Source organism: Vigna angularis, chromosome 7 (genome assembly GCF_016808095.1).
Source record: "Vigna angularis cultivar LongXiaoDou No.4 chromosome 7, ASM1680809v1, whole genome shotgun sequence".
In the NCBI taxonomy this organism is placed as follows: Eukaryota; Viridiplantae; Streptophyta; class Magnoliopsida; order Fabales; family Fabaceae; genus Vigna; species Vigna angularis.
The window spans coordinates 26620756-26692844 of record NC_068976.1 but is presented as its reverse complement, the minus strand read 5'-3'; the positions used below and the strand labels follow the sequence as shown (position 1 = coordinate 26692844).

Below are 72089 nucleotides of genomic sequence, written 5' to 3'. Positions count from 1 at the left end.
AGACTGCGGCACGGCGGATTACGGGGATATGTTCTTGGGGAAGTGTTATGCGCGATACTCCACCGGCGGGGCCCACGGTGAGTCCAAGGCCCACGGTAAGGCCCATCATCATGATCGCATGCTTGTTCTTCTCTTACTACCTCTCGTGGGTTTCAAGTTCTGAACTCTCATGAGAGAAGTTTTATTATGTGTGTTCACCATTTCGATCGGATGTAAAAAATTGTAATTTTCTTTCACAAATTGTAAGAATCAAAGTTTTAAGAAGTGTTTAATTACTCATTTCTTTATTTACACAACTTTAATATTTTTTTTTTCTATATCTACACCTTTTATTGATGTTAGTTTTAACTATTTTAGAGATCAAGACCAAGACAGCTTCAAACAACGTGTAAAGATTGAAGTGAATTCTAGGTATAGAAACTAAAAGGTAAAAATTATATAAATATGCAACCAACCAAGTAATTGAAGAGACATTACGTATGTTTTATTTCACTTTTTAATTACATTAATATTAATTGAATTGTTTTTAATTTGTTTTTTTGTTTTCAAATATTTGTACAGAAGATATAGAATTTTGTTAACAGTATTTCCTTTCAAGTATTTAAACACTATATTAGAGATATAATAAAAAAACAATGGAATAGAACCCGAGTAATCATCAATAATTTTTTTTTCTCCAATAAAACATTTTAAGAAAGTTTCTTATTTTGTTGAAGTAAATTGAGAATAGTTTTTGTTAGGAAAGAAGAAGAGAAAATAAGATGTTTGGTGTAATGCAGGCGAATCGAGTCATGGAGGTGTAAAGACATTTGCTATTATTATTGGATCATTAGCAGGATTGGCTATACTTATCATCTTCCTTGCTTTCATGACCAAAATATGTGGAAAACAGGGTAAGTAAGTAATATTATATTATCATCTGTCATATTGAAAAGAGAATATAGGATGGATTCAACAATATATACTAACATGATTCCTTCTTTCTCATGCAGGTAAATAAATTTAAATCCAGTTTGGAACTCAAATTGGATTTTGAACCTATCATTACTCTTATGTATTGGTTTACTTTTGCTTTCTTCTTTTCTTTTTCTTTAGTTATTTTTACTTACTTTTAAATTTAAAACTGACTTCTAAAGAGAAGTTTGAACCTTGAGGAGGATACCATTTGGAAAGAAGAATGTAGTATTTGGAATTTTGAATACAAGAGGAAAGAAGGTGAGTGAGCTACTTTCTTCTCCACTTCACAAAGTTGTGTTGTCAATTGTTCCATGCTTGTAAAGAAAAAAAAAATTAAATATATTATTCTTTTGTTTCTCTAAAGTGCTGTATGCATCATTCAAACTAAGTTCTCTGGCAAAAGAATATCCAAAAAGGATAACATATAAAGTTAATCTAACAAAATCCATTTTAATATCATATATAATGCATCAAAAGGATCCATCTCTTAGAGATTAAGGAAACACAACCATGTCCGTCTACGTCTATACATCATACAATAAAGTATCATAAGCTTAAAAGATTGTTTACTTTGAACCCCAGTAATCAGTTCCAAATTAAGATAACCTCCAAATAATTAAACGCAATGATATTCTAAAAATATACAAGTTTAAAATAAAAAATGTGTTCAGATAATTCTTTTAATCATGAAAACAAAATTTATATATGAGTTTTCATTACTGTTAACCATAAAAGAAAAAAAAAACTCATACATGTTTTAATATAAGTAAAAGTAGCTATTGTGTCATATTTGAATAAACTTATGGTATGCTAGATATCTGTGTAAAATTGATGTCAATAACTTTACGATCTTATTAAGCGCATATTATATAATTATGTTTATTTATTCTTAATCCTCATTATCAGAAAAAAATTAATTGTTATAACGTAGAAATTACTTTATTATTTAAAATAAATAATACATGTCATTGGAATTATATCATAACTATATATGTATTTAAAATTCGGAGGAGCGAATTTACTTCTTTAGTTAGATTACGAGCCCAGTAACGTGTCCCATTTTCAACGCCGAACTCCAACCCCAGCCCAGTTAATTAGACTAAACAGAAACTGAAAAGGGTGTTTCACCCTACACTTCCAAGCTCTTCATCTATACCTCCAATTTCTTAAAATACCTCTAATTAACGAGGTAATTATTTGTTAACTTTATGTTTGTTCAAAAAATTATATATTAAATATTGATTACACCTCCATTTCATCCTATCATGTGGAGAGAGATTGTTGGTTGAAGTATTGTTACTTGATTATATTGCTGGTTGGGATGCGTATCAACAATTCATAGAATAGAAAAAAACTATACATGTCCATATTTGAATTTGAATGTTATATAAAAGTTTAATTATATCAGTTATTTAATTATTTTATTTATTTATAATAATGTTTAAATTTATATATTAATTTGTATGAATTTATAATTTAATTAAAAAATATTTAGTTACTAAAAAATAATATTTATAAATTTATTAGATTTAATAAAAATATTTTTAAGAAATAAAATTCAAAATACGTGTTTTTGTTGTACCTTATCCGAATGAGAGGTCATCAGATGTTGATATCCAATAAAATAGCAATCCATATGTAGATCTAATTTTTGTTTTTTTAAAGTTTAATTCTGTATACTTATTTAATTATTTTACTAATTTATAATTATATTTAAATTTATGTATCAACTTTTATGAATTTACAATTTAATTAAATTATTTTTAATGGTTAAAAAGTAATTTTTATAATTTTTTTAAATTTAATATAAATATTTATCGGATATGAATATCCGAGAAAGTACTCATCGATCTTCAATATCCAATAAATGAAGTATCGGATATGCAGATCCTATTTGTATATATTTGTTATTTTCTTTACATTTTTTCTACTTGTTTTCTGTTTGCTGCATGCTGTATTAAGCTTTTTTTTTCTTTTACATGTTTTTTCCTTACTGCATGCTTTATTAATATTATGCGTTATTAAGTCTTTTTACATTGCTTTATGTTTGTTGCATGCTTCTTTATTAATATTATTTAAGAATAGAATTCTTTTATAAAAAATATAAATAAAACCAGTTAACTTAATTTTTATAATTATTAAATTTTGTTAATATAAACAATGTATTTTAAATGTTTAATTTTTATAATGTAAAAAATCAAATTTATAATTATTTAAATTATTTATAAGTTGATTATATTATTTATAAATGTATAATTTATAGTATTAGTTTATGATTTTATAATTTAGTTATAAATGTTAATCTATTGTATTAGTTTTTTTTTTTGTTAAATTTTTGTATAAAATAAATTATTAATTTTTATTTTGTTTTTTAAAAAAATTGGTATTTAAAATTGATATGAAAATTTTTAATAATAAGATGACTTTTTTGACCATTTTATTTTTTGTTTTTTTAAATATTAAAAATTTCTTAATTATAGGGTAATTTGGGCATTTTATAAAATTTTAATTTTGGAGGTGTAGGGTGAAACACCCCACTGAAAAACCTGCTAGCCCATTTAAATGGGCTCCATATGGAAAACCCAGTTGCAGTGAATCACTTTGCACTTCGCTATTGGGGAAGAACCCAGAACAGTAGATAATTTGATTGGAGACGACACAAGATCAAAGAACATTCTGGAGTGTCCGCGACAACTCCTATCATAAACACATAAAATATATAATAATTTCATTGTTCATCACAAAAATTGCGAGAACCATATCATTCATCGGTCTTTTTTATTTTTTTCCTTTTTCTGCTACATTTCTCTTTACACTGGTGTAATCAACAATGGCTGACACTATCTTTGGGTACCCTCTCAGACGCTTATTCTGGAGTCGTCCTCCAATTCTCACTGAATGGTCTGGCTCCACGGCCCTCTTGGATTGGCTCGAATCACCTAATGCCCACATCTTAAAAATTAACGTTCCAGGTACCATGTTCGGATTGGTATGAAAGTAATGTTCGATATAAAACTATTCAAGTGTTTTTAGTGTTACTTTTCAATTTTAATTTGATCATACAATGTTTAGTTTAAATTTTTGTTATGTGTATCATAGAATTGAAACTCTAGTTCCAATTAGAATAATAGTGAATATATATGGAGAATTGCATCTAATTTTTTGCAATCTTTCACTCCTTCTTCACATTCAATGGCCCATTAGAATCGTGAGTGGAGATGCTGTCTGTAGTGGTAAAAATGGAATCTTTTTTAGGGTTTGACTTGAGTGGTAGTGATATTTGAGTTTTGGATGATGGGTATGTGTGTGGATAGGATTCAGCAAGGATGACATAAAGGTGCAGATTGAGGATGGAAATGTTCTACACATCAAAGGGGAAGGTGGGAGAGAGGAGCCTCAAGCAAAGGAGAAAGATACTGTTTGTCATGTTGCTGAGAGAGGCACCGGGAATGGGGCTTTCTCAAGGGAAATTGAATTGCCAGAAAATGTCAAGGTGGATCAGATCAAAGCACAGGTGGAAAATGGTGTCCTCACTATACTTTTGCCTAAACACACAACTACCAAATCGCCTAAAGTGAGAAACATTAACATCACTAGCAGGCTTTAAGCTTTTCAGATCTAGAATATGTTTATATGAATAAGAATCCAGGGATAAAAATATCTTCATGATGTAAACAATACAAGACCATATAAGTTCTTTTGTGTGTGTGTGTGTGTGGCTTGATATGTAGTTATGAACTTGTGTAACTTTCTGAATAGCTAATTTAGTATGAAAAAGAGCATAGTTTGTTCCAAAGTTCAACAAGCCAAATCAGAGTCACCAAACAACATAACTTGATTACTTCTGCAACTGTAACAACATTCATGTTCTCACTTAGCATCGGTACGGAATTAGCTATCAATAATGTATACTTATATAGGAGTTGCCATTGCCAACTAGATTTAAGAGGAACACGAGGTTGTGGAGAATGGTAGATGGATTAGACTAAAGTGGAGAAAAGGTAGTCTAAAGAGATTTGATTGTCAGTTGAACTGATACTGTGAGTTTATTGCTTAAGGCCTTCAAAAGATTTCATATCAACATCAGATAGTTCATAAGAGTTGCTATATCGTTGCCAAGTGCATGATAGAAAAGAAAATAACCCTTTAAAAATTAAATTTTATATTCATCGATCCTTTTCTCTGATAAAACTTACCAACACTTGCTGTCAGTGATTGTGTTCCTGTAAGAGTGACTTTAAAGGCAATTACTTAAACTATTTTCACTGTAGAACAAACTACACCTTAACAAATTACATCATAAAAGATTATTTATTAAGAAAATTCAGACACCAGCAACCAAATCCAGCCACATTGTATAAGGCTGAACAAAAACTACTGGTTTTTGTAGTGGGAAATGCGAACCAGAGAAAGGTATTGTGAAGCATGTTAAGAGTACTAAGTGAAGAATTAAAAAGAAAAAGTATTAAAACTCGTGCATAAACGAATTAGAAAATTGTAAGAAAACTGAAGTCTACACAATTATTTATTAACAAATGAAGGTTGTATTTCAAATAAGTGATTTTAGCATTTAATTCGACATGGCTTGTTGTGACCACCACCTTCCAATCAGTGTTGTTCACATCCTCCAATCATTGCATGTCACTGTTTCCACTAACATGCTGTCATATATTCTTTTTATCCACGGAAAATGTCATACTTTTTTAAACATGAGTATCTGTTAATATTTTAAAAAAATTATTTAAAAACAAAAAAAAAATGTGACTTTGATTAATAACTTTTGCTTTGTATTTTTTGTGATTTAGTACATTTGAGCTGATAATAAAGTTTTAAAATATGTTACAAACTGTATTGTTAATTTACTTCTTTATATAATACTTTTCTATAGAACTATGTTTTATTTCTTTTTCATAATTTATATTTATCTATTTTCTGTCCTTGTCTCTGGCATGATTGAATAGCTTTCTGGTATACGAATTATTTTGAAAGTTATAAAATTACAATTTAATGGTATTTGTTACTTATTAAAGGAGTAGAATATGATAGAAAAGAAGTTGAAAAATACAAAAAGTCACGTTTTAGGTTCAAGAAAGGGTATATATATTAAAAATGATATATTAAGTGACTCGTGTTGCTAAAACGAGGGGAAGGTGGAACCACACAACACGCTAGCTATCTAACTTTTGTCATTTGACTTAACCAAAATAATAAAAATAGTAAGAAATTATTCGTACGACTTTTTCTACAAGTATTTTAAGAAATAAATAAAATTAACTTATTAATAAATTAAAAATATTGGAAATAAGAAATCTTACTCTAAATAACATAAGTAATATAAATTTTATTTTACAAACCGTTTTTTATAATTAAATTAAATTTAAAGTTTACTTCTTACAAAACTTTATTATTAGTTAAATTAAATATACTATTGGTTAATGGAATATGATCAAACAACTATTATTGTATAATTTTACTTTTGAAATGTTAATGTTTTAGAATGAGATATGTACGTTGAAAATCTGATTGAATTGTAGAAAAATAAATTTGTAATATATAAATAAGAATAAATATTATTTTATAATTTAGTTTTACAAAATTAAATTTATATTAAAATTCACTACTTAAAATTATGTATAAAGTGATTTTAAATTTTAAATTTATTTTCTGACATCTGAACTAATTTTAGTTAAAAGAAAAAAAAACTATGATATTTTTTGTTCTAAAAATCATTGTAAAAAGAATTTCATTAAAAGTTATGCACTCAACTGAAGACATATCATCTCATTATGGAAATTCACCGTCAAATCGAGAACACACATTATCTTATCACCTAATGCATTGGTGGCACCGAAAAAGTAGAAACTCGTATTATTATATTCATATTATAGAGTACTTACCTGAGTCAATTCACTTGCGTACTCATAATCATAATGATTAGTAATCTCACTTCCATACATAATCTAATTACACAAAATATGGATAAAAAACACATTCTTTAATATGTTTTATTTTTTAATGTTTTCCTTGTTTGTTAAAGTTAATGAAAACTACTAAAAGTACTATAGGAATGTCTATTTATTTAATGAACTTGCAATAAAGATTCTGTTTTTTTTCTTTTGTAATAAAAAAATACATATGAGTGTATTAAAAAAAACAGTTTTAACCATCCTTATAGATTTATAATTTCTTGTATTATCTTAGGGTATTGGTCTTGGTTTTTATTTCATTATTTTCAATAAATTTTATCCATTTAAACATCACATAAAACTTTTTGGTGAAATTAATTACTTTACTTATGAACAACTGTTCTGTATGTTTTTAGATTGAATGACCATTAGTTCAGACTTTTTAAGAAAGTTTATTGATTTAGTTTAGTTAATAGCACTAAATTTTTAATTGTGCTGGTATTTTTCTAAAATTACGCTTAGATAATCAATGTTCTGAGAGAATAAGAGTAGTACATTTTTTAATTTATATTTTTTTAGAAAAAGTACATATATTATAAATTTATAAGATTATGAATAGTAAACTAGCCACTTATAATGTAAGCTGGAATAGCTCAGTTGGTTAGAGCGTGTGGCTGTTAACCACAAGGTCGGAGGTTCAACCCCTCCTTCTAGCGTTTGAAATAACCTTTTATTCAAATATATTTTATTAAACATAGATTTCTGCCAGAAATTAAAATTGTAATTTATAATGAAAATTTCAATTTGAAGTTCAATTTAAGGAAAAGTTCATAAATTTTAAATCCGATAAACTTAGCTCAACCTGATTATATAATAAATATTATTTATATAATTTTTTTGTAAGAGTATTACTTATGTATATATTATAAGTATCATTTTATAATTTATAAGAAATATTAAAAATATTTACTTTGAGATATTTTTTCTAATAAATATTATTTTTAATTACTCAACTTGACAAAATTAGTTTTTAAAGCAAGGATTTTCACTAATTATTTACTATATTTAGTTTATACCTTTAGTATATGAATACGAGAGTGAAAGACTTTCCAAAATAATTCTAAAAAAAGTTCTTACACCATATTAAAAAGTAATTCACGTATAATTCAATTTTATCTAGACAAAAAAATTAAGCTTAATTAAATTTTAAAACACTAACTGATGAAAATTGTCATTACTTTTGTGTCTTTAATCAATTAGTTTCTCATCTCTTTATTATTGAGTTTGATATATATGAATAATACCATAAAAAAAACTTTTTCAAAATACTTAAAAGTTGAACTCTTATATTATCTTGCAATTATTACTTTTTACATTACTTTTGATTTTGATTTACTAAATAATAATAACATGGGTAAGAATTTATTAAAAGTATTAAAGTTGATAGGTGTTTTAAAATAATGAGACGTATATTTTAATGTTAAAATAATTCAATAATATAAATAGAATTTTATAGACACGTCTCATTATCTAAAATACTCAACATCTCTCTAAAACTCATTTTCTGAGTTCTTTCTCCTTTCTCTCTAAGATTTCTAACTCTTGAGTCATCTCTTTGACAATCAAGAAGCACCTAAGTGATCACGATAGTGAGTTCTTCCTTTTCATCCGATCAGATTTCTATATAGAGTAAGTCAATTTCTATCCTTTTTTTAGTTTTCAGGTTAAGACAAATGCAAATAGAATTGCACGCATGTGTCATTCAACCTTTCTTGCTAGTTCTCTATCCATCAATGGTCTTACGAACCTACTTTAATCAAAATTTTATGTTTTGTAGATACAAATAGAGTCATCTGAGCTGAAGTAGAGGTAATTGTTCTTTTTAGAGTTATCTAAGCTTTCCCGTCAGGTAAGGGAAGCTAATTAATACTTTAGATGTTGTAAATAATATAATTAATGTATGTGTGTTTGAAATGGGCTGAATATTGAAGTTGACATGATGAATTAAGTCTCTTTGGGTAGTGATATGTTGTCAAAATGCTTGTTTATTGAAATCTAATGCATATTGTGTTTATGCTTGTGATGTGGAATTAGTTGAAGTTTTTGAAAGGGTTATTCTAGAGTACGATTAGATAGAAAACTATTGTGGCATTGAGAAATGAAAACTAAGCTTAATTGTAGGTTGGTCTTAGTAAAAAAGATGGTTTTGACAGGTAAAAAGTTGAGAAAATGGTATATTGGCAGAAACTGAGGTTTTTGGTCAATTGTGACTTGTTTAGCTCTTAGTTTGCAAAGTTTTTGTGTTAAAAAGTGTGAAATTGAGTTTAGGTACTTTTGAATTGTTGAGTTGGTTTAATGCACCCAATTTATGATCTAATGAGCAAAGTGGTACTTAACTTTAACCATAAACATATTTTAGCCTCAATTATAGTGTTTAAGAAACTTATTTGGTTTGTTGGATAGATCACAGGTGCACCCAAACCAGAAAAATAAGTTGTTGTCATCTGGTATGGCGTTGAGCGGCCCTGTGTGATGCTCAACGTTGTCGAACCGAGAGCTCGTGGGCTCTAGGATGCTGAGCGCCACAAAGTCAATGAACTCTCTGACTTTAGGGCGTTGGGTAGTGAGTTTGGGCTTTGAGCATAACAAAGTCAGTGAGCTCTCTGACTTCGAGGTAGTGAGTGGTGTGTTTAGGTGTTGAGCACCCCTCTTCCAATGGCGTTAGTGCTGAGCGTTGGGTTTCTGGCGTTAGGCGCTCCGTTACTTGTTTTCTTTGTGCATTTTTTTTTTGCATGTTGATCTTAAATTGTTTTTAGTACTTTATTGGATGTGAAGTAATATTTATGGAATTAGTTTAATGTCTTTTTAGGTCCCTATTTTCGTCCAGAATCTCAAATAGGTCTCATTCTTTTTTGGCGTCTCAATTGGGTCCTTATTTTTGTAAAATTGAATCAAATAGGGGGTTTCCGTCAAATTGAGAAGACGCCGTTAAGGAGGATGTTACGTGGCATGCTGACAGTGTCTTTTTAAATGATGTGGCATTAAAAACGTGTGTGAAGTGTATTTTTTTATTTTTGAATTAAAAAATGAAGTGCAAAGAGGGAAAATAAAATTTAAGTAAGGGCAAAGTGGTAATCTCATTTCATAGAACACATGGAAATGTCCAAAAACACTGTCAACACCAAACATTGCTCCTGGAATGCCCTCTTTCATACTGCAAATTGCAGGAATCCAATTGCGAGTTTGCCCAACATTTTCATCATTGCGAGACAAAATCAGAACTTGCTAAAATCCCCAAATCAGAAATCAGAAAAACTCCTAATCACGAAAACCCTAACTCCCACAGATGAAAAAGGGGGCGAATGAATGAACGAGAGCGTTGGGAATATTGGAATCTTAGTTCGTTTTTTATTTTAATTTTTAGCGGTGGAAATTCTTCGTGAATTGCATCTTATTCCATAAATAGGAATAACATATGGGTAAAGAGCAATCGTTTCGGAGCAAAGCAGCTTACTTTGTTTCTTATTTAGCCACTGTTCTTCTCAGCAAGCTTACAAAATGAGTGGATTTCGCAGCAGGGATAGTAAATACACGGACAAAGGGCGCCGCAGCGTTGAGATGAAGCGCATTGTGAAGGAGCCTGTGGCTGTGGCTGATCACCATCCGCCTGCAATTTCTGAGCCTTCAATGCTCGCCTTCACTTCCGACGATTCTTCATAGCCGGAAATGGCTGCTACTGTACATGTATGTATGTATAAGGATGAATGTGAAGGCATTTGGAACTTTTCTTGTTGATTGTGTTGTTCTGAGGATAAGTTTGAAACTCTTCTTGTTGATTAATGTTTGTGCAGCACTTCGAAGCATGGTATATCACTTTCAACTCTATCGGAGAAGCATGCTTAGGCCTGGAGTGAGTTTACTGGTAAAGTTTTAAGAGAACACTTTGTTCTTTATCTGAATGGAAAAATGGGAGGAGAGGGAGAAGTCTCTAGTGGAACTTTAGGGAAGAAGCCTAACTTGTGAAAAAAGATCTGTGGTGGGTGGCGATCGTGAGGCTCTTAATTTTTTAATTTTAAAATAATCCAAATCCACATCATTCAGCCACGTCAAATAAAAATATAATTCACCGTGTCACGTCAAATATACATTAACGTCGTTAGATCCAATTTAACGGTAAGGGCCTATTTGATTCAAGTTTACAAAAATAAGGACCCAATTGAGACGCCAAAAAAGAAGGGGACCTATTTGAGATTCTGGACGAAAATATGGACCTAAAGAGACATTAAACCTTATGGAATTATATGATGGGTTTTACATGAGGTTATATATGTGTGGATAAATGTGTTTGGAAAGGAATTCCAAGGAGGAAGTTCTTAATGGTGGTTTCAAGTAATGTATGTATTATTGTAGGAACATAGTTTTAGGGTTCCCCTGACACTATAATGGCCATTCATTCTCAAGTAGAGAGGTTTGGGTCATGTGGTAAGAGTAATAGGGGTTCTAGTATGGGAGCCTTTACCATTGGCAAATGACATTTTAGCGGTTATTGGATACATCACAAGTGTAGCCAAACTAGAAAAACAAGTTGTTGTCATCTGGTATGGCGTTGAGCGGCCCTATGTGACGCTCAACGTTGTCCAACCGAGAGCCCGTGAGCTCCAGGATGCTGGGCGCCACAAAGTCAATGAACTCTCTGACTTTTGGGCGTTGGGTATTGAGTTTAGATGTTGAGCACAACAAATTTAGTGAGCTCTCTGACTTCGAGACATTGAGTGGTGTGTTTTGGTGTTGAGCACCCCTCTTCCAATGGCGTTAGTGTTGTGCGTTGGGTTTCTAGCGTTAGGCGCTCTGTTACTTATTTTCTTTGTGCATTTTGTTTTTTTGCACGTTGATCTTAAATTGTTTTTAGTACTTTATTGGATGTGGAGTAATATTTATGGAATTATATGATGGGTTTTACATGAGGTTATATATGTGTGGATAAATGTGTTTGGAAAGGAATTCCAAGGAGGAAGTTCTTAATGGTGGTTTAAAGTAATGTATGTATTATTGTAGGAACATAGTTTTAGGGTTATCCTGACACTATAATTGTCATCCATTCTCAAGTATAGAGGTTTGAGTCATGTGGTGAGAGTAGTAAGGGTTCTAGTATGGGAGCCTTTACCATTGACAAATGACATTTTAGCGGACTAATCTTGTGTGATAACTTGGGGTGGAGCAGCTGTTTCACCAAACTTGTCATAGCTCGACAATAACATGTATTGGATTTTGAGTCTAAATGTCTTACATGTGTAGGTGTGATTCTTATTTTTGTAATAATCACTTAATTGATGTGAAGAGAGGAAAATGACCTTTCACTATAGTAGGCTTTAGGAGGAAATGACACAAACATGTAGTTATGATTAGAATAATTAGTTTATTTATTTATGTTTTGAAAAGATTATATAAATAGTTCTTTTATTTTTAGTTGTGTTGTGTGTAAAGTTAAACTTATTTTAGATTATTGTATAAATATTTTATATACTCTATTTTATTGTATTAATTTTGTGATGATTCTTTAACAGTGTTTTATACTATTTGAAATAGATGTAACAAGAGGAAATTCAAGAATTTTATTTCAAAACATATTAGATTCAAATCGATAAATATGGATTTTAATTATACTATAATTTTGAAAATATATTTTAAAATGTTGATATTATATATATGCCGATGCCGTCTATGAAAAGCGTTCCACTAATTAGGAGGTGAGAATAAAGATTACGTGAAAAGTGAACATATTATAGAAAATGATATCTTACTTAACTAAAACACACTTTCAATGTGATAAGTCACTGCACATGTTTTCAATGTCATAATTAACATTTGAAATTTCAATTTCAGTTGTAAATCTTAATTTGATATTATTTTTACACAAAACTAGAGCTGTCAAAACGGGTAACCCGGCCCGACCCGACTCGACCCACCACGGGTTGGTCACTTAGTGAGCCAACCCAACCCGGCTCATTTATTAGTGAGCTGAAAAAATTTGAACCCGACCCGACCCATCACGGGTTGGTGGGTTAAACGGGTTGGCTCATTGGCTCACTTAATTAACTTTTTTTCACCCTTTTCTTCTCAGATTCTTATAACATATTACTTTGATCGATCAAATTGAAACAATAATAATTTGACCAATTGATATAAAAGAAAATGAAACAAAAGAAATATATTGTTATATATATTCTAAGCTATCAAGCATAAAATTTTGTCAATTTAGCTTAATGAGACATACATAATCATTTGACCAAGAAATTACATATAGTTGTTAACAAACATATATAACACAAGATAAAACTGTCAGGCTTGTAGATAGGTCTAAAAACAAGATAAAACAAATGATATATTCTTGAATTATCCAATCTATAATATTATTCATTTATTAAATTGGAATCCTGAATGGATAAATTCACAGTATTATGCTCTCTTGAAGTATTTTCTTCTTTATCTCCATCTATAATATTATTCCATCTATAATCTTAGGGTTTTATTTGTAGAGGGAAACTTTTGGAGAGACAACAACGGAAAAGACTATTGCTAAGTAAAGGTTGTACATTTTGAATAAATTTGATTTCAATAAAAAAATAGGATTTGAATAATTAATTTAATTTAATTAAAAAAAATTGGTGGGTTGGTGAGCCAACCCGACCCACCACGGATTCAATCCGTGTGAGCCGGGTCAAAATTGGCTCGCATAAAAATTTTTACATTTTTTTCCAACCCAACCCAACCCGGCTCAAACCATGGTGAGTCGGGTTGGCTTACGGGTTTCAACCCATTTTCACCGCACTACACAAAACAAATATATTTTAAAATAAAGCTGTAGTAACATTTTCTAAGTGCCATGATTAACATTTCGACTTTCGATTCTAATTCTAAATCTCAATAATTTATATTGGGCAGAGAAATGCAATAAGAAAATATTTTTGCGCTCTAATAATTTTTAAGAATCTAGAAGAAAAAAAAGAATAGGTGAAGGGAGGCTATGATTGGAGTTACGGAAAAGACAAAATGATGAGATAAAAGGATAGCTATTATTAGGTCTTTCGTAATGCAATAAAGAATACTTTCAACTCCTACGACATGCCTCAACTACTACCCTTACTTCACCTTTAAAGTGAACCCTCATTTTTCAATCAATTATTTTTCTTCCTATTATATATATATATATATATATATATATATATATATATATATATATATTAGTCAAATTATACTTTTAAAGAATTTCATAAAATATAAATTTAATTTATTTAATCTTTGAATTAAATGTTTTGGCTCTAATAATAACTAGCATTAACTTTAAATATAATTTTCAAAAAAATTAAGTAGAATTAATAATGGTGATAACTAACCAGCTGGGAATCCATAACTTGATCATTAATTATTTAAATAAAAATTAAATTCTATATAGATTTTTTTATTCAGAGTGAACATTTTGTTTTTTAATTTTATCCTTTAAATAAAAATATATAAATTAAAATTATTTATTTTATTGTTTAAGTTACCGTTTCTTTAATTTTCAATTATTTTTTTCAATTAAAAAAACAAATACCATAATTTAGTTTTATTTTTTGATTTAAAGCTATTGTAAAACCCTTGTGACTTCAAGTGAGAAAAAAAGTTTAAAAATGCATATAGATAGAATAAATTAACTAAAAAAATAGATTGTATTTGACCAATGCCACAAAAACGTACAAACATCTCAATTTTCAAAAGTTCTCAACAAATTCTAATAACAATTAAGTTATGCAAAACAATGAACATGCTACATTTCATTGAACAAAATAATATATTAGATTATATCGACTATTAGATTATTCAATTAAAACAATAATATAAAAATAATTAGCTTCCTTTAATAAAATGGAGCTTCTTACTCAATTTTGCTCTAAAAGTTGTAACTCTAACATGATATTCTATTTGATATTCTATTTATTAAAACTCAAATAAATTATCTAGAATTAGAGATGATAATACGCATTGGAGAGGGGATGTGGGGTTAGACAGACCGACAGACTCGTAGTGAAAAGCGCAAGGGACTAAGATTTTGAGTATACTAACCTACATAACCCATAACTCGCATGAGCTTAGGACGGGTCATGGCGGGCTGGGTCGCAGACATTTTATTCTTTTAGATGCAAATGTAATCCCTAAACCCCAAATCTCTCACGTGATATGCTTTTTGCTTGATTTGGAGAATGTTTTCTTCTTCCCCTTCATTGTAGACGAAGAATTGCCACATCGTGCAAGAGAACCTCAGTGACTTTCCATGCTTTCACTTTGACGCTTTTTAATCCATGATGTTTTTCTAAGTTTTGCTTCCCTCTTACGAATTAGGATAATTATCATGTACTCATGTTTCTTGCATATGTTGTAGTTTGATTAATCTTATAACTTTCTTATTTGATTCTATTTTTGTGTACATACTAACCATGTGATTGTCTCCCATTTCCCTTTCCTTTTTCCTATTTTGATATTACTCACGAATCTGAATATGAACTTGAAAATTTATTTATGAATTTAAACATTTGGAATAAACTATTATTAATTTACTATATACTTATCACACAAGTTGATATCAACATATACCTTAAATCACAATCTAATACATTTTATAGTGCAAGAAGGTATGCAATGTTTAGTCACTGATCTCCTAAAAAATAAACAAATAAATTATAAAAGGTATAGAGACAAAATAGATTATGGTTTCTCTACTTATAGTCTATTTTTTTATAATAAAATAATCAAATTAGCTAAATCTAACTTTAATGAATTCATTGTCATTGATAAACCCACAGTACACACGTAACATCTTTTAAAGATTATTTTATGCAAGTTTTAAGAATAAAATTACCTTACCTCGTTTTTTAGTAGAGATATTTTAAAGGTGAAAAATATCTTCATTTTCATTTAACATAAATTATTAACAACTTTTTATGCATATTCATAAAATTGTGTTTTTTATAATTAGGTTATAAAAATATTTTCTCACGATTTTTAATATTTTAACGTTGTAACATGACAAACTATCAATTGTTATCAGTTTTAACATTTTAACGTTATAACATGATTACTTTTATGATTATGATTAGCGTTAGAACATTTTAATATATTTTTAACATTCTAATTTTTATTTCATAAACTTAGTCATCGATAAATAATAATAATAATGGATTTTTTTAGCATCAATTGTGTGATACTTAAATATGTAATTGTTATTAATTTACACCAAAAAAAATTAAATCAATTTTAATGTAGTATCAGAAAAATATTAAATTTGATTTGAAATAGTAAATGAATATATACACTATAATAATATAAAAAAATTGCAAGATAGATCGTTGTAGTGTACTTATTACTGTTAATAATAACGTTGCCTGTTTTTAATTGGCATAAAATGAAAAGAAACAGCAACATACAATTTTATATATAAATAATACTTTCTAAAGATAAATATAAAACCTACTATTTAAGGTATGAGATATAAATTTTGAATAAGATATAAAATTTGGTTGATATTTTGAATATCTTATTTTAAGAATTTGTACATCAATAATTTAAAAAACGCTTTTTAAGAATTTTGACCGGCAGCGAAAACGCCTCTACCCTTTCCAATGAAACAAAAGGCAAAAAGAAAACAAGAAAATTATTTCCGTCGTCGTAGAAATCTGTAATTAAAAAAAAAAGGCATTATTTCAATCGGTAAAATATATTTATAAAAAATTACTGCAAAGGAAACTGGTCCATCCCAAGAAGCCAAAGGAAAGGTTAGTAAATGGGATTGTCCCTTAAACGTTGCGTTTGGGACCACCATTCTAAATTTAAAGAAATGCAAAAAATATAATAACAATTTAATTGTTCTAATTAATATTTCTTAACTGTTTTTGTTTAGCGAGAATTATTTATTTTTATTATATTCAAACAAATCATATTTCGATCTGTAATATTTAAAGAAAAACAAACTACATTAAACTACACGAACAGCTAGTCAAACAGCAAAAAATAAAAAACGATATTTTGAAATACAAGACCGAAATTAAAAAAAAAAAGGAAAAAGAAAAAGAACATAAAATAAGGAAAAGAGAATCCAGCTAGGAGGGCAGCTACAAATGAGAGTGATTAGAAGTTATAACTGGACCACCACTCTAACAAGTGGGCCCACTGGGAACCTTCCCTCATTTCTTAAAACAAACACCGGTCACCCGCGCGACACACCGGTCGTTCGTTGCACGTGAACGTACTCTAACCCTTCTCTCGTCCCTCTCGAAAACATCTCTCTTCCTTCTCTCGCAAACGCAACACCCTTTGCTATAATACGTGACACCCACCACCTTCTCTCGCACCACTCACGCTTCTCACGACACTGTTTTTTTTGCTTTTTCTTTTTTCTGAAAAACATTCTGAGCACAACAGAACGGAACAGAGCAGAACCACACTCGCATCCATCGAGGTTCCCATGGCGCCAATTCCTTAGATAACTAACTCCTTTCCTCGAACAACTCGAACTACCAAAATGAAGTCTGCGCAGGTCAAAGAAGCGATTCTCTTTACTGTCCTAACGTGCGTCTTCGCCATTGCAGATTCGGATCTAGCTTCGGACAGAGCCGGGCTAGTGTCACTCCGAAGCGCGTTGGGGGGACGCACGCTGCTATGGAACACCACCCAAACAAACCCTTGCAGGTGGACCGGCGTCACCTGCACCAACGACAGAGTAACCTTACTGCGCCTACCAGCGATGGGTCTCTCCGGTTCTCTCCCCTCCGGTTTGGGAAACCTCACCGAACTGCAAACGCTCTCCCTCCGGTTCAACGCTCTAACCGGACCAATCCCCGCGGATTTCATCAACCTCAAAGCGCTGCGGAACCTCTATCTCCAAGGAAACTTCTTCTCCGGCGAAGTTCCCGATGCGGTATTCGCGTTGCAGAACCTCGTGAGGTTGAATTTAGGTAACAACAATTTCAGCGGCGAGATTTCTCCCAAGTTCAATGGTCTCACTCGTTTGTCCACTCTCTATCTCGAACGCAACAATTTTACTGGTTCAATCCCTGACCTTACTGTTCCGCCTCTGGATCAGTTCAACGTCTCGTATAATTCCCTTACGGGTCCCATTCCGAACCGGTTTTCGAGTCTGGACCAAACCGCTTTTCTCGGGAACTCACTCTGCGGGAAGCCCTTGCAAAGCTGCCCCGGAACCGAGGAGGGAAAGAGTAAATTGTCCGGTGGTGCCATTGCGGGTATTGTGATAGGTTCCGTGGTTGGTTTGCTGTTGATTCTGCTGCTTTTGTTCTTTTTGTGTAGAAAAAGGAGTGAGAAAAACGATGAAAGTGTGTCAACAGGGAAGCGTGATGTGGGAGGTGAAGTGTCTCGTGAAAAGAGTGCTGAGAGTGGGAATTCTGGTTCGGCGGTGGCAGGTTCGGTGGAGAAGAGTGATGTTCAAAGCAGTGGTGGTGGAGATAAGAGTCTGGTGTTTTTTGGGAATGTGAACAGGGTGTTTAGTTTGGATGAGTTGTTGAGGGCTTCTGCGGAAGTGTTGGGAAAAGGAACGTTTGGAACGACTTACAAGGCGACTTTGGAAATGGGGGTGAGTGTGGCGGTGAAGAGGTTGAAGGATGTCACAGCCGCAGAGAGGGAATTCAGGGAGAAGATCGAGCAAGTGGGGAAGATGGTTCATCACAACTTGGTCCCACTAAGGGGTTATTACTTTAGCAGGGATGAGAAGCTTGTTGTCTATGATTACATGCCTATGGGAAGCTTATCTGCTCTCTTGCATGGTAGTACCCCATCTTTCATACTTGGTTGTTATTTTTGGACAATAGTGTCTCTCTATTTTCTATCTTGGTGCCATTTCTTTTGTTAAATCAGCTGAATGATTGTGGCTGTTCGTGTGTCTACTCAATGCTAGCTCTTTAGGGTGGCTACTTGTTGTTTTTATGTTTCTCAATGTTTTCCTTGTTGTTGCTGCTTATCATTCAGTTTTGTAATGTACTTCATGGCTTGTTTTTTAGCTCTGCTAAATGTCTTGTCTAGAGTGTGGCTTTATTTCATCACATCTTCTGCCCGTCGGATTTTGGTTTACTTTTGTGAATTAAGGGGTTTTGTCTAGAAATAAGTTTGATTTGATATTCTAGATTGGACAGTGGATGTCATTGCATACATTACCTACACTATGTCAAAGGGAGATAGAATGTTGCATCAAGAGTGAAGTCTGATGTCTAAAATATTATCTGAGAAAGCTGAAGTTTATGCCTCTAAATTAGGTCTTAAGATAATCCCTAATGTTCCAAAAGAAAATTTGTTGTCAGTAAATATTTGCTTTAAGGATTGTGATTTCTAACTATAACACTCATAATTCTTCTGAAGTATTTAGTGATTGCTTTGTCAAACACTTCACTTGTGAATTTAGTATGAGGCTTCTACATTTGATAAAACGAAATGTAGGCTGCATTTGCAGTCAAACACTTTATGATCTGACATATTTGTTTTTGTTGTTGCAGCAAATGGTGGGGTGGGGAGGACTCCACTGAATTGGGAAACAAGGTCTGCCATTGCTCTTGGTGCTGCTCGTGGGATTGCATACATCCATTCTCATGGCTCAACATCCTCTCATGGGAACATCAAGGCATCGAATATCCTTCTGACGAAATCTTTTGAAGCTCGTGTCTCTGACTTTGGCCTTGCTTACCTTGCTCTTCCAACCTCTACGCCAAACCGTGTTTCTGGTTACAGAGCACCAGAGATCACTGATGCGCGAAAAGTATCCCAAAAAGCTGATGTCTATAGCTTTGGCATCATGCTTCTGGAGCTGCTTACAGGGAAGGCTCCTGCTCATTCTTCACTGAATGACGAAGGGGTGGACCTCCCAAGATGGGTTCAATCTGTGGTTGAAGGTGAGTGGAACACTGATGTATTTGACATGGAGCTTCTGAGGTACCAGAGTGTTGAGGAGGAAATGGTGAAGCTCTTGCAGCTTGCCCTTGAATGCACTGCACAATATCCTGATAAGAGACCTTCAATGGACGTGGTAGCAAGCAAGATCGAAGAAATTTGCCATTCTAGTTTAGAGAAAGAGGAAGGGAAGAATCATGATTTTAAAGATCCTGATAATGGATTTTCGCAACAATACTACTCTGTTGACTCGGGTGTGTCACAAGCTTGAATACAGAAATCAAGAAATACCCTTTTATATTTCATCATTGCCTCACCCAAGCTTGAATATAGAACTGAAGAAAGACCTCATTGTTTTCATATTTGGCCTGTTTTTGGCATGCATATTACACAACAAGTGTTGTTTGTTTGTTGGTTTATTCATTGAGGGATTATAGAAACCTGCCGTTTATGTCCTTTGTCTTACCCTTTCACTTCCTTATTCTACTCAGTCCCTTTTGTTATTCTGAGTCTTGGTTTTTGGGGGTTTCCATATCCCCAATCTGTTTACTACTTCATCATATTCCTTAAACGACGCTTATTTTATTTATTTTCATTTTTACAGGCTTATGCGTGAATTGTGGATACTTTGTTTCTATATTTACACTGGGGTTGGTTTTTCTCATTCCTGTCTCGGATTGGATTCTATTTTTTATTAAACATGGTTACTTTCTCAATTTCTATATTTTATACAACTATTCAAAATTTATTTTATTATTAAAGGGGTTTGTCAATGGGTTTTTAAAGAAAAAGGAGGTGTTAAATGATGAAAAATAATCACATTATTAACACATTTTGTTAATAATCAACTATTTTTAAAATTTGAAATGTATAAATTTAGTTATTGCTTTGGTTCTTCCATGCTAAGATAGATCTTGGCCAAAAGCAAAACAAAGTTAACAACTGACACTTGATCTCAGACCAACATAAACAAAGATTTTTCTGCTGTGCTTCCCTTTTAAGGCCTTTGTTCCTGTTCTTTTGAAATTGACATGCTTTTTTTTTTGTTACACACCTTTTAAGAATATTTACCACCGCCAAAATAGAAGATTTAATTGCATACGAAATGTTTTATGATGTTTCTTTTGGGTTTAGATTGATCTGGAGTTTGTTGAAACTTAGTTGTAAAGAATTATGCTTTCCAACTTACTATAATCTAAAATCACGGTCATCGGAGAAGAAAAGGAGAAAAAGACAGATAAAAGTGCAACGTTGGTAACTGGCCTGATCTGGCTTCTGATGCAATTTTGATTTGTTGTAACTGAGTTGTTTGGGTTAGTTTGGGAAATGATCAAATGATGTCTTGGTTAAGTGAAATGAAATGCTTCACCACATGGTTTCCAGACATGGTATTTAAGGAGCATGACATAAGAGTTATGGTTGTAGTGGAGGAGGTTGGAAGTATAATGTCAGAAATTTCAATACGCAACACAAAAATGAAATAGTTTAAAAATGGATAAAAGGGTCAAATAATTCATGTTATTTATATACACCATCGTCAGTATGATAAGCTTTACTAATTTATTTGAATACTATTTTATAAACCAATTTATCAAATATAAAGATGTTTTGTAAGGTAAATCATTATTTTTAGTGTATTGTAATATATTATGCAGACTGTTTGAAATAAAAATGTAGGATAAATGTTTCCACATCCAAGCTATTTAATGCTAAATATTTATTTTAGCTATTAGACTATTTTAATATTCATTAAGTTAAATTAATTTTTTATATAATTTAAATTTTAAAAAAATTAATATTACAAATTAAAGTAACTAATATTTCATTCTATTACATTATCTTATATAAAACATTTATATAATCGAAATATAAATTTTATTTCTATGATAAAATTTATATCATTATATCTTTTTTATATTATATTATGTGAATTAATTAGTTAATCAATTAATTTTACTAAATATTTTTAATTTAATAATTTGTTTATTAACTAGCAACTAACTTTAGAAACTAATTTATAAGATAAATTAGTAAAAACTTATCCCATAGGTTCCATTTGATTTTTCCTATTTAATAGCATCTACCATTACAAGGTTATTTTACTTGTAAAAGTAATTAATAAATTCAGATGAATAGTTTCCGTCACAAAATCTTTAATTGAAAACGATCTTTTGGCTGAATAAGCTTGAAATATTTAAGGACGTTGACTTTTTAATTTAAAGTAGACCTTAAGGTCAGAAGTAGTTGTTAACTGTCAATCCTGGAACCAAATGGCTTCCTGCAGCAAGTAGATCCCTAAAATACCAGTTTCAAGTTTAAATAAATTTCTTTACGAATTATATGAAAAAATATTATAAAACAATATTTGTTCTAAATCAAAATTAAATGTACAAGTTAATTTTAGGTTATAAAATGAATAATATTACCGAAGAAGATTCCCTCTCACCCAGTATAAGCCAATTATTATGTACAAATGTGGACAAATAATTTTCCTCGAATTTTAGTTCAAAAGCAATTTCTTAATATAAAAACAACAAAAAGATTCGAATTTGATGTTTAAAACAGCAAACTGGAAAGCGACATCTTAAGCTCGTTTAGTTGGGCCTGTAACGAGGTAACAGCGTTTTATATTTGGGGACACTTCTTCCTACAGCTCGATGGTTTCTTTTTGAACCTTTATATATTTAGAAATTTTAATTTTAATTTTCTTTTTCATTTTGAGTTTCAAAATGTACAATTTAAAAATATTTTTAAATATTCAATCTAAAATAGACAGGAATGATGTCGACGGTGCGACAAAGAAGAAGTGGGAGAGAGATATGCATGGAGGAAGAAAACGATGGTGGAAAGAAGATAAAGACAAAATTAGATTTTCACTTTGGTCTATGGTGGTGGAGGGAGAAAGTATGGAGGTGCCGGAAGAAACAATAATTTCTCCTCTCTTGTTTTTTCTTTGGTAGTGTATTCTTCTGATTCTTCATTTTTTTTATTCTTCCATGTTATAGGAGTTGTTAAAATGTGAATGGTTGATTTTCTCTAGTTTATGGTGAAAGACTTATATAAGTCTCTTTGTATTAATAAAATGAATTACTCTTTCATTACAATTATGTGTGTATTAGCTCATTATCCAACAAATATGAGAAGATACCTTTTTTCGCTATTACAAATAAGGAAATTTGGGTCATATAAGTTTGTGTGTACTATTTCAAGATGTTGAAAAACTCTTTAACTACTTTTCTTTGATATTGACTCTCTACTATGCTTTTTCACTAAACAATCGGTGCATACTTTTATAGAGGGTTGAAATTGTAGCAAGCTTTTCACCATCTTTCTATATTGTAGTATTCTAAGACCTTTGTAACTCAAATGGCCATTACTTCAATGCCACAAACAAGCAAGTTCTTGTAAAGTTACTTGTAAGCAATGTGACAACACAATAGAAGCAAGGACATAAAACATCATGTTTGCCAACATGAGAGTGAATATAATAAGACCTCTCTCTCAACCATAATTTTGACATTCTCCATTTTGAATTAAAATAGTGATGTTCCTCTCTTTTAATTGACCAACACTCAACACTCACTAAATTACTATGTAACTCAGGGACATAGAACACATCACTTATTACATGTGTTCTTTCGTGCACTTCAAGTTTGATGTCTCCTTTGTCACGTACTATTATTATTGTTTCATTTCTAAGTTTATTGAATGTGAAAATTTCTCATCCATCTTGTGAAACCATTCTTTTATTATCGATCATATGATTGTTGCAACCACTATCAATGAATCAAATATCATCTTGCTTTGCATTATTTTCTTTAACATACGACATTAATAATTGCTTATCTTCTTCATCTAGTTTCGTGTAATGGACTGCCTTCTCCTAGTTAGGACACTCATAGTGTAAGTGTCCCAATTGGTAGCAATTCAAGCATTCAATGGTTGCTTTGTTGAAGAATCTACCTTGACCTCTTCCTCTTGCAGCTTCACCACTCTTATGCTTAGCAAGCAGGTTCATGGCTGATCCCACAGAGCTTCACAAGCAAAGTGTGAAAAGAACTATTCGATAAGTAAAGGGAACAATGAAATTTGGAATCCTTTATAAACGAAAAAGGTGATGTAGAGTTGCTAGCTTATACAGATAGTGATTATGTAAGTGACATGGAGGACCGTAAAAGCACATTTGATTGTGTGTTCTCTTTAAGTGGTGGAGCTATAGCCTGAAGTTCTAAGAAACAGTTGGTGGTTACATTGTCAACTACAAAAGCAAAATATATAGTTACAGCTTATTGCACTACTCAAGGTATCTAATTAAGAATAATTCTTTATAAGCTTAGTCAATCTCATGGCAAAGGTGTTACAATCTTTTGTGACAATAGTTCTACTATCAAACTTTCAAAATGTCCTGTCTTCCATGGGCGGAGTAAGCATATCAAGGTCTGATTCCATTTCTTATGTAATATGAACAATGATGGAACTGTGAAGCTCGTACATTGTGGTTCAGTTAATCAAGTGGCAGATATCATGACCAAACCACTGAAACTATATACATTAGTGAAGTTGAGAGAGCTATTGAGAGTTTGCGAAATTCCTAACTTAAATTGATTATACTGTAATAAGATTTAGGAGAGGATATGATAGGATAAGGTGTCTTTTTTAGTCAATGTAATTTAGTATTTCTATTTTGTTTATTGTTAGTGCAATTTGTTAGTCTTCCACGTTATAGGAGTTGTTAAAACGTGGATGCTTGATTTTCTCTGGTTTGTTATGAAAGGCTTATATAAGCCTAAGTCTCTTGATATTGCAATTTTGTGTGCATTAGCTTAGTAACCAACAAGAAGTTCTTTAGTTTTCAACAATGACTTTTGTATTATGCAATTTGGAATTATTATATTCCACAATATTAAATATATATTTTTTTACAAAAATGACTTGAAGATTGTTCAATTTAAAATATGCTCTTTTATTACCATCAATTTTTTATTATCAACAAGCTTTCTTCATATAGAAAATTACTTCCAAACTCTATAACTCGAAAGTAATTTAAAAATAAAATATAATTTTAGGATTCTACAATCCAAAAACTTCTTTATACAAAATATGACTTCCAGTGTAATTCGGAAGTCAAAAGTATCTTCGGGATTATGCAGTACAACATAAACTTTTTCTAACCAAAAGGTAACTTTTAGGTACAATTCAAAAGATATTTTCAACTTCCATATTTCATAATCTAATATGTTTTTGGATTGTAAAGTCTAGAAAAAACTTTAAACAAGAAGGAAAAAGTGAAGATTTTTCTTGGGTGTACGAAATTGAGATCCATTTTTTGTTTAGGCTATATGGTTGGGTTGGGTCAGAGCTCAACTTTTAGAAATCGACCAGCCTTTTTTTTTTGACAAATGAAACAAATTAAACAAAGAAAACTATGCTTGTTAAACAAAGAAAACTATGCTTGATAGCTTAATGCAATTTTATTGTGCTATTTGTGTTTTACCTAATAATGATTTTTTTAATAATTTTTTTTACATTAAGAAAATTATTGTATACAATCAAATTCAAAGTAAATAATTCTTCATTTTTGTTTTAGATTATCTAAATGAAGACAAAGATTGCACAATCACAATATTACTCATTAAATCTAGACATGGAGCATGCCTAAAATAGAAATGAACTATATAATTAGAGTTGTCTTAGGCCCACTTCACAATGGTTTTGATCAACATTGAAGCCCCAAAAAAACCCCACAAAATGAAAAAATTAACATGGTCAATAAAAGTATCATGGTTTAAGGTTAAATCATGGGCAATTAGTATTAGTGAGTCTTAGGTAAAGATACCCTAGGTTAAGTCGGGATCAACAAGTAAGTCGTTCAGTTTTAATCCAAGTCAGGTTGCGTTTAGGTCAAGCCAAGCTTGATAAAGTTCGAGTCAAGTCACATATACCTCATGCTAAGTCGAGTAGCCTAAATTGAAGGTTGAGAAAAGTTGCCCCATGCCTTAGAATAAAGATAAGTTTACCTGGCTTGAAGGTTAAGTCGAATAAGCTCAAACACAGGCCAAAGGTCAAGTTGATTCGGCTTAGGCTTAATAGGTTGAAGGTCGAGTCATATCAACTAAGTTGAAGAATCAAGTTGAGTCGACCTAGGTTGAAAGTCGATGCGAGTCGGCTTGTACTAAATATTGAGCCAAGTTAGTCAGGGATAATGTCAAGGTGAGTCAACACGGGTCAAAAGTCTGCCCAAGTCGAATGTTGAGTCAATTTAGGGTTGAAGGTTGAACAAAGTTTGTCAAAGCTGAAGGTAAACCTAAATTAGACCGGGTTAAAGATCAATCTGAGTCGAACGTATTAAAGAACTAAGTTGAGTCAGCCTTTGTCAAAGGTTGAGTTAAGGCGACTCGGAGAAGAGTAGTGTAAACCAGAATTCAAGCCTAGTTTGCCTAGGTTGAGCAATCTAGGTCAAAGGTCTAATAGAGCTGGTTAGGATTAAATTTCAAATCAAGTCAGCTTGAGCCTAAAGCCAACCCTAGTTGTTCGATTCGAAGGTTAACTTGAGTTGGTCTTGTTGAAGCTCGACCTAAGTTAACCCGACCTGAAGGTTATACATGATCAACTCAGGTCAAAGGTTGACTTGAGTTAGCTTTCGTTGAAGGTCGACCTAAATCAATTAAGTCAAAGAATTGGGTCAAGTAAGTCTGTGTTGAAGGTCGATCCATGTCAACATGAGTCAAGAGACTTAAGTTGAAGGTTGAGTCAAGTCGATTAAATCTAGTGGTCAATCCGAGTAGGCTAGTCGACTTCGGTCAGCTAGGCACAAGAATCGACTTAAGTCGAAGGTCGAGCAAAGTTAACCAATGTCGAAGGTCGAGTCAAGTTAACCAATGTTGAAGGTTAAGCCAAGTTAACCAATGTCGAAGGTCAAATTGAGTTAGTCCAAGATGAAGGTTAAGACTTGTGGACTTGGGTTGAAAGTCGAATTAGGTTGGTTAGGATCGAAAGTTGAGATGAATCATCCCAAGATGAAAGGTAGAGTCAAGTCATTTTAGGTCGAAGGCTTAACCTTTCTGCATGAGCTAACTCAGCTTGACCTTCATCTTAGACTGACTCAATTTAGCCTTTGACACGAATAAACTCAACCCACGTTTAACCTATAGGGATGGTTTTGTATTTAAGAATTAGTTAAAGTCTTATAATGGAGTAAAACTCACATTTATCTTAACCCTAATTTACTTTAAGAAGAAGCTTTGAAACTATAATTTTTTTAAACTCTGTGTTTGATGAACTAACAAAATAGAAACTTATTTAAGAGTAGATTAAGATTGACGATGGGTCATGAATCAAATTAGCACCCGATACTCCTAAATATTATATTGAAGGAATATTATGAACGAACAAAGAAATGTAAAATTATAAACAAGAGCTATTAAAATAAAATAAAAAAGACAAGACATAAAATTGAAAAAGAAAACATATGTTTTAATCTAGTCTGTCTTTATTCATTAAAATTCTATTTTTGTACATAGTAAATAAAATTTCATTTTTACAAACAGGGACTTACCCAAAAATGAAATAGATGCATATATTTACTATCGGTTCTACAACAATTGCTTATATTCCTCTGTAAAATATATTTGTTCGATTTTAATCTTTATTTTTCTCTTTCTTTTTATGACATTTTCTCAAAAATAAAAATAAAAATAAATACAAACTCCTCCTTAATGTCAAAGAAGCACACGCATGACACTGGTGCTAAAAGAAAGATACAATGATTTGCTTGTTGTTTTTCTAATATTAATGCAGACTTCGTTTTGAAATATCCAAAGCCGTAGAAAATTGACATTAACTAAGCATAAAATCACCTTAGTTAAACCAAGCAGAATAAGAGGTCAAGCCTAATTTTAAGCAAACTTTCGTTACATTAAACAGAAAATACATATATAGTTGGTAAACAATATTGAATATAATTCTCACTAGCTTATTCACATATTTCTAAATTTTCTTTGACAAAGAGGATTTGCTTGTCCTTCAATTAACCTTCAGCAAGTAAAAGAATTGAGTGAGACACCAAACAGAAAATGCAACACGAATGTGTGCCCGTGCGCCATTTAAAGTAGTGAATCAGTAAAAGCTAACATTGCTGACTCTAATGTTCTTTGTTGGCCAACTCCTCTTAAAGAGAATCCAACCACTAAGTTTTATGATTTTATCACAGTAAGAAGAGATAAACCATTCAGTTTCAATGTCAATGTGGTTTGGAAAATAAGCAACTAACACGCATGCTTGAAGAATTGACACAACAGTGCAGAACTTGAATGCAATACTGCTATAAAAACCATGACTCAATTCTATATGTTCAGCAGTAGAAGGTTGAAAAAACAAATCTGCCAATGTCAAGGCTGGTTTTTGCTGCTTGTATCTTCTCTATGGCAGCAATTGCTCTAGCAGCTGCTCCTGTAACATACATATTTGGTGACTCCTTGACAGATGTTGGGAACAATAATTTTCTGCAATATTCTTTAGCCAAATCTAATTATCCTTGGTATGGAATTGACTATAGTGGTGGTCAAGCTACTGGAAGATTCTGCAATGGGAGGACTATTGGTGATTTCATATGTATTTTCTGCAACTCAACTTTTTCCTGTTTTTGTTTTCATGTTGTCTATCAGTAAAAATGTGTGACACACTGGTTTGAAGATAGTCAATGATAATATTTTGAGATGTGACTGCAAATACTATTTAACTACCTAGCAATGTTTTGATGGGGTCTTGTTTATTTATGGCTTTTTGCAGCTGCAAAACTTGGAATTCCATCACCACCAGCTTATCTGTCGGTGACTCAAAATGTTGATACCTTACTCAAAGGAGTAAACTATGCATCAGGTGGGGCAGGAATTTTGAATGATACGGGACTTTACTTTGTAAGCATACAATCTTCAAGCCCTCAGAATCCTATTTACAGATTATAACTTGAGTGGCTTCTGCTTATCTAACTTATTCTCTATCTTTTGATTATTATAGATTCAGAGGTTATCTTTCGATGATCAAATCAACAATTTCAAGAAAACAAAAGAAGTAATCACAGCAAACATAAGAGAGGTGGCTGCCAACAAGCACTTCAATGAGGCCACATACTTCATTGGGATTGGTAACACTACACACGCAAAAATAGTCCATCTTGCACTTCTATTATAAATACACTTCTATTGTAAATAAACAATATGCGAATTTCACTAATAAAATTTTAACTCTGACTAAAAACTGCTTCTAAAGAGGAATCTGAACCTTGTTCTACTAATATTGCTTTGAATGTTAAATCCTTTGATTTCCCATGTCCTGCAATCTTTGTCAGGCAGCAATGATTACGTCAACAATTTCTTGCAACCCTTTCTGCCAGATGGCCAACAATACACTCATGAAGAGTTCATAGAGCTCTTAATCTCAACCTTAGATCAACAACTTCAGGTAAAAATCAATGCAGAACTTTATACAATATCTGAACAAACTATGTTCTAGTAAGAAATACTTCTTCACATCAGTATCATCATACATCTACATATAGTTCAATCAACAACTAAAGAAACTGATTATACCAGAGTCTTTATCAACTGGGAGCACGAAAAATAGTTTTCCATGGCTTAGGTCCACTCGGTTGTATTCCATCACAGAGGGTCAAATCCAAACGTGGCCAATGTCTAAAGCGAATCAATGAATGGATTCTGCAATTCAACTCAAATGTACAGAAGCTAATCAACAGACTTAATCTTCGTCTTCCAAATGCAAAGTTCATTTTCGCAGATACTTACCCGTTAGTTCTTGACTTGATCAATAATCCCTCTACTTACGGTAATAATTTGACATCTCTTCTATTTAATATAATAAAAAAACATGGCTATGGTATGACTAAAAAATATTTCAACCCACTTAGTTAAAATGAAATCATGTGGCATTTTCTTCTGGCTGTACATAACAAATGCTTTTAATTAACGATTTAGCAGGTTTTAAGGATTCAAACACGTCATGTTGCAACGTAGACACGAGTATTGGAGGTTTGTGCTTGCCAAACTCAAAGGTCTGCAAAAACCGCCATGAGTTTGTATTTTGGGATGCCTTCCATCCATCAGATGCAGCCAATGCTGTTCTTGCAGAAAAGTTTTTCTCCCTTCTCTTCACATCAGTCAAGTCTGCAGCACCAACTCCTTCTCCAACACCCTAAATTCTCTCCAATCCATTGAACTTTAGCACCATATAAATATACTTTACATTTTAACACTATAATGCCTCATGGTGTTAACTAATACCAATATAAAACTATAACTGATATTAGGGTCGCTGTAGAAATACACCTTACTATTTCAACATACAAGAGTTCTAACGCAAAAATACAGAGAAACAATATGCAATACTTTCTATCTGGACTTCATTTGTATCCTTACATTCGAATGGGTAAATCTAGTTTAAAATTTCAAAATCATGTGCAATTATTTGGTTACTTCTAAAATTTAAAACTTAATATTTAGGAATGATATTTTATTATCAAGAAAATAAAATAACCAATTTTATATAATTTTTAAAGTTAAAGGACAAAATTCTTCAATTAAAAATTTTGAAGACCAAAATCAAATAGGATAAACAGTAAAAGGCTTGAATAAACAATAGCCACCATGAAACAAATAAACAACTGAAAATTACAAGGGAATCAAAAACTAAATTCAATGACATAAAGAGTAGGTGTAGTGGTTGATTGCTCTCAGTTGAAAGGCCAGTTTTTTCCACATGAGAAAACTTGAGATAGGTAAAGATCCCTCCAATTTAAGCTGAGTCCCTTGAAGTGCTTGAAAAAGCCCTCTCCCGATCTCTAAAAGAAAAGGTAACCAAATACCTCTTAAGTTAGAAGTCGAAGTCACCAGGCAAAACCAAGCACAATAAGATCACATCAAATCTTAAAAGGAAATGACCCCTAAAACCCCATCCAGCATCTCTTCGGTGTGGTTAAAGCAAAAGAATCATCATCGAGCAATCACATACATATTTATACACCCAGATAAAAAAAACATAAAAAAGAATAACACAAAATAATTAAAGCCAAACAAAGATGCAAATTTGACCACGAACCCGTCAATTTTAGGAAATAATAATCGAAGCCGAAAAGAATATAAGAACTAAAAAGAAAAATCTTCGCTGGCGAATGATTTCTTAATTTTAGAAAACGATAACCGAGACCCAGAAAATAGAAGAGCGAAATCTGTACAAAAGATTAGACATTGTGAATCCTACGAGAAATAGCAAAAATCCATTAAAATTGGGACTATGCCAGTCCATTGAGGAACCTTTCAATTTCGCATCTGTTCGTATCACCTGTTCCACTGCAAGAGAAACAGGCAATCATAGTAGATGCAGCTTACTAACAGAAAGAAAAGTTTATTGAAGAGAGAAAATTTAGAGAAGAGATACTTAGGGCTATGAAAAATTATGAGATAGGATAATACAGAGAAAGTGAGCGGAGAAAAGGAGGGGTCTTGACGTTGATTTATATATCCCCTATTGAACTAGGGTTTGGTTAAAATTACCAATTTGCCAGTGTAACGGTAAAGCCACGAAGCCAGGAGAGGAGAACTACACGTTCCCACTAAGCCAAACATGGAAGAGTGGACAGATAGATTTAAGTTTTATTTAAAAATAAAATTATACTTTCATACATCATTTTTTTTATTACATTTATTTGATAATCTTTTTTTACATTTTATTTTTTTCTTTTTTAAAAAATTACAAAAAATTATTTTTATAAGGCTATTTGACTTTTTATTAGACGTGTCAAATGAATATAGGTTTCTCATCTTACTCTTAATTTTTTTTAAGGAAAAATAACAATTCTCAGTTAAAATAGGAATCAAAGGAGGGAAGTTTAGTAAAGAGGTGAAATTTCATTTTTTAAGCTATTTACAATTAAAAATAGATGAAACTTCTATTTCAAAACATTTTTATTTGATTTTAATTTATTCATTTTCGATTCAAAACACTATATTGTTTTACCGTGTAATTTCCCCCGGAAACCATGGCTTTTAAGTTGTGTTATATAATTAGTTGGGTCGTATGTCTATTAATTAGAAAATTTATAAAATAGAAGAGTTTAAAACTAATGTGATATATCCGAAATACAAATTGACTAACTTGCTAACTTTTTGTTGTGATTTAGTTTTTTTAAGCATTATAAGCGTCCGATTTGACATGTTGTGTGATCTCTATTTTGTATTTTCAAATATCATAACTAAATGATAATTCGAAGTTCAAGAATAAAAAGGTATTCTGCTATAAATATTATGTTTTTTTATTAAATAATTTAGGATTTGAATTATAATAATATTATTTTAAGTATAAAATAAATAATGTCAATGGAATTAATTAATTTATTTTTTAACCATAAATAAGTCAAATTCATAACGCGGGTTAAAAAAATTATGAATTTCGGAATTGTTGTTAATTGTGGATTTGTGGTGTTACAATTTATTTTGTCTATGTCTAATTATGAAGTGAAATAGTTAGAAATGATTTGGAGATATGATAGATTCACATTTGGAATATTAGAATATTAGTTTTCATATAAATTTTCCCATTACCGTCAAATAAGAGGATAATTGTTTTTCTGTTTTTAATAATTATTCCATTCAAAATTTAAACATACTGATAACAGTAGGAATTTCAAGGCATGCAGAAAATAAAACGAGGCCCAACAGTAAATTAAAGTAATCGAAGCTAACGTTGAAAATTCTTAATTTTTTTATGATGGATGAATTAAAATGCTTTTATTCATTGATTTTTGAAGTCCTTAGATAATTGTATCTTGCTATGATCAATCGCCACAGTTGCCACCAGGTCCCCCAAATTCTAGATAATATCCAAGTATTTTGTTTTTTCCAAGCCCAAAGTATTCCGCATTGAAACATTGGGACCTGTCGACAAATTTGCTTACCATCTCTTTTTCAGGTCCAAGATCTGTTCTTTTTTCATTTTGAAAGGAGACCATCCTAAAGTAACAAGCACGACCAATGTTGGGATCTGGAAAATATCCAGATCCCATTTCAGGACTCGGAGTTCCAGAAAGAGTAACTGTTCTTCCACCCCATCCCACCTGATCAGCTGACCCCATGTTCGAGAATAATTTTGCTGGATAATATCCAATATTAATCCTCTTATCATCTTTTCCCCCAATATTTAACCACCAATTTTTCGTTTTTGGATCCTGAAAATGTATACAATGTCATTTTTAACATCACAAATAATGCAAGTTTTACATAATTATGAGTAAAGTTGTGTAAGCCTCAACATAACCTGACTGATAGAAAATGTATACTCAATTATTGTTCCTCCGACAGACGTACGAGGCACTATTGCACCAATGTACTGTTCTCCATGAATTTGAACAAAACCAGAACACTGCAGATTGTAGCATCCTGTCTTCTTATGATTATCTCTCTGTAACAATTATATATATATATATATATATATATATATATATATATATATATATATATATATATATATATTATTTAAATATGTAAATTAGGTTATTTATTATATAGCATAATATCTAATTTTATAAGTAAATCAGTTTCTTCTTACCGTCCATGAAGAGTAGATAACAGTTCCAGTATTGCCACCGTATACTTTCGGAGCCACCTTTAACACAAATTTAATGATAAATATCAGAAGATACATTTCTTTAACATAGAATAGTTGTGTCAATTAAAACTCACGTGCCATCCAAAACTGATTTTGTTAGTGCTTTCTGTTGGTCCATTTTGAACCTATATATGAGACATGCTTGTTTGATCTCTTGACACTTTTGGATTATAGACGCTGTTGCTTCCTGTAACTTTGTAATAAGGACCATGATTTGATTTGAGATATACTTCAGCAAACTACAAAATTTGATAGATTTAAAGAAAAAACATTAGTTATGATGCATTCATTTTGTAAAAATACAATTAGAAAATCTTTGAGTATATTGTACAAGAAAAATCTTACATGAGCACCCAAAAAATCTTGGGTCATGCTTTGATTATAGAATGACGATTTTCCTTGGACGAGATCATCTTTTGTTATTCTTCGAATGGGAACGGTTCCTTTTGGGCATTTTTCTTTTTGGAGTCCAAATATGATTTCATTAGATGAATTCTTAATACTTGTCTTTTCAAATGAGTTTACAAAATTAGGTTTTCTCTGTAAATAAATAAAACAAGTGTTATAAAAAGAATTGAATAAAAGTTAACATGTTTAAAGATATTAATGAAAGAAAGTGTACCTGTAATTTGGGATCTTTTAATAAAGATGATCGTTGTTTGTAAATATCAACACAGCGATAATATAACCAAACTCTGTCTATAAAATTAAAAATATTAAAAATAGAGAATATAAAAAAATTAATCATATCTATTATAAAGTAGAATGAAATAGAGGAAGAATATGTACTTGAATACTCTTGAGAGAGGGCTTATTAATGACTTGTAACTCTCTTTCTATCTCCAAATCATCTATTTGAATAGCATGGGTTTTGTAAATATCATGCCTATTTGCCAACCACAATACAAATAACAATACCTTGATCATTTCTTCTGCAGGATCCGTCTATCAAATAAGATGAGTGCTTATGGATTGCCTTGGGGAATTGCTCTTTATAGCCATTAGCAATCAAGAAGGAATTCATATTATATGAATTCGCAATAAAAAAATGACAAGTTATTGTTATTATTTAACCCAACAAAACATATTAAAAACATGATTCAATAAAGTCTTTTATTATTAAGGAGTTTGAACTTAAATTTATTTAAGTTCTATTTACATCTTATAACTAAATCTTATTAGTTTGATATATTAATTATTATTTATCATATTGATTATTATTTATATAAAATTCTATTTTCTTACTAATTTAAATGTTGAAGAGAGGCTTTTACATGTGAATATTCTTTAGAATGGCAAAAATATTCGTTCCCAACGACAAACACGTTCAAAGCTACCACTAAATGCTAGTCACCTGTCCACAAATCCGTGTTCAAATTCTATATAAGAACAGTTATAAATCATTATTACATTTATTTCTAAAAATATTGATTATTAAGAGGGAGCAGTTATAATTAATTATTACGCTCAAATGCGTTACATTATTTGAAAAATTACAATACTGAATTGTAATCATTTGCGTTTCTAATAAATGAATCATATCAAACTAATTATAATTATTATAATTAACTGTTATACATTGACTAAATTGTGGTCATGGAGGAATTATAGTTAAATATTATGTTCAGTATTACCTTATAATAGATGTATTCAATTATGTTTTAAATAATTATATTAATTATATAGTTTTTTTAGACATTGTATTAATATTTTTATTAGCTGTCAAGAAGGAATGGATGATAAGAATTCGTAGTCAAATTATAAATCATTAATATATTTATTTCTACACTGATTTTCATTATCCAGGAAGGAATTATAATTAATTATTACGTTTTAAGGCATCATGTTATTTTCAAAACTGTAATTGGCATTATCATATTTTTTATTATGTTTATTTTTTATTGGTTTTTTTTTTATTATTTTAAATAATTATGGACTTATTAAATAATTGAAAATAATAAGTATTTAAATTTTATTTGTGAAATATTTTATAGAACAAGTGAAAATCTTGGAAGATCTGAAATATAACAAAGAAATGAAAATCTCAAGATATTTAAATAATATATTAAAGATAGAGAAATATAAGAAGATGAAACATTATATATATATATATATATATATATAAGGATTATCAATTACATTTCATTCATTTATAATTTTCAGGTCTAGTCCAATTTAGTGTATTCATTTAGTTAGCAAACTCAATTCGTTTTCGAAAATCATTAAATAGAATGCGAAACTCTTTTAGAAATTAATATTTTAGGGGATAGAGAAATAACCCTAAGAGGAAAAGAACAATAGATTATTCAAGAGGTTGGAGTCACTCATTATCACCATTATTTTCATAATCTATCTCCGTTTTTAGTGTTCAGAATGTCTAAGAGTAAAATATTAAGCAACTTACCCCTTATTCATTAGGTTTAGATGTAATGTATTTTCACTCTTTCTATTTTTGCTATTCAATATTCTTCTTTTTCATTACTCTTATGTTTTATTTTTTATCTTAATTGCATTTATTGATTACTTATTTAATGATATCTAGTATTTGGAAAATTAGTTAGAAGCTTGCTTGGGATATAATAGCTAATAGATTTTGTTTCTAGACATAGAGTTTAATCAATTAGTCCTTAGAAACATCTAAATTTAATACCAACTTTTGATAAAAACATCTAAGAGATTAGGTTTTAATTATTAAAGCTTAGACTTACCTCTAAAAAATTAGGACTTGTTTGCTTATGGTGCAAATGCTAGAATAAAAATTCAAGGTATATTGTTTAGTGTTTTCACATTAAATTGATACATGAAATCTAACCTTGGTGAACTCTCTGTCACATAGTTAATTTCATTTATTTAATGACTTTATAGAATTTAGAATTATTTTATATAAAAATCAATACTTTTCATTATATCAAAGTTTCTAGCCTTAATTAGTAAATAATCATAATTAGTAAATAATCATAGTTTTTCTTAACAAACGCGAGTTTCTTAAGAAAAACGATATTTAGACTTTTTATTTTATTACTTGCACTATTTGGTACACTTGCCAATATTGTAACAAGTTTTTCATCCTGTTGTTGGGGACTGACTTTTTTTTAGTCAATTGAGTTTCATTTACCAATTTTGGTTTAAATTGTTCATAATTTGTTTATATGATTATTTTATTTTTACTTTTGTGTATAGTTTACTTTTTTTCTATATAAAGAAATTATTAACTATTAACTTGTCTCTAATAGTGTTATGTTGTTTTGTGTAAGAGGTGGGATTTTGACTGATGAATTAGTTTACAATCCTGAAATTGATCTTACAACTCAGGAATAACATGTGAAAGAAACTTTTCAAGGAAGCACAAGAAGCCTCAGGAATAAAAGCTTAAATCGTATAAGATTTCTCTCATCTTCGGACATCAGATCAAGAAGAAGAGGTAGATATGGCTGAGCGGGGTCTGAGACAATGTACCTTAGGAGATTATTCAACATTCACGGGGACATTGAATTTCAATAGCGTTGTCAAGTCAGTGATGAATGCAACCAACGTGGAGATGAAGTATGCTCTTATTCATCTAGTGCAGAACAATTCAATGGATTATCTCGTGAGAACTCATACACTCACCTTCCTACATTCTTGGAGATTTGTAACATAATCAAGATTCACCAGGTACCTGATGAAGCTATTCGTCTAAATTTGTTTCCTTCTACATTAACAAGCAACACAAAGGTGTGGCTACACTATTTTCCTGAGAATAGCCTGACTATATGGGATGAGGTTGTTACAAAATTTCTACAAAAATTCTTCCCTCAATCAAAGGTTAGTAAAGGGAAATAGGAGATTACTTTATTTCACCAAGAGTATGATGAATTATTGAGTCAGCCATGGGATAAATTCAAAGAACTGCTTAGGAAGACTCATTTTCATGGATTTGATGAGCCAACATATATCAACATCCTTTTGGGGAGATTGAGAGTGCAAATAAAGTTAATGTTAGATACGTCAGCCAAAGTATGATAAAATCAAAGACACCTGAAGACGCTAAGGAGGTGATAAAGAATATGGCCTCTAATGATTTTGAAGTGCAAAAGGAAATAGTTCAAGTCTAAAAAAAGGTGTATTGGAGCTAGAAATTCATGATGTGTTTTTAGCTCAAAATAAATTGATGACTCATTAGAAGCTCTTACAGAGACACTCTCAGCACTTCCTCAAGTGCTCCAAAATGTTTCTCAAGCTCAACATCAACAACAATTTCAAAGTTATGATTATATGGTGGAGATTGTGCCAATGGGCAATGTGCCATGGACAATATTTCCCAATAAGAAGTCTATTATATGGGTAATTATGGTCACCAAGCTAATTAAGGAATTATAATAAAGGATGGAAGTCTCAACCAAGCATGGGACAAGTCGAATCTTTAAATAGACCACCACATCAACAAAACCAACAAAAACAACAACATTCCTTGCATGAAAGGGTGTCAAAGCTTGAAGAGACACTTCAACAATTCATACAAGTTTCCATGTCCAATCACAAAAATACAGAAGCCTCAATTCGTAATTTTAATACTTAAGTGGGTCAGTTGGAGCAAAAACTGGGGAAATATTGGATAAAAGTTTTACAGTCAACACTAAGGTCAACCCAAAGGAGCACTATAAGACTATCACAACGGAGTGGAAAGGTGTTACAGGAGAGATTGGAAAAAAGAAAGATTGAAAAAAATGAAGAAAAAATTAAGAGTAGAGAGAAAATGATTGAGAAGAATGAGGAAGGAGTTGAGAAAGAAATTCAAAATAAGAGAGAGGAGGAGAAAAACAAAAGATAAAGGTGTGGAAAATCACTTCCATACCCACAAGTCCAATCAAGAAAGGAAAATGGGAAGTAGTTTGCTTAATTCATGAATATTTTCAAAATGTTTGAGATCAACATTCCTTTTTTTAGTAGCAATATGTCTTCTTATGCAAGATTCATGAAAGACTTGAATGGAATTGTAGTGCTATAATACAAAAGTTATTACCACCAAAGTTCAAAGACCTTAGTAGCTTCACTGTTCCTTCCACAATTAGGAATTTGACTATTCCTTTGATTGATTTGAGAGCTAGTATTAATCTGATGCCATTGTTTATGATGAAGAGGATTGAATACTTAGAGGTGGAACCAATAAGGATGACTTTATAGTTAGCAGATCGGTCCGTCAAAAGCCCATATGGAGTCATTAAAGATGTACTTGTAAAGGTGGACAAATTCATTTTCCTAGTGAATTTTGTCATTCTTGATATAGAGGAAGATATTGAGGTCCCTCTCATTCTAGTTAGACCATTTATGAAGACAACTAGAGTGATTATTGATGTTGATGATGGTCACCTAAAATTGTGTGTGCAAGATGAGATGAACACCTTTAATGTTCTTGAAGTAATGTAGTATCCTAAAGATGATGGTAACTGCTATAAAGTGGAGGAAATAAATGCAGTGATTGAAGTCATGAAGACTCAAATGCATCTGAAATCTCAATTGGAGAGAGTTTTGATTGAGGCTTGTGAAGATCTCCACGTAGAATAGGAACACGAAGTGGAAAAGGTGACAAAACAATTGGAAAATATTCAAGAAGTATCCTCAACTGATGAAGAGGAGAAGTTGGTAAAAAAATAAGTTGATGATAAAAACTAATTGGAGCTTATGATGTTACCGACTCACCTCAAATATGTTTTGTTGAAAGAGGGAGTGAAGAAGTCGATGATCATTAGTGGTTCTTTGTCCAACACAGAAGAGCATAAATTGGTTGCAATTTTGAAACCAAATCAAGAACCAATCGGGTGGCATATCTCTGATTTGAAAGAGAATTACATGCACAAGATAATGTTAGGGAAAGATTACAAACCTATTGCATAACCACAACGGAGATAGAATCCAACCATGAAGAAGGTGGTGAAAAAAGAGGTCCTCAAACTGTTGGAAGCTAGTATGATCTATATTATCTACGATAGCAATTGGGTTAGTTTTATACATGTAGTGCCAAAGAAAAGAGGAATGATTCTCTTCATTGATGATATAAATGAGTTGATTTTGTAACACCCTTTTCGGGATGACAAGTGTAGTTTATGAAACATTCACTAACTTAGGAAAATATAACTCTAACATTGTCACGAAATAGTTTACTTAAAAAAACTTTATTTGACAATCGTAAATGAAATTGAAAACAACGTCGAAACAAACATTATTCCAATTTTTGAAACTTAAGATATTGTTGAAAAATTATAAATTTAAAATAGATCATCGTCTCAAGTACATTTCGAAAACTCCCATACGATTTCCCTATGTGTCTTCTCGCTTTAAACTCCACCAACATCATCTGTAATATAATCTTCTTCCGTATAACAACACAAATTATACGATCATCACACAAGCACAAACAAATAAAGGTGAGCTAACCAGAAAACAATATATGATAATATGCAATAACTATACTCACCCACATTGCTCAAACCAACTAAATCCTTCACATAAAACAAAGTCACATCCAAGAAATTTACCATGTCGTATTACCACCAAGAAAATCCAATCCAACAAGTCTTTTACATGTAACTTAGTAACCAAACTCATCTCCCAACAACAACCAGAGCGACGAACCAACACATTATCACGCCTTTCGATAACAACTAGACCGATGCAATAACAACTTCGCCTTCTAGCACCAACCAGACCGACGAGCCAACACACTATCAAGCATTCCGGTGACAACCAGACCAGTGCAATAAAAACAACCTTACCATCCACCACAAACCGAACTGACGAACCAATGCACTATTATGCCTTCCAATGACAACTGGATTGATGCAATACAGCAACCTCACCACCCAACACCAACGAAACCGACGAGCCAACCCACCATTACGCCTTCCAACGACTCCCAACTAAAGTTTGATATCTACTTGCATCAACATGGTCTCCTTCTTCATTCTTTGGTAGCTTTGTGCCAAGTTCTATTGGAGTGGAAACATGATTGCACTTCATCATCTTTCCCTTTTTCAGTATATCTTCAACACACCTCTTTTGAGACACAAAAATTCCAATTGAGCTTTAGTTAACCTCCAAATCGTTCAAGTAATAAACCGTGGTAAGACCAGGTATCGTTTTCCCAAGAGACTCATAATACTAGAAAATTGTGCGATTAACAACTCATCTAGACTCAAGAACAACTCATCTAACAACTCATCATTTAAGAATATGTGCAAAAAGATAAATTCACAAGTAATTACAAGGTTGGACTTTGGTATTGAAGACACTTGGAAATGGAAAAAACTAGAAATGGTATGAAATGACATTGTTAAGGTTAGTTTTCACCAATGCACTCTTGTGTATAACCAATTTCATCTCCTCTCTATCAATTTACTAAAGTCAATCCACTAAAACACTCTAGCCCTAATCCCTTAGGTGAAAGAGCCTAGGTTTTCCTTATCAAACTCCAATCCCTTGGACAATCTAACAAGCAAACCCGCATTAAGAACTAAGATCTAAGACAACATGTGAATCATATCCCATCCCTGGCTCAATGACCCACAAGGACTCTTGTTTCAGTTCAAGATTTCATATCCCATCCCTGACTCAATGAAATCCCAAAATCAAGTCATGAACGTCTCCATTACATGCAAGCTTTAAGATCGGAAACAAGAATACTAATAATAGATAGAAAATGCATTTATAAATACGAAACAATCATTCATTACACAAGAGTTCATAGGCTACATCTAACCCTAACAAGATGAATCTGGTTCTCCATTTCCATGGAGAACCCTAAAGCTTACAAACATGGAAGATGGAAGAAGAAACATTAAAAGCTGTTTGAAAAACATTTCAAAACTTTGTAATAATAGGAAGTGATGATGGAGGAAATAATGAAGAATGAGTAAATTCCGGATTCCCCATTCTGGAAGTTTTTTTTCTTTTTAAATACCGAATCTAGAAGTGTATTCCCGAGTTGAGCATGGTTTAGTCATTCCGATTAACATTCCTGTACCTGGTTATTAGCTTCCACACTGGATTCCGGTTAAGTTGTACTGGATCGACCAATCTATTCAAAACAAATTGGATCTATCAATCCAAAAATTAAAATATGGAGTGTGATTACCGGAATATGCAATCCGGAATGTCAACTAATCCGACAAACATACACCAGATTAGTCATTCCGGAAAGAATATAATCAATTTTATTATAAATTATTTTAAAAACAAAGTAATGAAATGTAAAATGAGACATTATGTAAAGTTTGGGGTGAAGGAAGGGGTGCAGAAGAACGGCCTAAAAAACCAAGACATGTCTTAACTGTAACCTCAATGAACCAGTTACATTTTTTCAGACCATTTTGGCTGAATGAAGGGATAGAAAAGTTTGCCAATAGCCCTCTTGATTTGGTACTAACGAGTAAGTTTTTTTTTTTCCTTTTGTTGAAGAGCTTGAAGGGGCAATTGCAATAATATATATATATATATATATATATATATATAGCATAAGAGAACAGCAACTATCCCAATGGAAAACAGTCAATGGTTGATTAAAGATTGAATCAATTCTAGCTGAAAAGAATAATAAAGATGATGAGATTCAGTGCAGCCTCATTCAGTCCAAACCCTTAGCTGGTTTTTGTACAAAATTGAATGGACCACTATGAACAACACAATGATGCTACCAAGTCGAATATGTAGCATTATCACCTAACAAAAATTTTCAAGTAATGCTTGTTCTGACATATACCACTTCATAGCAAAACAGCTCCCCATATTAGAAATCCTGTTGCCATTAGAAGACTTCTAATTCTCAAGTCATAGTTGGCAAGGTTGTATGCTGAGGAATCTGAATTTGTAGAATTCATGGATGGAGCTGTGAAGTTACCTAAGGTGCCATTTTTGCCAAGACTGGAGATATGCACAAACTGTCACTTGTCAGTGATTGCCACACAAACAAAACATGGAATAATAATGAAAAATGAAATGAGTCAAAAAAGCAAAATATGTTATCTTACCTTCCAGGAAATAAACAAGAACCATGACCTACAGTTATTTGAAAAAAATGTGTTAATCATCCTAGAAAATGTAAACATGCTAAAGCTATTCCATTGAAGTCACACCATTGAAGTAAACAGCTTACTTGGATCTGAGGTGGAGATGGTAGCTACACCATTAAAGTCACAGGCATCGGGAGTTTTTCCCATCTTATGATAGTAAGTGTCAAAAGCATAATTTGCATGAGCAATCACATTGTCTGGTTCATAGCATGGTTGCCCTTGCAGCAATGGAGAGCATTCAACCTTCCCTGGTCCACATGCCCAATCTAATGCAGCCTGCAGCATCTTCGGGTCAGCACCATCCTTGGCAATGCAGAAAGTTTGATTGCTGGTATCATTTGCAAGGAGTGCCCCTGATTCTGTCAAGCGAAGAATGTAAACAGGTGCTCCATTTGAATCAAATAGTCCCCAGTTCTTCTCAGATAATGGCCCTGGCTTCGTGTCCTCGTTGTAGAGCTCATAGATGTAAGTACTGACTGCAATTCCAGGATGTTTGGGAGTTCCGGTTTTGTTAAACACATGCTTGATCAGATTGCTGTTGTAAGTGTTGGCATTGTCTATGGTTGCATCAGGCTCGTTGGAGCCACCTTTCGAGGGCCACCCTGACTCGGTCACTACTACAGGAATGTTGGTGTAGTTCAGAAAAGCCATAGCAAAGTATGCAGCATCAACCATGGCATCAAAGACATTGGTGTAGTGAAGTAGGGTATTTGAATCCACAGCCTCTTTGTTGGGAGGGAGAGTTTTGAAGAGTGCATAGTCTAATGGAATCACTCCATTTGATTGCATGTAGTCATAGTAAGGGTAAATGTTCAGCATTAGATAAGATCCAGTGGATTGCAAGAAATCAAGTAGAGGGACTAAAACTGGATTCAGTGAACGGTTGAAGAAAGCCTGGGAAGGTGGAAATGAATCAAGGATGATGGAAGATGAAAGGGGTGTGGAAACTTTAACTTGGCGATCAAGATTGGATGCAACAAGAGCTGAATGAATGTACTTAATGGCGCTGACAAGAACTTTTGCCGCATTTGGGAGGGAAGTTAAAACATCAGAACCAACACAAATCGCTGTGATATTGGTGGCTGGATAATGTGCTACCACATTGCGGGAAACCCAGTTGGCGGCTGTGGAATTCGATTGACCAATTGCAAGGAGTTCTTCATTAGGAACAGTCACAACAACTTGAATGCCTGTCTTTGCAAGTGCAAGGAGCATAGCTTGGTCTGCATCATACAATCGAACATGCCGGATTTGCTGGGCTTTAAGTAGAGCTACTACTTGAGTAGGATGTGGCATATCAGAGAGATCTGTTCCAATGTTCACTCCAATAAATGCATCTGCAAGATACAGAACATTAACATACCTTACAAGATTTAAGCTCTCACACAACTAAGCACTCAAGTTAGAACATGGAATGGAAGCATATGCAAGCAGGCTCTTGCGGGGCACGTTTTGTTTGTTCCAAGCAATCTAATTTTAATTTGGGGGGTAGCATAAGATTATGATGATGAGCTATCTGTGAAGATTGCCTGCAAAACTTTAAAACACCAGAATAGCTCTTCCAAAAGTAGAAATCTTTTCCAAAAATAACTTCTCCAAGGAGAAAATGACAATATATGGCTTAGTAAAAGAAGGACAAAAGAACCGTCCTATTCAATATAAAATCTCTGAATCCAACTTGTGGATCCCATCCAAGAAGATTAACAACAAAAAACTCCTGAATATTTTTAAAACATTTTATTAAATATTAGACACAACAAGCTCAATCTCAGAATAAAAATGTTATGTAAGCATACAAGCTCTAGTAGGACACAGACAAACCAATCATTCACTATCCAAGCTATAAGAAGCCTACTAAATCATGGTTCTCAACGTTTAGCACCAAATAAATCTCAAACAACATTCTGAGAAACTAATCCACAGCAAGGGTGTGCTACTCCTAGCTAAGGTGTCAAAATGAGAAAGTGTATTTGGGCCTTGATAAGGCAAAACATTGCTAAGTTTTACTTCCAAGAAGCCAACTCCAAAACCTCATGAAAACAGCAAGGAATCCTATGTTAACTAAGCAAGTAAAGGCTCAAGAAGAACCGTGCAGGTTAAACAAAAGTGAGTTTTGCAGTGATTTCAGAACAATGCCACAGAAAACAGACCAAAGGGCAATGAAAGTTTCAGAACACAAGCACAACTTCAAAAAGTGGAAAACACAGGATCCCTCAGCAGCAGAGTAAGCAAAGAGGGAGAGGGTAAAATGGTCCACTCACCGTCGTCAGCCGCAACAAGAGACACTGCAAAAAGCAGAAGAAGAAAATGCACAGCCATATAGATTCAATGGCTCTGAGAAATCTGGAAAGAAGTCTCAATAATGAATGAGAGAGAGAGAGTGAGAGAGAAAGAAAGAGAGAAAGTGTATGAATAGAGAGCAGAAGGAAGTGAAAACCACAAGGAGTAAATTGAAAAGCAGAAAGTGGGGTAAAGCTGTATGAGAATATATGACTGTGTTCGAGAGGGGGCTACAAGATCAAGACAGAAATCACACGTGGAAAGGTTGTCAGACAAATCAAACGGCTAAGGAATCATCCTTCAATGAAGTTTCACTGTTAATATACATTAAACAAGCTGATGCAAGTGGCTGAAGACTCAACAAACAAAACTAGGAATTAAGTTTAAGACAACTTTTTCTCTCTATTTGTTTTTCGGTTACTAATCTCTTCATTTTACAATGTGAAAACATATGTATTTGTCCAAATTCCGGCATTTGTAAGACTCGAACATTTTTAGAAAGAATCGAGCTTGCTTTAACAGTTGGACCAAGCATTGAATAATCCATCTGTAGTTTGAATAATTTAAGCCATTCTATTAATGGGGTTTCAAATTTAAATCTTACGTGGAATATTGTATAACGTGTTTAACTCACCTAATGTAATATAATTTTCTTTCTTTTCAATCAAACATTGCTCCAAACTTAAAAAGTTAAAATCTACAATTAATATAATAAAATAGGATAATGATATTTTTCACAACATTTTAACATCATCTATGTGTCATTATAGGATTGGTTTATGTTGGTGTTTATGATTAGCATAATCATACTTTGACAACATTTTTTTGACAACATTTTAACATCATCTATGTGTCATTCTGTGATTGGTCCATATTAGTGTTTATGATTATTATTATTGATTGTGAAGTAATTTTAGATCAATCACAGAATGACACATAGATGGTGTTAAAATGTTGTCAAAAAAATGTTGTCAAAGTATCATTATCCTTATGATTATTATTATTGATTGTGAAGTAATTTTGGACCAATCACATAATAACACAGATGATAATTAAATGTTGTCAAAATATCATTATCCAATAAAATATACTTACAGAAATATAAAATTTCTTTCAATTAATGGGTCAAGGATCTACTTTATTCTTCAAAATGATTTTTTTTTTCAAACTTTGATTGCGAAATATATGAATTTTTTTTAATTGTTCACTCAGAATGAAATGTAAGAAATATTCTAATGATGAAGTTAATAATTTTAGATTTACAATTAGATTTGATTCATTAATTATTAATTAATAACTTTTATCATTTTTATTAATTATTAATTAATAATTTGTATTAATTATCCATTAATAATTTTATTGTTATTAATTATCAATTAACTATTATTTTAGTTGTTAATGGTCAATTATTATAAAAAAAATAACCATTTTACAAATTATAAATACTCTCATATTTTCTTGCTATGAGAAAAGCTATCACCAACTTCTTCTCTCTCCCAAGTAAATGGAGAATGAATGAGTGCAAGTTTGTATAAATAATAAATAAATGTTAGACTTTTATAATAATAATAATGTTTATGTGATTATTATTATTACTATGTTTATGGTGTGTGCATGTGGAGAAGACATGCACCTGTTCTTCTAGCCGTTACAGTACGGATGGTTCTTTTCTCAGATGGAGTGGTTTGTTGTGTTGTATTAATAGCTGCTGAGTCTCTGGCCTTGTTTGTTTGTTTCCATCTCTTTACAACAGCTATTCACGTCTTTTTTTCTTTTTTAAAAAGATGGAAACAAACAAGGAATAGTGGTTGCATTGCATCTCTTCTTCCGGGTGAGACCAGAATAAAAATTTAATTTACAAAAAAATAAAGAAAAGTTTTCTCGGAATATAATATTAATAATATTAAAACTTTTTAATTAAATTTGTCAATTTGAATTAGTTTAATTAATTAAGAAATTTGAACAGAAATTTATTACTGAGAAAATTTTCAGATATGTGAACGAGACATGTCAAAAAAAATTTAACCTCTCATTAAAAAGACAACCTACCTCGACCTGAGGAACCAACGACCCAATAATTTTCAGACGTGATGTTAAAATTCAAAGTCATATTCATTTTTCTTAAAAAAGAAAAAGAAAACTGTGGTTATTTTTAGGTATATCTTACCGTGTTAATTAATGTCTGCATCAATGATGACGCCGAAAAGTCCCACACTGGGCAGTGACAGAAGCAATGGCGTGAAAGAACGGAGCATGGTAACCTTCGTAGGGGTTTGGTAGCTACGAATTGGCCCACTTTCTAAATGCTGTTATTATTAGATACGCCATAACACAGCTATTTATGCCATACGCTACAAACCCTTTCACTTTTCACTCACTTTTTTTTTTCCATGTTTTTTCCTTAAATATTTGTAATTTATTTCAAAATTGATATTTATTTTATTTTAAGTTTTAATTATTTAATCTTTCATTCAAAACAAGAAAATGTTTTTATATTTTCTTCTTCACTCCCTAAAGTTTCTATTGTTTTTGTATACTAGTTTTTGTCATTTACTTAGTTAGATTACAATGAAATGATGGAGTAAAGATTTACTTTAAGAAATCAAATTTTATTTTAGAGCAAATTATTTTCATCTCTATAAATGACATCTCTTGATTATTAATGTTATATATATATATATATATATATATATATATATATATATATATATATATATATTAGTGATTAATTTTGACCTAAAAATACGATTTTAGATAAGTAAAAGGTTTACATAGTTCCTCTTGTAATCGGTTATGAACTTTATCTGCATTTGTGTTCAGTTTAAACAATGTCACTATGAGAAGGGATTTGAGTATTAAATTTGCATAAAATGGTATGTGGGATTTTAATTGGTGAAAGAAGCTTATTTAAGGCATAACATTTGTTAACGTTCAAAGGTTGAGATTATAAATTTATGTTTGAGTCAATTATCATAATTCTAATTATGTACAATTCATCAAACGAATATTATCCGAAGAGCATTAGATTTAACTGAACACTTTTTTTACTTGACAAAAGATTTAGTCATCTAATGAGATTTTAGTTTCCGAATCTCGATTTGAAAACAAATGTCTAATCTAAAAAATTAAATTTGAGGTCAAATGACTTAGATAAAAAGTATAATTTTATTATATAAAATTACATGTTTTCATACAATTTATGTTCTAAAGAAATTAAATTTACTTATATTGATATTTTTAGTATACACTTTTACTTAAATTATATTTTATATAATTTTTGTATTTTAAAATTATTTTAAATAGTTTTATTAAAATTAAAAATATTACAAAAATCCATAAATATCTACAAATATAACAAGAAAGTTGTAATTATTTCGGTATTCGATGAATAATGGAATAAATAATGTGACAAATAAGATGTAGACTGTTAGTATGAGCTTATAGCTGACCGAACAGTAAAGGTGCACCGACCTAGCGGTAAGGGTTAGGAAAGCATCTACTTCACTATGGACTCATATATTATTGATCGGTTAGAATGACATACAACTCCGAGGAACCGAACGGTCAACGTGCAGGAAAGAGCCTCTCAGCCGTATGGTCCCGACAACCGTTGAGCAACGTTAAGGTGCAATAAATGTGATAACGACTACCGTTAAACAATTAAGGTTTGCATTAATGACCATTAAGAGGTAAATTAATTGGTCAAATTCCTTTAAACTCTATAAATAAAAATTTAGGTTTGAGGTAAACCCAGGATCAACTCATACTCCACTACGCCTTATTTACGTCCGATCAGGACGCCATCTCAAATATGCAATTGTGATATACAATTCATTAAACCCTTGGACGCCATCTCAAATATGCAATTGTGATATACAATTTGTACAATATAAAATATTAACCGAGTGGTTACAAACAACCAACCGGATATTCAGGTAATCTGTTTATATCTTATTCTGTTTATATTTTATTGGGCTTATATCAGCTTAGGATCCATGAGGTAAATTATAAATACAAAGCCAGGGCCGAAAGCCAGGTACGTTCCAATTACGCATTATTCACTCTACGCTACTCTCAAATACTCAATAGTGATAATCATTCACTAAATATTTAACTAAGAGCCGAGGCTCTTCAAATCACACGCCTAACTTGAGCGTCGGAGTATCTTTTACAGGTACATCCTCCCTCGTCAAGAAGGAGACCGGTCGGTTTGCGCCAACACCGATCGGCCAACAATAGGAGTTTGGAAGCGAGCGAGCGGTTCAGACACATCAGCAGGTTAGTCTCTCGGTCCCAAAAATATCTACCGAAACATTTTGGCGCCCACCGTGGGGCCGAGCGTCAAACCCAATGATGACCACGAGGAGCATGGATGAACAACAAAGCACCACAAAGATGATTAGAAACCACAAGAAACCAAGACAAGTGTTCGGTCTCGACATCACTATTTCAGATAAACACCAGTAACTTTCGACAAAGTGAAAACTACACTAGATGAATCATCATCTCTACGTGAGACGTCATCAACAAGATAAGTATCTTTTGAAATATGAATATTTCATAAAATATCTAATTGATAATAGATATTATAACAACTATTTTATATAGATATTTTAAATATATATAGTATAATCCATAATATATTATATTATATGATATATTATATATAATATAGTATATAACTATAAATATAGTTATCTAATAAGTATAACCGAAACATTTTTTGGCATGATTAAAATAGTCAAAGAAATTGTTGTGTTAGAGATAACTATCAACATCAATATTATAAAATCTCAAGACGGTTTTGATACCTTGTTTATTATCTATGTTATTTATTCGGTGCAATTCATAATATCTGGTAACCGAATAATTTATTATACGGTTATATACCATAATATATATCATCGTGAGAATTTCAACAATACAACATCTTGAAGAAATATATATCAAAATCCACGCCATCAACTATGCAAGTGCAGACTAAGATCTAGTCATAAACGGACTTCATGCTTAAAGTATCATGGAATTCAATTAACGAAGGAGAAGTCTCCTATTGCAAACACTGATTGCCAATTTCGTCATCAAAGTTCATAATTAACGATCAAGTCCAAGACCGAGCGGTAAATCCCTCTCGGGAGAGAGGTAAAGCCCTCTCAAAGCCGAACGGTAAAGCCCGTTCCCTAGGAAGCACTCCTGGGTCAAAGACCGAGCGGTACATCCCTCTCGGGAGAGAGGTAAAGCCCTCTCAAGACGAACGGTAAATCCCGTTCATTAGGAAACACTCCTAACTCAAAGCAGAGAGGTAAAGCCCTCTCAAAGCCGAACGGTAAAGCCCGTTCCCTAGGAAGAACTCCTAGGTCAAAGACCGAGCAGTAAATCCCTCTCGGGAGAGAGGTAAAGCCCTCTCAGAGATGAACGGTAAATCCCGTTCACTAGGAAACACTCCTAGCTCAAAGCAGAGGTAAAACCCTCTCAAAGCCGAACGGTAAAGCCCGTTCCCTAGGAAGCACTCCTAGGTCGAAGACCGAGCGGTAAATCCCTCTCGGGAGAGAGGTAAAGCCCTCTCAAAGACGAACGGTAAATCCCGTTCACTAGGAAACACTCCTAGATCAAAGCAGAGGTAAAACCCTCTCAAAGCCGAACGGTACAGCCCGTTCCCTAGGAAGCACTCCTAGGTCGAAGACCGAGCGGTAAATCCCTCTCGGGAGAGAGGTAAAGCCCTCTCAGACGAATGGTAAGTCCTAGGTTAAAGTTGAAGACCGAGAGGTAAATTCCTCTCGGTTCCTGTTGAAGGACGAGCGGTAAATCCCGCTCGGTTAATGTCGAAGGTCGAGAGGTAAAACCCTCTCGATTAATGTTGAAGACCGAGAGGTAAATCCCTCTCGGTTCCTGTTGAAGGACGAGCGGTAAATCCCGCTCGGTTAATGTCGAAGGTCGAGAGGTAAAGCCCTCTCGGTTAATGTAGAAGACCGAGAGGTAAATTCATCTCGGTTCCTGTTGAAGGACGAAAGGTAAATCCCGCTCGGTTAATGTCGAAGGTCGAGAGGTAAAACCCTCTCGATTAATGTTGAAGACCGAGAGGTAAATCCCTCTCGGTTCCTGTTGAAGGACGAGCGGTAAGTCCCGCTCGGTTAATGTCGAAGGTCGAGAGGTAAAACCCTCTCCGTTAATGTAGAAGACCGAGAGGTAAATTCCTCTCGGTTCCTGTTGAAGGACGAGCGGTAAATCCCGCTCGGTTAATGTCGAAGGTCGAGAGGTAAAACCCTCTCGATTAATGTTGAAGACCGAGAGGTAAATCCCTCTCGGTTCCTGTTGAAGGACGAGCGGTAAGTCCCGCTCGGTTAATGTCGAAGGTCGAGAGGTAAAGCCCTCTCGGTTAATGTAGAAGACCGAGAGGTAAATTCCTCTCGGTTCCTGTTGAAGGACGAGCGGTAAATCCCGCTCGGTTAATATCGAAGGTCGGGAGGTAAAACCCTCTCGATTAATGTTGAAGACCGAGAGGTAAATCCCTCTCTGTTCCTGTTGAAGGACGAGCGGTAAATCCCGCTCGGTTAATGTCAAGTCCTAGGTTAAAGTTGAAGACCGAGCGGTAAATTCCTCTCGGTTCCTGTTGAAGGACGAGCGATAAATCCCGCTAGATTAATGTCGAAGGTCGAGAGGTAAAGCCCTCTCGGTTAATGTAGAAGACCGAGAGGTAAATCCCTCTCGGTTCCTGTTGAAGGACGAGCGGTAAATCCCGCTCGGTTAATGTCGAAGGTCGAGAGGTAAAGCCCTCTCGGTTAATGTCGAAGACCGAGAGGTAAATTCCTCTCGGTTCCTGTTGAAGGACGAGCGGTAAATCCCGCTCGGTTAATGTCGAAGGTCGAGAGGTAAAGCCCTCTCGGTTAATGTAGAAGACCGAGAGGTAAATCCCTCTCGGTTCCTGTTGAAGGACGAGCGGTAAATCCCGCTCGGTTAATGTCGAAGGTCGAGAGGTAAAGCCCTCTCGGTTAATGTAGAAGACCGAGAGGTAAATTCCTCTCGGTTCCTGTTGAAGGACGAGCGGTAAATCCCGCTCGGTTAATGTTGAAGGTCGAGAGGTAAAGCCCTCTCGGTTAATGTCGAAGACCGCGAGGTAAATTCCTCTCGGTTCCTGTTGAAGGACGAGCGGTAAATCCCGCTCGGTTAATGTCGAAGGTCGAGAGGTAAAACCCTCTCGATTAATGTTGAAGACCGAGATGTAAATCCCTCTCGGTTCCTGTTGAAGGACGAGCGGTAAAGCCCTCTCGGTTAATGTCGAAGACCGAGAGGTAAATTCCTCTCGGTTCCTGTTGAAGGACGAGCGGTAAATCTCGCTCGGTTAATGTTGAAGGTCGAGCGGTAAAACGCTTTCAATAACGCAAACGCAGCCTCCCTCAAACTCATCAGTCCTATAGTTAACCACGGCTAAAGCCAAACGCTTAACTCGGACTTGGGGGCCATAATGTACAGTATAAAATATTAACCGAGTGGTTACAAACAACCAACCGGATATTCAGGTAATCTGTTTATATCTTATTCTGTTTATATTTTATTGGGCTTATATCAGCTTAGGATCCATGAGGTAAATTATAAATACAAAGCTAGGGCCGAAAGCCAGGTACGTTCCAATTACGCATTATTCACTCTACGCTACTCTCAAATACTCAATAGTGATAATCATTCACTAAATATTTAACTAAGAGCCGAGACTCTTCAAATCACACGCCTAACTTGAGCGTCAGTGTATCTTTTACAGGTACATCCTCCCTCGTCAAGAAGGAGACCGATTGGTTTGCGCCAACACCGATCGGCCAACAGTAGGAGTTTGGAAGCGAGCGAGCGGTTCAGACACATCAGCAGGTTAGTCTCTCGGTCCCAAAAATATCTACCGAAACACAATTCATTAAACCACTCCTAACTTGAACGTTAGAGTGTCTTTTGCAGGTACCTCTAGCTCCGGTCCAAAGCGACAACCGAGCGGGAAGGAGCATTGCCGACCGGAACTAAGTGACAACTGATCGGTCTAAACTGGAAGCGTACAAGCGGAACACACAAGTCGATGGTTAATGTCTCGGTCTCACAGACCCCACCGAAACATAGACATTATTTTATTCGTTGTTATTTTTTATTTATTTTGTATTTATTCTTTTGATTTTTTTTTCTATTTGAAAACAGTTAAGTTTTTGACGTGGGTTAACGTATTAAAATTGAAAAACAAATATATTTAAAACTTAATAATATGTGTCAAATAGACAAAAATAAACTCATTGACAAACTTTTTATTTGGAAATGAAAAATCAGTGTGTTGTTTTGTAAAGATAAATGAACGAGAGATATTTGAGGGGAAAGTTTGTATGTTTAGATAAAGTTTGTGTTTTTTTTTTTAAGGAATGGAAAGGTAAAAGTGAGTGAATTTGATATTAAAATTTGTGAATAATTTGATTAATGCGGTATATTAAAAAAATTAATAGATAAAAAGTAAGATTATCAAAGTGTCTATGATGTTCAAAGTAGTATAAAATGATAGACTTAAATACTATTTTAGTTCGTATTTTCATCCATTTTATTTAATGTGAGATTCAATTTTTTTATGTTTAATGCGATTCTTATTTTGATAAATTTTGTTTAATCTGATCTTTTTTTCATGATGTCGTCTAAATTGTTAACGGAAGATTAACTGTGTGTCACATGTTAGTTAATGGTTTTTTAAAAAAATTAATTTATTAAGTTTTTTTATTTTTTAAATTTGTTCTTAATTTTAAAAAAAAAATAACCACGTGTCAAGTTAACATGTTGTCACGTGACCATCAATACCACGTGTCTTAAGTCATTGTAAGTGTCGCAGGTTAAGTCTGTCATTTATCAGTATCAATGTCACATTTCAGTATCTTGTATTTAATTCAGTCTCAATTTTTGTTTATTTTATTCCATTTAGTCCTAATTTTTGCTAATATTTTTTGATTTCGTCTTAATTTTGTCTTTTAGATTGAAACCAAATTTAATATTTATTAAAATTCACATTTTTATTACATATTTTTTCCGTTATTTTTAAACCAACTTTAACTATATTATTAAAATATAAATTAAACTTATGTTTGACTTTTTTACATTTAAAAGAGGTTACAGTTGGATTAAAAATAATAATTAATTGTTCTTCTAATTTAAAAAATAAATTAGAATGAAAATTCTAAAAATAATGAAGAATTATCTTTATATTTTTAAAAATAATGAAAAACTTTCCTTCTAATTTTTTAAAAAAATACTTCTAATTTAAAAAAAAACAAATTCCTTCTAATTTTAAAAATAATGAAGAATTTTCTTTCTAATTTTAAAAAGAATGAAGAATTTTTCATCCAATTTTAAAAATAACAAAGATTTTTCCTTTTAAAATTGGGATTGAACTAAACAAAATTTAAAACTGTAACATCCCATAATATATAAATAAACCATATAATAGTAGTCACAGAAATAATAAAATAGAATAGTTAAAGATTGGAAAATAAAGTATAAACTTTTACAATCATCCAAAATAACTGTAGAATTTAAAACTTTATTTAGATAAGAGTATTCCAAAATTATATGCTAAAATAAATAACCTAACTAAACTATACAGCAGCATCATCGCCCTCCAAAGCCTGCTCCAGAGGCACCTCATCTCCCTCTGCTCAAATCCATTGGATGATAATTGCAAAGAAAGAACACCAAACATACCAAATACAAACACAAGCAGAAGGGTAAGCTAGATATAAAGGAAAACATACAATTCAATAGCACATGACATACACAAGATAATTCAAGCAAAGTAACTAAATCAAATATCCTAACATGTTATATTCTAGACTTGACTTGTCCAGACTTAGAATGATTGTCGAGCTATGACGGGTTATGCACTCGTGATGGCCTCTACTGCTTTGCAAAGCCATTGCCAATGGGTTTCACCCTACCACACTCACGAGGTTAGTCTGTACCACATCTTGAAGCATACTGGAAGCCTCCAAGACTAAGGTCTCCTGCTACTCCTCACAACATGGTTCAATCCTCTCTACTTGAGAGTAAAAGACCATTGAAGTTTCAGGATAACCCTCAATATTGAACTCCTGCATTCATTCTAAACAACCAGGAATCTCACCATGAGACTTTATACTAAAACTTACATTCACCACTTTGATTCACATACTTTTTACTTAGAACATGACTCATAAGCATACTAAATCATACACCATATTTCATACATCATACAAGCTTTACAATGTATTACAATTCATTCAGGTTCAGTGAATACAAGAATGAAACAAGTGAACAATAACATGGACCATTCGCACAGCGCACGCATTCGCACAGCGAATCCAGAGGTTTCTCGCACAGCGATTAAAATCGCTATGCGAATAAACTCCTAATTGTATCAGACCCTAAACCCCTCGCATAACGCCCAAAATCGCTATGTGAGAGCCCCAGGCAATGGCTCAGACTCCCTAAACACTCGCAAAGCGCACCTATTCGCTATTCGAATAAAAATGGCAGTAGTCCCAAACCCCAACCAGTCGCATAGCGCCCCGATTCGCCATGCGGATCGTTAAGTAGAGAGCAACCCTCTCAAACCATTCGCACAACGCGTCTATTCGCTGTGTGAATGCCCTGGCAGAGAGCATCTCGCCAGGGTGACTCGCTATGCGAATCTATTCGCACAGCGAGTCTGCATAATCTGCAGAACGAAAATCTGCATAATTATGCAACTCAAACCCCAATTACCAATTCTATCTATTTTCCCCAACTTTAAACACCCCTAGATTGTTTTATATACCTAATTAGACTTGACTAAGTGATTATAAACCTTCCTAACCTCAATCTAAAGTGTTTATGGATCAATTTCTACTCCAAAACATCAAATTTATCAACTTAGAGACTCAAATCCCATTCTACCACTTTTAGCATTATTTTCAGCCACTTAAGGACTCAAGCAAGTCCTAATTGACCTATATAACCTATTCCAACTTACCAATACAACCTACAATTCCTAATTCAAAATTTCACTATCCCACTTCCTCAAAACTTACCTAAAACCAGTATACTTCACTCAACTTTCTCATAAGTCAATCACATCCAAATTTTAACATTTCATCTAATCTATAACATCAAAATCATCATTCAAACCCGTTCATATTCATAGTTTCTTCACACACACTTACAGCAGCCACAATAAGCACATTCATTATAACATCAAAGTCAACAATTCAGCTTATTATATATATATATATATATATATATATATATATATATATATATATATATATAAAACTAACATACTCTTCACACATGCATAATATAATTAACTAAACAGAGAAAAGTCCAACTTCCCTAACCTCAGAGAAGTACTACCCAGCTCTAGAAACCCCAAATCGATGCTTGCACTGCAAGGTAACTCTAGAAAAGCCTACAAATCACCAATTGGTGATAGAGAACAACTCTTAGAACCTAAATTGAGCTGAGAATTGAAGAAAAAAACTACTAGATACATGCAAACAAAAATAATTGCATGATCAAGGTTCAAAAACGAACAGGAAAAAGGGAAAAATAACTTACCGAATCAGAATCAGAAATTGATCGGTCTAGATTGTTGCCCTTGACGCCAGGATCGTCTAGGCGCTTCCTGATCGTAAATCAGAGACTTCAATAGTGAGAACAGTTAGATAGAAGACAAAGAAAGGAAAGGAAACAATGTTTTAGAGAGATATAGGTGATTTAGATAATGAACCGAGCTTCATTATTTTAATACAGCTATCTACTCTAATACTCTATTTTCTAAATCCTTAACAGAAATTAAATTGAGCAAAATCAAAGAAAATTAGATGATATTGAATAAAGACATTAACATGTGACATTAACATTAATGCATTATATGACACGTGACATAATGTTGACTTGACATATAAATAACTTTTTTAAATTTAAGAAAAAATTTAAAAAATGAATAATTTTTTTAAAAAAATTATAAAATTATAAAAAACAAAAACTGACACATGATACACATTATTCATCTCTATTAGCAATTAGATGACATCATAAAAAATAACAAAATTGAACAAAATTTATCAAAATACGAACTACATTAAAAATTTGAAAAAAAGAGTCTCACATTAGATACAGTGGACCAATAAGGACTACAATAGTATTTAAACCAAAATAATATTTAGATGAGTTAGAATTACTTTAGAACATTTTATTTAATGAATAATTTAAAAAAAATATTAATTGAAATGAAAAAAATATATATAATATATTTGGTATATAAAAATATTAAATTTTAGATATTCAATATTTTTGTGACAAATGATTTATTTACATGGGGTATTATTTTTTATTTTAATAGTAATTTATTTATTAATGATTATTTGTGTGATTTATTTAATAGTAATTTATTTATTAAAATATTAATCAAAAATATCTTTTTGTTGAATGATACATTATTCTTTTGGTAGAAAAAAAGAAGAAAAAGACAGTAAGTTAATGAATGAAAAATGGGTTAAATAGGAGGAGTCTTATAACATGCATTGAATCGGTTCCATGGTCAAGGGAATTGATTCCCAACATAAGGCATTTACATAGAATCGGTTCCAACTTTCTTCGCAAGCGATTCCACCTCCTTCACACAATTCCAGAATCAGTTCCAGTATAACCAAAAACTGATTCTAATGCTCAAATGTGGTTACATCTTGATCACAATGGAGTTGTACAATACGACCCACCACTCCTCCATTCTTGCTATGGGTTCACCATGAACCTATCTCATAGGCCCTTTAGAGATCCATGAAAAGAAAGCAAAAGCATGTTTCTCACTCTATCTGTACGTACATGAAACATGATATTAAAACGAAGTTATTTTTTTAAAACTTTGTTGGTCACCCTCAAACCTTCATAGATATAATGGGATGAAATTATGAAATAATCATGTGATTCATCTTTTATCATTGTGTCCAAATACAACAGAATGAACGTGCTCTCACCGTGTCAATCCGCACTTTCAAAGAACACAACATAAAGGAGTTGAATGTTTTATATATATATATGATCTTACATGTTGGAGAAAGTACCATGCAAAACTTCTCAAATGTTTTCTTCAATTTCTAAAGTAATTAAGATGTGATAGGTATGATGGCAGAAGATACTCTTATAGCTTAAGTTAGTCTCTCATGTCAACATGCAATTAACACAATTAATGAAAACGTAAATCATTTACCTCACAATAAGTGTTAGTTATATTTATTATATAAGTTTTTTTTACTTGGATTTGAGTCTATTAACTCCAATATATCTCTAAATTATCATAGTTAATAATGGAACATCATAACTAAATATATTATATGACATTATATTAGTTTAGTAGAGATGAATTAAATATAGTAAATTCACATGGGTTCGTTCAAAAATAAAACCTATATTGATATGATAAAAAAACTACTCAACCTTATTACATCGTATATATAAACTTGGATATCTATTTAAAGAATTTGTACATATTTTAAATATTTTAGTAAAGTTAAAAATGCAGATGTTATGAAATTTTACTAATATGGTTATTTGAATTTGGAGAAAGAAAACATATCACGTGGTCTCGAATTAGAATAATATAATTCTTTTCCAACTTTATTCAACAGTATTGTGTTACCCCATTTTAATATTATCTTGCGGCATTTAGATTCAAATTAATCTGAAGATTCAAAATTTCGAATATTTGGACCTTTATTTGGTGTCTTTTATATTATATTAATTTAATTATATCTTGAAAATTTCTGAAATGAATATGTTAAACCCAATATGTGTATATAATTAAACATTTAATCATTATATTGTATTTTTTAAGAATGAATTGAGTAAAATAACAGAAAAAATGGTTATAAATTAAAAGTTAAAAAAATAAAAATTATAATTTAACATTTCAATTTTCATTATTCGCAAATATAGAAATAACCAATATCAAGTGTATTCTCAATTAGAATTTACACAACATACACATATTTTTTAGAATTTAATGATCTTTCTTTGTAATGATTATGATCTCTTCAATGTTATTTAAGCCACCAGTCAATATTGAGAAATTAAAAAAATAATAAATTCCACAAAACGGTACACGGTTTAAAATCAATCATTTCTAACATTTATAACATGTTTCAAATATACAATAAACACGTTCTTTACTCTAACTCAACTAATATGTATATTAACTAAATATTATTACTTAACATTCAAATTAAGTCAAAACTAGAATTAAAAATAATAAAAACATCAACAAATCCATAACAATATTAGTCCAACTTCCTAATGGTCAATCATATTCCCGTAACATCTAAATCAAAGCAATTAGTAGTTATTATATGGCTCTTTTTACTTGAAGATTACTTAAGATTAAACAAAATCTTTAAAGTAAAAACCTAAAAAAAACAACTCTTTTAGAAATTCCAAAAATCTTTCCAAAACTACCCATAAAATTATTAGCTCCACTCAATCACACCAGCAAAAGATTCCTACTCCCACATAACATGAAAAAGAAGATGAAAACATTCATATATTATGTTTCACATATCATTGATTTGAGTATTAGAAGGAAATATAATTTAGACCTATGAAAAAAATATGTGAATAAGTAGAAAGTCATTTCAAATTAAATAGGACAAAGAACTTATGAAAACATTTCAACACTTTTGTAACAACATATAGTTATAATGTTTTTGTTATCTTTTTCATAGAAAAACATTACTTTTTCTAGTTGAAAATTGTATTAATTACTAAATCTCGATCAAATTAGATTTTTAATATAATCCATATTGAGTCTATGAATAATATTTTTTTTTTTACTTTCTTAGATTTATGAATCCAACCGGGTCATACTTCAATTTAACAAATTTGAGTGTTACTTTTATGTTATGATACAACAATATTTCAATTTGGATAACGTATTCATATTATGTTTACTTTAAAATATATCGTCAATACTTATTAATAAAATATTTAATCTATAAAAAAATATTATTCTTATAATAACAATAATTTATAATTTTATATATTAAAAATATTTAATATATAATTTTAATTTATATTTTCATAATTACAATTTGAAGAAGTTATATATATATATAACTTATCCGTATGTTATTAATTTTAAAATAAATATATCAACTTATGGGACACGTGCATATACTCTTCCATTCTCTTCAACTTTTAGCAAATGCAAATGAAACTTCAAACCCCAATCTAACAGTGAAACCCTCCCTCCAATTCTCACCTGAATTGGAACGTTAACATCATGATTTCTGATTGCTTTTCGGACGCAAATTCAATACAATGTGCTCTCCACTCCCTCGAGCACCTTCCCTTGTCACAGCGCCGAAAATTGCTGCATTCCCTAACGCTCCAAAACGGCACTCGAACGTCGCTCGCTTGCGAGCCCTCTCTGCAGTTCGGTACTGTTGTGAAAAAGGAGGCCGATAATTTCCATTCTCTGGTAAATTGCTATTATTATTATTTTATAAGCTGGTAGTGTTACTTTTGCTCTTAGTATAGTTTCGCTGATGTGAGTGTGAGCAATTCATTGTCGAGGAAGGTATATTGAATGACCTACTTTGGTAGATATATGGTGAAGTTAGGTTTGCTGACTGAGTTTTTAGTTGTTCTGGTTATTCAGTCTCAAAAGTTTTGAATTGGGCTTTTATGTTTTCTACCCGTGTCGAATGATTCGGTGCACTGAGTTCGTTATGATTATTTGCATTGGTTGCAACTTGTAGGAGACTCAACTGTGATTATGCCCTGATTTGCAACAGGAAACGTGTCCGATATTTGGAATTGATGACAGCAGAGTAGAGAAAACCAGTGCTAATGTTACCGTTTTAGCTGAATGTGCGACACTTTCTGCCTTTGCTGGTTGTGCCACTATAAAGGTTGAAGACTATCAGACTCCTTCGAGTTCTGTTGACAAGGATGGAGAAGCATCTATTCAGTTAGATTCTCCTACTCCAAAGGTGAAAAAGGAGATTCACGAAGTTGATGATCTAGATCATATTGTATTGAAAGAACGGCTAAGGATGCTACTAACTGGGTACTTTATGTTATTTTTTAATATTTTTTCTTTGGTTGGGCTATTAAATATACACTTTTTCTCATTGCCTTTAACTTTGTTTTGAACCTACTAAAACAACAACGAAAACTATTGGATAATGAATGAAAATAACGCAGCAAATGGACCCTTTGATATCTGTTGGAACTTTCATAGTATTATTAATTAATTAAGTAGTTTGTAAGAGTATTGAAGTCTTCATAATCTAGGAGATCTTCTAGGTTTTAATTTTTGCTCAAAACAAGTTGTACTTAATTTTTTGTGTATATGGTCCTAAATATGCTGACTATGATTCACTCAAGCAAATGCATAATAATTCTCATAGTCTCCTTTCAATCTCTTCAAGTTGTTATCAAAGTGATTTTACTTATTGCGTCTATAGGTTTTGATAGGTTCAAGGGAAATATTTATATTAGGAAAAATAAAAGGGACTGTCTCTGGGTAGGTTTATTGTCTCAGAATTTTATAAAGTATGTGTAGGCAGTTGTTTTTGGCAGTTTTTCATTGTTTTTGTACACTCTTAAAAGAGTAGGAAGAGTGGAGAGTCTGGTCCTCTCGAATAACCAGAAATTGTATGTGTTGAGTTTCTCCACATTGGAGGAAACTTGGTATGTTGTTGGAATAAAGATGTGCAGTTTCTAAAACATCTCATTATAGGTCTAAAATAACCTATCATTGGTATTCAGAGCCTCATTCCTGGTGAAGTGGGGGCATATTGCAGGTTATGGTCAACACAAGAATGGAGGCAAGATGAGATGGGTTGGAGAAGATTGTCCACGAACAATCAAACGAGAATAACTGACGCTTTCAGCGGTTAGAAGAGATGTTTCAAGGTCTGACAGGGGTGGTTGAACGCCTGACATCCTCTACTAAGCATCAAGAGGCCCAAGATTCTATTGCCATGGATGGCCGTGAGGATAATGGGGTAATGAAGGAGGAAGTTCTACTGGGATTTCTGCCACATGGAGGAAGTTGAACATTCCTGTGTTTGCAGGGGACGAGGCTTATGGGTGGACCAATAGATTAGAATGGTATTTCCGTTTGAAAGGGGTTAGTGAGGAGGAGCGAATGAAGGCTGTTATGGTGGCATTGGAGGGGAAAGCTTTGAATTGGTTTCAATGGTGGGAAACTTGCCATCCGCATCCAACATGGGAAACCTTCAAAGATGCGGTGGTTAGAAGATTTCAGCCAACAATGTTGCAGAACCCATTTGAAGTTTTTCTTGGCTTGCGTCAAACTGGACCTATAGGGAATATATTGAGCAATTTGAACAATATGCAGCATTCATGAAAGGAATGCAACAAGATTACTTGGTGGGCATATTCTTGAATGGGCTGAAGGAAGACATAAGGGCGGAGGTTAAACTTTATGAACCCCATAATCTTGCTGAGTTAATGATTAAGGCTCAAATGGTGGAAGAAAAGGTTAGAGTCACCACCAAGGGGACTCTCTCAGTGTGCAACTTCAAAGTAACACCTATAGACAATTGCCACCTACTTGCAGTTACTCGCAGGAAGGGAGAAATCTAGTGGGTTTTACCAACTCTAACAAAGGAAGTGGAGAGAGCAGTGGCTGTGTGAGCACCATCAATAGTTATCCTATTGGGACTCAACAAGGAGGGACACCATTTAGAAAATTGTCCCAAGAAGAATTGCAAGATAAAATTAAAAAGGGCTTATGCTTCAGGTGTGATGAAAAGTTTGGGCCTAATCATACTTGCAAAAATAAACATCTCCATATGCTGCTTATTTCGGAGAAGGGAATGCAGGAATTAGGGGAATCTGCTGCCTGCATTCATAAAGAATTTCCAGAATTTCACCTTGAGGATAAGGTGCACCTTCATGGAGGGAGTGTTGATAGGTTTGATACAGTTTACAAAATAAAGAAAAAAGAAGGTAGTTCGTCCAGTTGAAAACACCTCTCACCCATTGAAAACAGCTAGGAAGATGCTACTACCATCAATAAGGAGTTTTCTGCTTTTCACCTTAAGGACAAGGTGAAACTTCATGGAGGGGTATTGATAGGTTCAAGGGAAATATTTATATTAGGAGAAATAAAAGGGACAAACAGTTATAACTGTCTGTGGGTAGGTTTTATAAAGTATGTGTAGACAGTTGTTTTTGGCAGTTTTTCATTGTTTTTGTACATTTTGAAAAGAATAGGAAGAGTGAAGAGTCTGGTTCTCTCGAATAACCAGAAATTGTATGTGTTAGGTTTCTCCACATTGGAGGAAACTTGGTATGTTGTTGGAATAAAGATCAGCAGTTTCTAAAACATCTCATTATAGGTCTCAAAAACCTATCAGGTTTCTGCTCTTTGATCCAACAAAATCATAGAAATCCTTTGTCAATAAATAATTCAAGAATAGGCCCATCAACAAATGGTCTCATCAAACTACTCTTCCGGGAAGTATGTTAGGTTTCTTGGGGACAAGAAACACATAACTCTTTCTAATAAGGATACCGAACACACAACACACACACTCACAATTGAAACTCTGTATTATTAAACTGGAAACAAAGAAAGTGTTTGGAAACGTCCAAGGGAACAACATCCCCTTTCTTCCATGATGTAACAAATCCTGTCAACAACAAATATACAATCCAACGTGTCTGTCCCAAGACACTAACCCACCTTATAAAGCCAAACTCTCCCTAAGAACTTATTCTATTAGAAGTCTGAGCTGAGTGCTGTTTCAAGCTTTTTTGTTGTGTGGCAATCCCAAAAGCATATCATTCACAATGGGTGGAAGAGACTTGTAATAATAAGCTTGCTGGAAAGGACTTGAATTGCTTTTAACCAGATGACACCTATTGTCTCTTCAGAAAATAATAAATGAAAAAAGGGATTTAGAACGTATTTATGCAAATTAGCTTTCCTCTTTTTACATGGTATGTTCTTTTAGTTCTTTTCTTTGTGGATGTAACAACTTTGAATGGCATGTATATTCTAAAAGTTTAATACCACAACCACTTGTCTCCTTTCAGTTTTTTCCTTTTTTGATTTCAGTTTCTTTTAACAAATAATTTGTTCGGTTTGGTCCAAGCATTTTATGACTAAAGAACCAAGCTTATTGCAACGAAAATATGAAATGTCATATTTTTGCCATTGTAAAGAACCAAAGTGAGAAGCTTTTGTTTGAAGGAAGTTAGATAGAGTTTGTTTCTTTAAACATGGTTCAAATAATATATATTTTTATTGCAGGAAGCTTCCAGGATTGTCAAATACAGTTTTAGAGGTAATTTAATATTATTTTTATTTACTTCAATCACATATTTAGTTGAAAGACTGAGAGTTAATCATAACTCACTTCTGGTTATATTTATTGAAAAATAGCTAGCTTGTTACTCTTTTCTGGTGATTTAGCGTTAATTCTTGATAACTATAAGTAAATTATTATATCGGAGCGTATACATCTATTGCTTAGATGCTAATAAGGATTACAATGCCTGTGAACTTCGAGAAATAAATTTTTTGGATGTTTCCTTTCTGTCCTTGATTTTTCAAAATGCATATCTTTTCTTTCTTCCCTTTGGTTCTGAAAAATTAATTCTTGATATAAAAATTGTTAGAATAAGTTATTTTGAATGGAATTTATTGAAAAGTTGCAGTGTGCTTTGTGCAGTACCTAGTTTTTAGATATGTCCTTTCTTATTCTCTTCTCTTTCCTTTCATACATTGTATCTGAAATCTCCAATGTTACTATAAATGAGACCCCAAGAGAGGTAGATTCTCTCTCAAATTCATTATATATTCTTTTGTATTTTTCAAAAGTAAAATAATATTTTCATTTCAGGAACGATCATCAACATTAACAATGTTTGAAGAATGGTTTCTGCTGGTTAATGAGTAGTCACTTTTTTTGCATCTACACAATTTATTATCACTCACTAACCAGCACCTTATTTCCTATAACTTTTGTTGTATTTTTTTTATGGGCATGGCTCAATTCAATTGTATGTCAGGAAAAATGAACTGCTACTCCTTGATACAGACCATTAGGGTGGATATTGAAGAAATTCCACATTTGTATTTGTTAAAATTAGAATTAGTTTGGGGAGTATGCCTGGAATCTTACGATCAAATGGTTCAAATCACAGAATTTTGAGGCAAATAGCATTGCAATGATGACTTTTTCCTTTGTTTTGTATTAGTTTCTTGCTAGTCTGTGACTTACAAACACTGGAGATATGAAATAGTATTTTGTTTTGCGTTCATATCATGTAGTCATTTTCTTTTCTAATTTAAATTGACATGCCTATACTTTCTTTGCCATGTTACCGCCAATAGGATGTTGTTTAAATACTTTGTTCAAATACTCTCTTAGAATAGTCTCATGTTGATTTTTCAGAAGTCAATCAGTTTTATCATGCTTGGATCTCTTAAAATTTTAACGTATTTGTGTAACAGAGTAGTAATGGAGGCTTGTTGGAAACCATCATGGAAGAGACTCTTAAAAACGGAGATGACCAGATTAATTCTGCCAATGGGAAAGCAGCAGTGGTTAGAGACCAGTGTAATGACTTCCTAGAAGGAATTAATATTTCGCCACCACTTGGAGCCACATGTGTATCATCCTTATTAACTGATAATGCCTCATCTGAATCAAAAGGATCGGTAATTTCAGCTGGCCTTATAGAAGATGGGCCTATATTAAAATCCAGAGGAATAGTCATGCAAATTGATTCACATGTGGAACATAATATCATAAACAATGATGGCCCTTTTAGTTCAACCTCTCCAACCTTTGTCAAAGTTAAGGATGAACCTTGGGATTACTGTGAAAACCTCAATGTTAACAAGGATTATTTGGGTAGGATTTCTATCGTACTCCCAAATGTAAAACATGAAAGGGAAGTCCATAATGAAAATGACGATGATCAAGTGGACCATATGAAGTTAATTGATCGACTAAATTTTCTGAAGTCTGGAACAGATTCTAGTTTACATATTTCTACAGGCTACTCATCTTTGAAGAAAATTCGGCCTTTTTGCTCTTTATCGAGCCCTATTTTTTCAAAATCCACTAAACCTTCAAGCATCAACTGTAGGCGCAAAAGAAAAAAAACAGCCACGTACTATCTAATTCTCGTATTAAGTTGCCCTCTTTAAAAATTATGCTGACTTTACTTCCATAACCATATCATATAGTATAATAGATCCTCCAACTGTTAAATTCTTTTTGCAGTGATTCAGTTCAGGAAGCACTTGAGGAGGATGCTCCCGGGCTCCTGCAGGTGCAATGTTTTAGTTTGTGTACAGTCACTGAAATTGGAATTTATATTAATGTTCTTGCAAATGTCATTTGGCAGGTATTGCTTGACAAAGGTGTGTTAGTTGATGAAATTAAGCTTTATGGAGAGGAAGAAAATGATGAAACGTTGGATGAATCATTTGGTGAAGATAGCTTTTCAGAACTTGAGGCTGTGATGGCCAAGGTGAAGAACATACTATAATTGTATTGTCTTAATGGTTTTGCCTTTTATTTCATTTCAGGGCCAAACTAACTCAAGATATCAGTAAGTTATAATGTTTAATTGTTTTCCTTTTCATTTCATTTCATAATTACTGATAAATAGATTTTGTCATACATGGACATGGATGGCATGTGTATAATAAAATTTATTAAATTAGGGAAAGATCTAATGTTGAGACAACAGATCTTAAATCAAAAGAGAGAATCATTGTTTTAGTTCGAGTCAAACAGTGTTTTTTTGTTAGGTAAAACATAACATATAATATAATCAATAAACTAAAATAATAAAAAGTATAATAGTATTAAAATTATATAAAAAGAACTATTTAAAGCATAATAGATAATATAATATTTTATTTGTTATTTTATTAACAGGTATCAATGTTAGCATTTTATTTGTTAATGATTTGAGGTAGTTTGAACTTAGTAGTATTGTATTGACAAACTTGGTTACTTTATTATTTTGGTTTGCTGTATTGTTTTATTATGAACTTGATATGTTGAGTAACTACATTATTTATTGTTATTTTAATATTTTTAAATTAAGTAAAGAGCCTATATGAGTTGAGGTAAATTCTCAAGTTGGACAATGTAGTGCATGGGGTACATGTTAGGCATGACTTTGTTGGTTTTGTTAGCGTGTAGTTTGTGACTAAGATGTCATAGGTAGACAATAATTGACTATTATTCTCTTCTGAGAAAATTATGATTGCGATAGATATTCTCAGATAAAGCATTCTCCTAAATAAAAATGGGACATTTTGGTACTGTTTTTTGGGTGTATTAAATGTATCTCCTTTTGAAGAAAAGGAGTCATTGTGTTTCTCAAGATTTTTCTCCCACACTCATTGCTGCTTCAATCAGCAGGAAATACATAGATTACTTTTCAATAATCGGTTATTATGATGGAACCTCATCAAGGGGAGAAAAAGCTAGTTTTATAAGAGAAATGAAAGTGAACCTTTATTGTTTAGTTATATATGAATGATTGGGTGCTCAAGATTCACTCTTTCATTTTTCTCACATCCATGCTGCTCCTGGTTGAACATACCATGTTTAAACTTTTTTATTATGTTTGCAAGTTTGATTTGAAAAATCCAGGTTTGTTTGGCAGAAAAGGAATAAACTAAAAGAAAATGAACATTATTTTCCACTAATTTATTTATTAGCTAAAATGGGGGAAACTGTTTATCATTAGCTTTGTTGTGCTCTTAGGAAGAAAAAGAATGAAAAGACGTTAGTATTTTAGATAATCCAAATTCAATCACTACATTTATAATGATATATAATTAAATGGGACCAGATAATACTAACTCCAAAAACTACTGCTGATAAAAAGGGCTAAATCTGAATCCTCAGTATTTATATTATTATTATTACATGGAATTGTTGAAGTATTTTTCTAATGAGTTATTTGATGGATTTAATGAATTGCTTTAGATTTATTTATTTTTTCCCTTCAATGGGAGACAGATTTCTTCTCAACGACACACTTTTTTAAAATTCCCTTTAACACGCGGCTCAAAGACTTCAAGAGCAAGTTATTGCTTTGCTTGTCTATTCTCACTTGTGGAGCAGGTAATTAGTTTCTTACAAACTTACAGTGTAGAATATTTGTTTTATGCTTATTAATTCTTAGTTTATGTATGTAATGTTCATATTTTCTGCTACAGACACGATATTTAAAATTTCGAAAGTGGCCAGTTGAGTGGGGTTGGTGCCGAGATTTGCAATCGTTTATTTTTGTTTTTGAGAGACATAACAGGTGCTTGATTTGCATAAAAGTTCATCCTTTTGCTCTTTTCTTTTCTTGTCATTACATTCCACGATGTTTGAGTTGGATTTTAATGCAGGATAGTACTGGAGCGTCCTGAATATGGTTATGCAACATACTTTTTTGAGCTGGTAGAATCCTTACCTGTCCAATGGCAGGTCAAGCGGTTGGTGATTGCTATGAAATTGACTACATGTAGCAGAATTTCCATTATTGAGAATAAAGAATTGGTGGTAGTGACTTCATGCATATTTTAAACACTGTTGGATGAATTATTACTTGATGGCTTTAGAATCTCTTAGCGTGAGTTTTTTCGTAAGCTATCAAAGGAGGGAAAAAAATGAAATGAACTTCTTGATAACTAAGTTTATGTGGACAAGATAAAAATAAATTTAGAAAAATCATGAGAAAAGTTTTACAAATTAGCTTTAGCTTAGCGGAAGTTAAGCAAAGCTATAATTTCAATTTTTTTTTTCTTAGAATAAGCTTATGGAGAATCTTATCTAAACAAACCTGTGTTTTGCTACCTATATATAAAAGTTCCCTGTTAAGCTTGTACCCAAAAGATCTATCAGTAATCCCAAATTACGATAATCTTTTTGCATCTCTTCGTTAGCTGGAAGCATGCTTTGATTTTGTTTTTCGTAATATTTGATGGAGTTTGGCTTTTAAGTTGATATGGATCAAAGTGATAGAAAATATAAAGTTGATTGTGAAAGAGAAGCGATTATAACTATTTTGTTTTTGTATAACACCCGTATCATGAAAGAATTGTCAGCCAACCTATCATTCCATAAGATGTTCTTAAAGCAAAGCATGTATGATTAATAACTACCCTGTTATTTGATTGTCCAAATTTTTAGATTAAATGTTCAATTAGTGAGTGAGTCTAAATTAATATCCAAAGCCGGTTTAGTTACTCCTTGCAGTCTGTCCTTTTATTTATTTGTTGTTTTTAATTCATCAGTCTTTCTTGTGTATTATATTTTTCTGTCCATTTTTTAGTTCTTCTCTTTTATGTGAAGTCTTTGAATTGAGGCAATAAGTTACTCTTACTACTGCTATCTGCCCCACACCAAGCTGAAATTTGCTATGCTCAAAATTGTCTTTGCATAGGTTGGAGAAGATTTGAGTGAAGGTGAGGCCAAGGTGCTAATGGAATTTGGTTGGATGCCCAGTACTGGCCTGGGAACTATGCTTAACTACTGTGACAGAGTTGTGCATGACAGGAAAAATGAGGAATTTTCTTCAGAATGGCGATCTAAAATAGGGAAGTTACTGGTGGATGGTTATAAAGGTGGAACCAAAGTGAAGCCTAATGTTCCGATAAAAGATTCTCAAAGCCCTGTCATTGACTCAAGCTGCAGCAGGCCCATGTCTGATTAGAGGTTAGTTTGTGCAGGAAAGTCTTTTCCATGTACCTTGTATAGTATTTATTGATAACCGTCTTGCAGACAGCTATTGTAGAATAGTTCAACATTTGTTAAAATCCACATTATATCATTTACATAAGTATGCTCTTTTTTTTTTTGTTTAATTTTATTTTATTGTAATGTCTGCACTGAATACCAGGTGCTTTGGACATTGGAAATCTGTTTTTAATGTATCCATTTTAAGTTCAACCCTCTCATGGTAAAGAGGGTGCAACCTTCTCCGTTTTATAAAATTTCTTGATTGATTTTCTTTTGTTCCAACATGTCTACAATGAAAGGAAGGTGGGCCAAAAATTTAATAGAATGTTAGAAAAAAGTACTTTGGTGAAACACAGTAACAATTTTTTAGCTACATAGCAGAACAAAATAAATTGTGGTGGAATCTAACAAGTGTTTGTGTGCTGAATGGGTATCTTGATTTACATGTGAAGTATGAAAATATTAACAATGACTAAGAAAATATTAGTCTAATCCATTTAAAGTTATTTTACTGACTATTAGACTGATAATTAAAATTTTAAAATTCAGTTAATTGATACAACATTTTTTTATTAGCAACGTACATATATTGAAGGAGTATGTTGTAGGATATATTCCTTAACATGTGTAAGAATTCTTACAGATAATATACCATGCTCTGGTGTATTGACTAAGTAATTTTACTCTATGAATATAAAATTTGTTTAGAGCTTCAAGATTGCACATTATTAAAGAATTTTTCTGGATAAACATTTCTACTATTTGGATTGAACTAGTGCTTGATAGTCTATTGAATAAATTAAATTTTAAGTCCAATTAAAGATAATAAATAACGTTATTTAGTTTTATTTATCTCTCATATTTCATTAATCTATGTAAAATCCCAAATGTACTAGATTTCATACTATAAATTTTTTTTTAAAAGAAACGTAAATATTACATTACTAAGAAGATTTCTAAAATAACATATATAATATCTTAATCTATGAAAAATATAATAATTTAGAACTTATAAAAATTAATAAGCAATTTAGAATTTCTGATCTAATAATTTGGAACTTATAAATATTAATAAGCTAATAATTTAGAATTAATAATTTAATAATGCAGAACTTAAAAAAATTTATAAGTTTCCATTACTACTATTATTATCACAATAATCTTAAAAGTTAATTCACAAAATCGTCATGTTATTTCAAATTAGCTAATTAATTATACCAATTTATAGATTTGTAAAAAAAAATATTTAAAACTTATAAAAATAAATAAACTCCTCTTACATTAAAAATAGTTTCTCCCAAAATTAAGAATAAAATACTCTCCAGAAGAAACAAAATATTATTTTCTTCAATTTTTGGACCCGGCAAATATTAGCTTTGTTACTGAAAAATCGGGAACCAGATAGTTCTAACAAAAACTATTCAATTATATATATTAAAGAAACATTACATATAAAAAGATTCATGTAACCGTGAAAATATAACTACTATTTTATAAATAAATTAATGTAAACTAAAGTTCAAGATTAAAATAAAAAAATGGAATCAAAGAAAACAAATTTCCTCTGTACACCTTACAGGCTTCTCCAATTCAAACTAATTTTAAGCCATCTGATTAAATCGCTAAGATTAAACAAATATTATACAGTAGAGAAGGATTCTGAGAAACTGACCTTTGTGGTGTTGGTTGCACAAGACAAAAAATTCAAGATTAAGGTAACAATGAAGATTGTGAGATTGATGAAAAAAGACAAGAGTATTTAAGATATACATGAGAATAATACTATTTTTAGTATTTATATATGACAATAATATATAATGTACTATTCAAGATATATTTAACTTTTTGTTTCAGTAGGATGTGGAGACCGAGATACAAACCTAACAACTCTGAACTGCTTCTTCCAGTGACGTTGTTACTGTGCTATCTTTCCTTCGACGCTGTGCTCTCTGAGGGGAAAATGGGCTGGGTACCTGCAAAGGCACTCTGACGCTCAAGTCAGAAAAGGGATGTGTCTTGGATCAGAATAAGGATAATCTTTCTTCTTTTTACTTAGGGAAAAACGCACCTTTTTTCTAGTGTGCTTTGTGTATTTAAAATAGTAAAATAAACCGCTTACCTGAAAATCCGGTCAGTTACCGAAGTTGACTACCTGGGAGTTGTAACTGTTAGATCGTGTCTGATACTGGGTCAGTTATTCCCGTGATTCGTGGTATTTGACTAATATTCGTAACTGTTCGTTTGTATCTGCTAAACCGCTTGGCTGTCGTTCGAGCACTATGTGTCGCGACATTACTGGTTGTCGATTGCCAGGTGATCGACATCAACATGCGAATGTCACTGATTGTCGATTGCCAGGTGATCGACATCAACATGTGAGTGTCACTGGTGTTCGATCGCCAAGTGATCGACATCAACCCGCAAACGCTTATGATGTTAAAAATCGTTCGACATATCGCCGATATATGATCGTGACATTACGATCGTAAGAAGGTCCGACAAACGGTCTTCCGCGTTATTGGTCGACCGTTGGT

The 72089-nt window shown here is 32.3% G+C and overlaps 6 protein-coding genes and 1 non-coding gene across 15 annotated transcripts in view; 6 read left to right on the top strand and 1 right to left on the bottom strand.

Moving 5' to 3' along the window:
* Window positions 1-1281, top strand: part of LOC108337503 (plasmodesmata-located protein 7) — a 2236-nt gene extending 955 nt beyond the window's left edge. The window contains exons 1-3 of one of the 5 annotated variants that reach the window (XM_017574043.2): window positions 1-77; window positions 780-893; window positions 993-1281. The exon at window positions 1-77 is cut by the window's left edge and continues 955 nt beyond it. In XM_017574043.2, coding sequence (XP_017429532.1) covers window positions 1-77; window positions 780-893; window positions 993-1000 — 199 coding nt within the window. In that variant the 3' untranslated portion in view covers window positions 1001-1281. Of the gene's footprint in view, window positions 96-357; window positions 428-779; window positions 902-992 lie in introns of those variants that run through there. The other 4 variants (XM_017574041.2, XM_017574046.2, XM_017574044.2 and 1 more) reach the window with 4 other exon arrangements.
* A 2328-nt stretch (window positions 1282-3609) lies between these two features.
* Window positions 3610-4753, top strand: LOC108337627 (15.7 kDa heat shock protein, peroxisomal). Its single transcript, XM_017574192.2, has 2 exons — window positions 3610-3929; window positions 4272-4753. Exons 1-2 carry the CDS (start codon window positions 3788-3790, stop codon window positions 4562-4564), a joined length of 435 nt encoding a protein of 144 aa, XP_017429681.1. The 5' UTR covers window positions 3610-3787; the 3' UTR covers window positions 4565-4753.
* Window positions 4754-7505: 2752 nt separating this feature from the next.
* Window positions 7506-7579, top strand: TRNAN-GUU (transfer RNA asparagine (anticodon GUU)). Its single transcript has one exon. It is a non-coding gene; the product is annotated as a tRNA-Asn (tRNA).
* Window positions 7580-17095: 9516 nt separating this feature from the next.
* LOC108318831 (probable inactive receptor kinase At3g02880) lies at window positions 17096-20385 on the top strand. The gene is made up of 2 exons (XM_017556217.2): window positions 17096-18676; window positions 19400-20385. The coding sequence occupies exons 1-2, from the start codon at window positions 17419-17421 to the stop codon at window positions 20059-20061; spliced, it is 1920 nt and encodes a 639-aa protein (XP_017411706.2). The 5' UTR covers window positions 17096-17418; the 3' UTR covers window positions 20062-20385.
* Window positions 20386-21175: 790 nt separating this feature from the next.
* Window positions 21176-30194, top strand: LOC108337230 (GDSL esterase/lipase At5g37690). The gene is made up of 7 exons (XM_052880710.1): window positions 21176-21223; window positions 28151-28400; window positions 28578-28705; window positions 28806-28932; window positions 29137-29249; window positions 29381-29630; window positions 29783-30194. Exons 1-7 carry the CDS (start codon window positions 21176-21178, stop codon window positions 29998-30000), a joined length of 1134 nt encoding a protein of 377 aa, XP_052736670.1. The 3' UTR covers window positions 30001-30194.
* An 11800-nt stretch (window positions 30195-41994) lies between these two features.
* LOC108336348 (glucan endo-1,3-beta-glucosidase 2) lies at window positions 41995-44953 on the bottom strand. The gene is made up of 4 exons (XM_017572768.2): window positions 44770-44953; window positions 42592-43845; window positions 42467-42494; window positions 41995-42359 (listed from the first exon to the last, which is right to left on the bottom strand). The coding sequence occupies exons 1-4, from the start codon at window positions 44825-44827 to the stop codon at window positions 42203-42205; spliced, it is 1497 nt and encodes a 498-aa protein (XP_017428257.1). The 5' UTR covers window positions 44828-44953; the 3' UTR covers window positions 41995-42202.
* Window positions 44954-59973: 15020 nt separating this feature from the next.
* Window positions 59974-69672, top strand: LOC108338506 (uncharacterized). Of its 5 annotated transcripts, none has more exons than XR_008250646.1 (10): window positions 59974-60284; window positions 60601-60875; window positions 64098-64131; window positions 65304-65968; window positions 66082-66130; window positions 66206-66331; window positions 67810-67947; window positions 68043-68134; window positions 68228-68309; window positions 69260-69397. XR_008250646.1 is itself a non-coding variant. In XM_017575423.2 (10 exons), the coding sequence occupies exons 1-10, from the start codon at window positions 60087-60089 to the stop codon at window positions 69273-69275; spliced, it is 1680 nt and encodes a 559-aa protein (XP_017430912.1). In that variant the 5' UTR covers window positions 59974-60086; the 3' UTR covers window positions 69276-69408. The 5 variants fall into 5 exon arrangements, 4 of the variants coding, with proteins under 4 accessions (XP_017430912.1, XP_052736733.1, XP_017430910.1 ...); XM_017575423.2 differs by having other exon boundaries at window positions 68223-68309; window positions 69260-69408; XM_017575421.2 differs by having other exon boundaries at window positions 59976-60284; window positions 68223-68376; window positions 69260-69672.
* The last annotated feature ends 2417 nt before the right edge of the window (window positions 69673-72089 follow it).

Bases quoted from the DNA above. Each gene is read 5' to 3' on its own strand.
- LOC108337627 (XM_017574192.2), top strand. From the start codon at position 3,788: ATGGCTGACACTATCTTTGGGTACCCTCTCAGACGCTTATTCTGGAGT. The intron at 3,930-4,271 runs GTACCATGTTCG...GTGTGTGGATAG, and splicing joins CTTAAAAATTAACGTTCCAG to GATTCAGCAAGGATGACATA.
- LOC108336348 (XM_017572768.2), bottom strand. From the start codon at position 44,827: ATGGCTGTGCATTTTCTTCTTCTGCTTTTTGCAGTGTCTCTTGTTGCG. The intron at 43,846-44,769 runs GTGAGTGGACCA...TGTATCTTGCAG, and splicing joins TCTTGTTGCGGCTGACGACG to ATGCATTTATTGGAGTGAAC. The intron at 42,495-42,591 runs GTAAGCTGTTTA...AAATAACTGTAG, and splicing joins CATCTCCACCTCAGATCCAA to GTCATGGTTCTTGTTTATTT.
- LOC108338506 (XM_017575421.2), top strand. From the start codon at position 60,087: ATGATTTCTGATTGCTTTTCGGACGCAAATTCAATACAATGTGCTCTC. The intron at 60,876-64,097 runs GTACTTTATGTT...TTTTTATTGCAG, and splicing joins CTAAGGATGCTACTAACTGG to GAAGCTTCCAGGATTGTCAA. The intron at 64,132-65,303 runs GTAATTTAATAT...TTTGTGTAACAG, and splicing joins TGTCAAATACAGTTTTAGAG to AGTAGTAATGGAGGCTTGTT.
- LOC108337230 (XM_052880710.1), top strand. From the start codon at position 21,176: ATGGTATTTAAGGAGCATGACATAAGAGTTATGGTTGTAGTGGAGGAG. The intron at 29,250-29,380 runs GTAAAAATCAAT...TGATTATACCAG, and splicing joins CCTTAGATCAACAACTTCAG to AGTCTTTATCAACTGGGAGC. The intron at 29,631-29,782 runs GTAATAATTTGA...ACGATTTAGCAG, and splicing joins CAATAATCCCTCTACTTACG to GTTTTAAGGATTCAAACACG.
- LOC108318831 (XM_017556217.2), top strand. From the start codon at position 17,419: ATGAAGTCTGCGCAGGTCAAAGAAGCGATTCTCTTTACTGTCCTAACG. The intron at 18,677-19,399 runs GTAGTACCCCAT...TTGTTGTTGCAG, and splicing joins CTTATCTGCTCTCTTGCATG to CAAATGGTGGGGTGGGGAGG.